We start from the raw sequence: 72,089 nt of genomic DNA on the forward strand, positions 1-72,089 counted from the left end.
GCTCAACTTATGCTTTTGACATAAGTTGAGGTGCACATGTCTAAGGAGGGACCAAGTCCAACACATTATTCCCAAAATAGATCAGTTGTTGTGAAAAAGAAAGGTATATTTGAAGCTCAAATCATTTGGACCAAAGATGTATTAATTTCATTCGTTTTTTTTAAAATTTTATTTAGGCTAAAAATTGGCTATATTGAACAAGGGCCTATGATCCTTTCCTAATTGTCTATTATAGCTTACTTTTAGCAGGACTAACCAGGCAAGTTCTAGCACGATACAAATAGTGGACTATTCAAATTTTCCTCACACTCACTTGACATCTCAATACTCTACCAGATTATCAGACAACTAGTTCGAGTCTTAGACTTAGGGTCATGCAGTGGTGTTTATCTATGTCATGTTTAGAGCCACACATATATCAATTACAGTGCCTAGCCATGCATCATTTTCATTACATCAGGATATAATTTTGGTTTTAGTCATCATGCTTCAGAGTTATACTATGTACACAAGATATAGACATGCCGGTTCAACAATAAAAATAATCATTCTCTTGAGGAAAAACAACATAGGCAAGAAAACCCCAAAAGAGGATCGTGAATTGGGCTACTCAGACTCCACCCTAGCACTCACTTTCCATTTACCCCACCCCCAACAAAAAGATATGCAATTGTCCCCAATGCATAAAAAACTGAAATACGAGAGTGGTAGGTGAAGCAAACCTGGGGAGCAAAGCACCGCCGATCAATATGGTGGGTCCGGTTCCCCGAAACCCACTACCTATGTAGTCTGGGCACCCTCAGTAGTGTCCTCATCAGCAACAGCACTATCCATAGTGCCTCCCGGTGTCTCCACATATCTGGATCTAGATGCCTCAGTAGCTGACTCTACAGCCCTGATCTGATGCGCCTCCTCATCAGCAATCGAGGCTCTCCTCGCAGCCTCCATCTCACGGCGCTCCTTCTTCCATGCTTTATCCTAACCTCCTCTCGACCCCTACGCCTCTTAGCATGCTCTCTAGGGGGAGGTGGTGTAATCTCATAATTGGCGAATAAAGCCGCCAACACTATGTCCTCAGCAGGCTCTGCAGAAGGGGCCTTAGACTCAGGCACCCTAGCCTCTAGGATCATATCAATATCTGCTCGCAGACTCTCAACCGCAGTCTAAAAGGTCGACACGTCCACCTGATGGGATGGCCGGGCTAGCACCCGCAACTCAAAAGAGTCTGAGCGCTGATGAACCTCAGCGATCTTCCGCTCTGTGTGCTGGGCCATCTTACGCTCCAAGCGCTCCTCCGCCTCAGCAATAGACATCTGCATCCAAGGGTGGATATGATGCATAAGTGTGGCCATCTGAGCCTCTAGTTTCTGGACCCTAGCAAGCGCGACCAGAGCGAGGAAAGGGGCTGAGCGAGAGGAGCTAGGGGCAGTGCTACTACCCGGGATAGACTCGACCGGGGTAGTGTCAGTGGTTTCGAAAGCAGCCTGCGTAGCCATTCGAGCATGCGCTACAGTGTCAGCCAGATTCTCACCAAGTGGAGGCACCTCTGGATGGGGCCCTCTGCGTGGAGCCAACTCATTGGCCTCATCCCTGATGAGGCTAATATCAACAGTGCCCAGCGGAGTCTTGAGCTGATCAATGTGCCAGATGGGCACACCTGCGGACCTGTATAAGGAAAATATCATGCACGATAAAGGTAAGTAGTTGTGACCTTGAAAGCCCTCTCATGCATGACCGCCTGAAGAATTCAAGCGAAGTCCACCTGAAACCCGGCTTTCATCGCCGCCATCAGAACTGCGCGATCCCATGTAACTATATTATCAGCAGCCGTGGGGGAAAGGCAGTGGCGGACAATCAACCATAAAAACATAGTCGTGAAGGTTAAGTTAGCCTTCCTGATTGCTCCCTTTGGCTCCGTTACCCAGTCGGCACCCTCTCCATCGATAGATAATTGGAGGGCCATCCATCTCTTGGTGGTCTCTCTCAGTGATGGCTCACGCAAGAATTGGCCATCTTTAAGAATTTACCACCGGTAGTCGAACTTGGCGGTGAGAGGGGTCCTGTTTGCATCAACATCCTCGTCGTACAGATGCTAGCAGATGGCTGGCAGGGAGATGTCGACCTGTATGCTGCGTACTTTCATGTGCTCGAGTGGGGCCTGTTTGGCGGGGGCAGCCCGCGTATCTATCTATGATCGGAGAGTAGCGACATAAGAGGCGTAAAACTCTCGGACCAACTCCTCACTGTAGCGGCTTAAAGAATGTGTTGTCCACTCTAGCCGGTGTCTGATGAAGAGATTGTGGATATCTGGCATGGTGGGGAGACTTCCTCTAAGGATCCGCCTCTCCAGTGTAAGGGTCCGTGTCATGACGTCTTTAACATTTAGAAACTTGGCATCTGAATACACTTGGTATTGCCCATCGACACACCACCGGTTGGGCTGGTCGGCAACCGGGGTGAGAGCACTTGTCGGTGATCCTGGAGTGGAATCAGGACTGTCAGCCTCATCAGACGAGGCAGACTGTGCAGTTGTGGCGGGTGTAGGGACTTCTGTGGACCCAGAGGCTTTCTCTGACCACGGAAATCCTAAGGAACCAGACGCTCCTTCTTCATGTGTAGCTGACCCAGAAGGTGTGCCGATTAGTGTGCGCTCCTCATCAGACTGGGAGAAAGTGACTATGCCGGATGCCACCTTTTTTGGTGAAGCTCTATTTGCATGTGCAGCTCATGATGGAGTGGCAGTGCCTGGGGGCACGTACTCGGGATCATGCTCATCATCATAGCATATAACCAGTCGGGCAGACGGGGCGACAGACAGAGTTTGAACGCCCACGTGCGTAAATGCAATCTTGTTTCGGTGCCATTAGAGATAGTACCTATAAAGAATTATTATTAGTACTAGAAGGAGAAAACAAGACAAGCAAAAACGACACAAAACAAACATAAGAGCAAAGCTGTAATGACATCTCTGTAGTAACAGTGAAACACGATGGACCAGGTGACGGCTCGTCGTGAGTATGACGGACCATCATGGGTTCCGTCATGTCTTACTTCAACTATGTGTATGTGGAGACCCCTGAAGGAAAGTCTCTGACAGGTATGAAGGATAAGTAGGATGGACCGTCGTGATAATGACGGTCCGTCATTGATGTCCGTCGTGGGGCATTTAGAATAAGTATGGAGACCCTTAGGAGAGGGGTCTCTAACCGTCATCATGGTTGTGCAGGACAGACCGTCGAGGGTATGAAGGTCCATCGTAGATGTCCGTCAGAGGACACTTGGAAAAAAATAGAGACCCTTAGGACAAGGGTCTCTGACAACCATGACGGTTCTGCAGGACGGACCGTCGTGGGAATGATGGTCCGTCGCATGTGTCCATTGGTGGACACTTAGAAAAAGTTGGAGACCCTTAGGAATAGGGTCTCTGACAACTAGAACGGTTGTGCAGGACGGACCGTCGAGGGTATGACGGTCCGTTGTAGATGTCCGTCAGAGGACACTTGAAAAAAAATGGAGACCCTTAGGAATAGGGTCTCTAACAACCAGAACGGTTGTGCAGGACGGACCGTCAAGGGTATGACGCTCCATCGTACATGTTCGTCAGAAGACACTTGGAAAAAAAATGGAGACCCTTAGGAATAAGGTCTCTGACAACCAGAACGTTTGTGCAGGACGAACCATCGAGGGTATGACGGTCCGTCGTAGATGTCTGTCAGAAGACACTTAGCAAAAGTTGGAGAGCCTTAGGACAAGGGTCTCTGACAACCATGACGGTTGTGCAGGACGGACCGTCGTGGGAACGACGGTCCGTCGCATGTGTCCGTTGGTGGACACTTAGAGAAAACGAATAGTGAGGTGTTGGAATAGACCTTATGACGGTCCGTCGTGGATACAACGATCTGTCATCGGGGTCTCGTCTGTCATTCAGTGATAAAAAGTCAGGATGCCACAATCATCCCCTTATGACTCAAACGAAATACTTAGTGTTAACCTACATGTTTCTAACACAAATACCTAGCAAACTAGCAATGCTAAAGCACCAATTTCTCAAGTTTTAACAAGCCAATTCGAGGATTCTCAACCTAGGTCAGACAAAATTGGATCAAAGAATGAAGACCCACCAAAAAGAAATAGGCTAATAGTAATTGAAAAACAAAAATGCAATGTAAATGGGTAGAGATCATAGACACATACCTGAGAAGAGGAGAAAAACAAGAAAATGAGGCACTTGGTTATCAACAGCAGAACCACAGCAGCAGACTCCGACCAGTAGAAAGGAGATTTCCGGAATTGGGGATTTGGGGTAGTGATCAGTTGATAGAGAAGAGAGATAGGAAGGTTGAAGTTTGAACGAGAGGGATTGGGAGAAAGAGGGAAGGAAATGGTTGAAATGAAGGGGTGGGGGTTTTTAAATGGTGACAATTTTAAAAATTCCCCAGCCGGGCCGGGTCGGGTATGCTGATTAATGATGCAACGAGTCCCCAACGATGGTCCATCGCAGATGCGACGGTCCGTCATGGGTTCCGTCGTGTGTGACCTAATTTTGAAAATAAATGAAAGGCGTACCTGGCACGACGGATTCATGCGATGGTCCATCGCATGTGTGACGGTCCATCGATGTATCCGTCAGTGACTGTTGCAGAGTGATTTTCTGCAGAATTTCCTGTTGATGTGCTACCTGCAAATTTAAAACCCATTAGTTGAAAATGCTACCATTACTAGAAAGAAAACTATAAGTATTGGGTTGCCTCCTAACCAGCGCCTGATTTAACGTTGCAGCACGACTGAAGACACTTGATTACTCAGACTTCATCAAGATGGTATGACTCGATCATTTCATTTGCCGATTAAGCATGCCCGAAATAGATTTTTATTCGTTGTACATTCACCTTAAACCACACCCCCTCCTTGGTTTCCAACTCAACTTCTCCATGAGGGAATAGTTGGGTAACTAAGTAAGAGCCAGTCCATTTGGACTTGAGCTTGCCCGGAAACAAGCGCAACCTAGAATTGAATAAAAGCACCAAATCCCCAACAATAAACTCTCGTTTTTCAATTTTTATGTCATGGTACTTCTTCATCTTTTCTTTGTAGAGGGCTTAGCTTTCATAAGCTTTCAGGCGAAATTCATCGAGTTCGTTCAACCCAGTTAACTGTTGTTCTGCAACTTCGTTCCAATCCATTTTCAACTTCTTCATAGCCCACATGGCTTTATACTCGAATTCAACCAGAAGATGACAAGATTTCCCATATTCAAGTTGGTACGAGGACATACCTATGGTAGTCTTATACGCTATCCGATAGGCCCAAAAAGCATCATCAAGCCTCCTTGACCAATCCGTTCTACTAGCGCTCACTATTTTTGACAATATTTGTTTGATCTCCCTATTTGACACTTCAACTTGCCCACTAGTTTGAGGATAGTAAGGAGTGACCACATTATGGCGAACCCCATATTTCTCCAATAATCCCTTGAACAATTTGTTGCAAAGTGGGATCCCCCATCACTAATAATTGCCCTTGGGGTACCAAATCGAGAGAATATATTCTTTTTCAAGAAAGCAGTGAAACTCTTTCCTTTATTGTTTGCGAGGGTGATAGCTTCCACCCATTTAGATACATAATCAACCGCTACTAAAATATACTTCATTCCATGAGAACTCACAAAAGGACCCATAAAGTCAATACCCCAAACATCAAATAACTCAATAAACAAGAATGAGGTTTAGATGGAGCTCTTGCTTTCTTGAAATGCCGCCATCTCTTTGGCATTTATCACATGCTTTAGAAAACTCATGAGTATCTTGATGAAGAGTTTTCCTAGTAACCACATTGTAATATCTTATGAGCGGTTCGAATACCACTATGATGTCCACCAACGGGTGAGGAATGTCATGCCTCTAAAACACTCAACATCTCACATTCTGGCACGCAACGCCAAATAAGCCCATCGGTACAACTCCTATATAAATATGGTTCATCCCAAAAGAACTTCTTCACATCGTACATGAACTTTTTTCTTTGATGAAAGGACAAGTCCGATGGAATAATATCAGTAGCCAGATAGTTCGTGAAATCTGCGAACCATGGAATCAAGTCTTGTGAGGCAGCCAATACATGCTCATCGGGGAAAGTATCATCAAATATCAGTTTTATCCCCTAACTCTTTCATAGCTTCATCTTCTAGTCGGGACAAGTGATTGGCAACTTGATTTTCGGTCCCTTTTCTATCCATCACTTCAAAGTCAAATTCTTGTAGCAGTAATACCCAAAGAATCAACCTCGGTTTCACATCCTTCTTTGCAATCAAATATCTCAATGCTGAATGGACTGCACTATAACTCTAGTACCTAGCAAATAGGAGCGAAATTTTTCAAAAGCAAAGACTACTGCAAGGAGTTCTTGCTCAGTCACTGTGTAGTTCTTCTGAGCTTCATTTAAGGCTTTACTATCATAGTAAATGGGGTGAAGGATTTTGTTCTTTCATTGTTCCAATACTCACCAAGAGCAACCCCACTAGCATCGCACATCACCTCAAATGGACAGTTCCAATCCGGAGAAATAATGAAAGGTGCAGACACCAATTTTTCTTTTAGCTCACCGCATGCTTTAAGATAGGATTCATCAAAATAAAATTTACAATCTTTCTCCAGCAGTTTGCACAATGGATGCGCAATTTTTGAAAAATCTTTGATGAATCTCCGGTAAAAACCTGCATGCCCAAGAAAGCTTCTCACGCCTTTTATAGAGATAGGTGGGGGAAGTCTCTCTATTACCTCGACTTTAGCTCGATCAACCTCTATTCCCTTTTCTGAAATGCGATGACCCAAAACAATACCTTCTTTCACCATGAAGTGGCATTTTCCCCAATTTAGTACTAAATTGCAGTCTTCACATCTCTTAAGGACCTCAGATAAATTGTTCAAACACCGCTCGAATGAATCACCAACCACAGAAAAATCATCCATAAAAACTTCTTAGTATCTTCCACCATGTCGGAGAATATCTCATCATACATCTCTGAAATGTGGCGGGTGCATTGACAACCCAAACGACATTCTTTTGAATGCAAAGGTCCCACATGGACAAGTAAAAGTGGTTTTCTCTTGATCTTCTGGTGCAATATAAATATGATTATACCCCGAATATCCATCAAGAAAAAGGTACCACCCTTTTCCGGCAAGTCTATCCAACATCTGATCCATGAAGGGTATAGGAAAATGGTCTTTTTCGTTCCGTGCATTTAGTTTACGGTAATCTATACACACCCTCCATCCTGTAACCGGTCTCATTGGAACAAGTTCATTTTTCTCATTGGGGACCACAGTCATTCCCTCTTTCTTAGGTACACATTTAACAGGGCATACCCAACTACTATCGGTGATCGAATAGATTACTCCAGCATCCAACCATTTAATGACTTCATTCTTCACGACCTCTTGCATAGGTGGATTTAAGCGTCTCTGGTGCTCAATACTTGGCTTATGATCGGGCATGAGTTGGATTTTATGAGAACAAATACCAGGGGGGATCCCAATAATGTCCGCAATAGTCCACCCAATAGCTATTTTGAACCTTTTTAGCACTTTCACCAAACTCTCAACTTGTTGTTCATTCAGATCTGATGCAATGATTACCGGTGAAGTGTGACCATTTCCTAAGAATTCATACCTGAGATTAGGTGGGAGAGCTTTTAGTTCTAACTTTGGAGCCTCCTCTATAGATGGTTTCGCGGGTGGAGACTCGCGATTCTTCATTTCTAACTCATATTTCTTCCGTTTAAATTGAACATCACCTCTATTAAGAGCCGCGACTAATGACCCGTACTCTTCAATGCAATTGTCATGAAAATTCATTATCACTGCCGCTACTGCTTCTACGCCTAGATGTTCTTCTATTTGTGTCTCAGATGACTCACCAACTTTGTAGGATATAGCAGATACCGTTTGGAGCTCACCACTCTGCCTCATGGACCTAAAAATGTTGCAGGTCACTTCTTCATTGTTCAACCAAAATTTCATCTGCCCATTTTCCATATCAACTAAGGCTCTACCCGTATCAAGGAATGGCCTCCCAAGAATAATAGGAACTTCAAAATCGACTTTACAATCAAGAATAACAAAATCTGCCAAAAATATGAATGACTCCACTTTTACTAGCAGATCGTGGAGTATCCCTATAGGCCTTTTTACTGTTCGATCGGCCATCAGTAGCCGCATCACAGTGGGCTTTGGATCACTCAAACCCAACTTCTTGTAAATCGAGAGGGCATGAGATTTATGCTTGCCCCCAGATCACATAATGCTTTCATAAACTGTAATAACCCGATTGTACAAGGAATAGTGAACGCACCCGGATCTTCTTTCTTTTGTATCAGAGATCTTGTAGCAATAGCACTACAATGTTGCATTCTATCATCATCCTCAAAAGTGACCAATCTTTTCTTTGTAACCAGATCTATCATAAACTTGGCATAACCGGGCATTTGTTCTTAAGCTTCTACCAAAGGGACATTGATACAAAGATGCTTCAACATCGTTATAAAACGCCGATATTTACCATCCTCGGTCTTTTTGACTAATCTTTGAGGAAATGGGGGGGGTCTAGGCGTGGGAGTTACCTTTTTAGGCACTTCAGCATATTTTCCAGTGTTATCTTCTACTTCACCACTAACCTCTACCACTTTATCATTATCTTTTATCACCTTTTCCTCATTAGACGGCATAGGTGGGTCAATGGTTTGCTTACCACCGCGAGTAGTGATTGCCATACAGTGACCATCATTTTTTGGATTTTGGACAGTGTTGCTAGGAAGAGTGCTCGGTTGCCGTTTGTTCACAGTCGCAGATAATTGGGCCATTTGTAACTCAACCTGCTTAATCGATATTGCATGTGTATCGACTTTCTGCCCAATACCCGCTATAACACACCTCAAATCTTTAGTGTGATCATCGCTAGCATAGAACCTCCTCATCATTTTGTGCAACATATCCTCAACTCGCGCCATACTACCTCCACCATCCCTAGGAGTAACTTCACGATTTTGAGGAGGAACATAGGTCTCATTCCTATCATTTTTGTTACCATAGTTTCCCCTGTTGAAGTTGTTGTCGCGGTTCTAATTTCCATCTCGGACATAATGACCCTCACGATTATAGTTACCATAGATACGACCTTGGTTTCCTTGACCTTGGCGCCAATTCTCCTGATTTGAGCCTTGGGCACTCGGTCGGAAACCCCCCCGTCTGCTTATTTACTGCATAAGAATCCTTCTCATAATAACATTCATCATTTGGTGGTGGTGATTTAGACAAGTAGTTAATTGCATTTATCTTTTCTGTACCCCTAGTGACATGTTTTAATACCAAACCAAGCTCAGTTCTCATCTGAGCCATCTCTTCACGAATCTCAGCTGTGGCTGGGTTGTGTGTGGATTGCACTGTGAAGGTATTTCTTCCAGTATCTGACTTCCTAGTACTCCAAGCTTTATTATTCCGGGAGAATTTCTCTATCCAAGCTTTATTATTCCGGGAGATTTTCTCCAACTTTTCGCCAATCTCGGCATAAGGACACTCCCCAGAAGAACCACCCGCTAAAGTATCCAATACCGCTTTATTATTATCATCCTATCCCCGATAGAAGTATTCCTTCAGTGACTCATCACCTATGCGATGATTGGGGACACTTCTCAAAAATGAAGTGAATCTATCCCAAGAACTGCTAACTGACTCTCCTAGTAGTGATACAAAGTTGTTCACTCTGTCTTTGTGATTTAGTTTCTTGGAGACCGGGTAGTAACGTGCTAAGAAAACATCCCTTAGTTGGTTCAAAGTGAAAATTGAGTTATAAGGGAGCTCAGTGAACCAACTAGCAGCCTCTCCCTTCAGTGAGAGAGGAAATACTCTTAGCCCTATTACATCCTAATGCAAATCAGGCCTCCCTACACAACTTTTACACACTGCCCTTACCTTAGCTATATGGGCATGTGGGTCCTCAGAAGGTAGCCCTGAAAACAATACTCTAGCAGTGAGCATTTGCATCAAACTACTAGTTACCACAAAGGTGTGGCCTTGTGGTAGAGGGGGAAAGACAAATGGCCCATCAGAGTCTGCAATATTATCATAGCCTCTGTAGTATTCTTGAGGACGTGGAGCAGGATTTTGTCCTTTTGTTGATTTTCACCAGGATCATCGGGTAATAACTGACAATGAACATCAACTGGAGTTGGGATGTTCTGGTTTGGATCATCATCGTTAATACCCAAGTTTCGATTCATATTGCATAGTGTACGCTCTTATTCGTGATCGTAAGGAAACAAGGGTTCTCTTCCTCTCCGTGTATTTGGCATACAAGGAAGATAGTTCTGCAAGAATCAAAAACAATAGAAAAGTAAAATTAAGAAAATATTGACTAAACTTTAGTAATAATTTTAAGTTAATCTAAAAGCTACTTTCCCCGTCAACGACGCCAAAATTTGATACGCTCAAACTTACTTCTCAAATAATAAGTAAAGCAGTCGTATCAAGTAAAGAACCCAACTAATGAGGTTGGGATCGTTCCCACGAGGAAATAGTTCAGACTTAACATTATTCTATTATTACTATTATTTAGTCAATTATTTTCCTAGAAAACAAAAGACAGTAAAGGGGGGGGGGGTTTATTTCTAAATTAATGAAAGTAATTAACTAGATTAAAGTAAACAACTAAAATATTCAAATCTTAGCGCTTAATCAATTAATAAAAGTAACAAGGGCTTAAGTGTTCTCCACAGGTTCCTAACTTGATAATTCTAACTATAACAATTATTTCCTAGTATCTTGCATGTAAAGTGATAAGTTATGTATCTCTAAATCCTTGGTCCAGCATCTAGAAAATTTCACTCCGCACCTTGGTCCGACTAAGTGTGTTGCTATATTAACCCTTACCTTTACCTCATATTAAGCATTGTATTCGATATTTGACTAAGTTATTACCTTGTACCAATCAACACTAGCCTATTAGATAGTATACACTAAATGTATGTTGATAATTCTTTTCCTATTATCTACCTCCTTGGTTTGGCAAGTAGCATTAAGGCGAGTTCTAACGTTGGTCATCCGTTAAAATGACTCTAAACAAAAGAATTATCAATACATGCAAGACACTATTCTAGAATTTTTATTTTAGTTAGTTTTTACTTCACTATTCACCCATGGTTCCCACAACCCTAGTTATGGAGTTTAGTTACCCATGGTCATAATCACACTATTCATATATTTAATATAACAATTCATGCACTTACTTTGATAAGAAAGAATAAAATCTAGAAATTTACTTGATTAATCAACAAAAGCACCAACAATCAATTCCAGAAAAAGTGTAACAATTGCTGAAATTTATCCTTCAATACTTGAACAAGAGAACTAAAGATTATCCAAAAGTCTAATTATCAAAAAGTTTACTATCAAAGAGTCTATTCTCAAAAAGTTTAACCCCAAAAACGAGGTTTTTCAAACTATTTATAATAAAAAACAAAAGCCTAATAAAAGAAGGATTTTAATTACTGAAAATATACCAAAACGCGTCCAAGTCAACGGACCTCGTGACGGACCGTCGTAGTCACGATGGGCCGTCATGGCCTCCGTCATCCCATACTTCACAAATTCTTCTTCTGCTTTCTTCATTTCCCTCAACGGCAGGTATGATGGACCGTTCCAAACACGATGGTCCGTCGAGGGTCTCCGTTCCATAATACTTAAACTTCTTTGAATTTGGGTACTGGGACTACTCTCTTATCATTGTGATGAATCAGCAAGACGGACCGTCGTGGCTATGACGGTCTGTCATGGACTTCCATAATCCCACACGAAGTCAGACTTCCCCATCTTCCTACAGCACCTTCACTACGATGCCACCTACGGATCGTCACAGGCTCGACGGACCATCGTAAGCTCCGTAGGTGGTCTCTTCTGCATTTCTTCGCTCAAAAACTTCCGCGTTCATCTTTGGACAGATTTCTTGAAAATAAGGAGAAACTTACATAAAAACCAATACAAAAAGGCTTTTGGACACACACTAAACTTAAGGAAAAATCATTAAAAAAATGTGAAACCACGGTATATCATAGTCATCAATAAAGAGGAGAAAGTATTTGTTACTACTCAATGAATATGTTTTTATTAGGTAGCAAACATCCGTATGAATGAGATGAAGTTTCTGGTTAGGTCTCCATACTTGATTTTCTTGAAATGGCAATTTTATTGATTTCCCTGTTGGCAAGTGTCTCAAACTTGAAAATTACAAAGAAATTCAGGCATATTTTCAACTAGCTCCTTCTTTTTCATCTCTATGATTCTTCTAAGATTGAAGTGACCAAACCTTTTGTGCCACATGTTTGTACATGTCTGTGAAGTAATAATGTGCTCAGTAATTTTCTCTCAATAACCTAAAAACATTTTGTTGCTCATTTTGACATAAAATAATTATATTCCATTAGGGTCAGAAACAACAGATTCACAATTCTGAAAATGCAGAGAATAATTATTTTCAAGAATTTTTCCAACACTCAACAAATTTGACTCATAGGTGTGAACAAAACATCAAGAATAGTATTTATACATGACATTATTGAGATACACATTATACCTCTACCATTGAATTCTACTGCCTCACCATTTCCCACTTTTACTTTAGATTTGTAGGTACAATCAAGGAATTCAGACATTTCAACATCATTACACAAGTGATGTGTGCAACCACTATCAAGGAGCCATGAATTAGAGAATTCATTGATTGAAATGTATGAAGCTACAAAGAGTTGCTCTTGATGTGCATCTGCAGCTTCGGCTACTTATGCTTGCAAAGCCCCAGAGGCCTTCACTCTTGATTTTAAGACTTTGGATATGTGCCCCATTTGCTTAAAGTTTCCACATATAGCATGGACTTTCAACCAATAGTACTTCTCCAGATATGTAGTTCTTTTACAATGTTTGCACGAAGGGAACTTCTACTTCAGATCTCCACTATTATTTCATACATCATGCTTGCCATTATTCTTTTGGTTGTATTGTTATTTTCCTTTACAAAATATTTGCTTTTGTGTAGAGAAAGCTCCTTTAGTGAATTTTTCCATCTCATAGTCCCTCTTTGCTTTTGTTCTTTAAAAGCACTCATTAGTTCACAAAATGAAAGTTTTCTCAGGTCCTTGGATTCTTCATGAGAGAAAATTTTAGTTTCAAAACTTTCAGGAAGAGTCACAAGAACGTTATCCATAATTTGTTTGACTGTAAATTCTTCACCAAGAAGTCTAATGTTAATATCAATTAAGGTGATTCGATCAAAATACTTAGTGATTGTTTCATCCTTTTGCATATTCAAGGACTCAAACTCTCTTTTCACTATCAACACTTGTATTTGATGTGTTCTATCCTAGACGTTATATTCTTCATTCAACCTATACCAAGCCGCTTTTGAAAGCTATAATTCTGTAAAATAGAGAATCTGCCACAACATTCTGCATCAACAACTTGGCCTTAGATTTCTTTGTCTTCTCTTCGTTGTTGGATTTGATTTGAGCCAAGGTAAGATTTTATGGTAGAGAATCAAGTGGTTTATCTTCCTTCATAGTTTCCCAAAGTTCATAGGCTTCCATAAAAAACTTGTATCTTCACATACCAGATTTGGTAATTTTCACCAGTGAAAGTGAATGGTGAATTTAAAGGTAGGTTGATGGATGTCATTTGTGTTGTAGGTTAAAACTTTTAGTCCTTTAAGATCAACTTGAGGCTCTGATTCCACTGTAAGAAGATAAACACTCAAGAAACTGATTTGAAAAATAAAAATAGGATGCAGTTATAAAAATCCAGGTATGTATTAATTTGTAGAAGATCTAAATTTTTTGAACGAAAAACCTAAATACTTCCTATCTGGTAGCCACATAAAAACTTGATGTTAAATCTAAATAAGAACATGTTCCACTAACTTTCGTGCCTCGAAGCTACCCCCAAGGCGTAGATACAAGACCTCAAAGCAATAATGACCCCAAGCTAACCCTGCTGGTATTTCATAAGAATACAAAATAAACTGAAGTAAAGAAAGACTATGCGGAAGCTAAGTCGTAGGATAATATGAAATGATGAGGAATAGACATATACTAAAGGTAAATAATATGAAAAAAATGAGAGTTTAAATAAACAACTGAAAAGTTAAATCTAATACCATATGAATCTAACTGTATTAGAGAATAGCCTCTAACTTACTGGAAGTGTTAGACATGCATCGGCTAAATCTTGTAAAATTGACACTAATCTAAAAACAAGGACATACAATCACGTCAACCGTCCTTGAAGAATGGGGATTCACCACTGATTTGTCTGAACTAGATATAAAGAATCGATCTATGCGTATCTGGAAGCTCAGAATCTAAATCTACATTTGAGAAGATGTAGCACAAACTATGCATCAGTATCGTGAAAGGTACTGAGCATGAAGGATAGAGTAAAGTTGTATGAATCATAATTGGATAAAAGTGTAAATATTGAGAAATGATAAGAGATAAATATGATGCTATACTAAAAATACAGAACATGAATTAGTGAATGCAATTACCAAGTTTATAATATGTAGGGACTGAAATCTGACAATAACTAATAACATGGTAAATTCAATAGAATCATATTGAACTTTGGAAGCTATTAATAACTGACTTTAAAATCATATTAGCTAAATGTGGAGTCTAATGTTACGCCCCATCGATAGGACCCGATATACCTTGCAAGAGTTATAGAGGCATGACTGGCATGATCACAAAAATGTAACTCCCAAAAGAGGGGACTTAACCTACGGGGCACGTATTTCTGGGACTATTTGGATACGCTAAACCCTAGTCCATTTGGTATTAAGCTACTTCCAATTGATGTGGATATGTGTGTTGATGTCCACACCTAATATTTGGGAGGCTAAGAAGCATTCTAGGAAGTCATATAACTCATTCTCTCATTCGTGCAAAGTGTCGCTTGTGGTATAAGTTGAGTTCAATTATTATCTCATGATTCCAATTGGTATCTCAACGAAGTGGACTAGAAGTCATGATTTATAAAGAAGGGATACAAGCACAAGCTAACTCGAACTTAGAAGGTTCCAATTGATATCTAGCATTAAGGGTCGTATGAGGCATAAATTACCAGTAATGGTCATCTATGGGACGAACTGACCTATGAAGTGAACTTTTTATATTGTGTGATTTATGTTTGTGAATGTGTGACTTTGCATCAGATTTATGGTTGTGAGTGTGTATCCTTTTAATTGTTTTACTACAAGTATGTTCTCCTTATTGTGCTAAAGGACAGAGTATGTGAAAGTGTTATAAGGGATGTGTGAGACAAGAATAAGCACATAGTTTTGTGTGTTTGGATTTAGATGTTGTGAAAATTGTTGTATGAATCGTTAAAGTATGCAAGTGTAATTCCATGAACATCATTAAATTTATTAAGATAAACTCTAATCATTAAGTATGGGAATGTCTGGGTGTATCATGGTTGAGTGTGGGTTGTAATGTTGAATTGTTTATAACGTTATGGGTTGAAAATCATGTACCTTAATTAAAAATATTTACTAGTTCAAAGGAATGGTAAATGGGGACCCTGGAAAATCTTGGGAAGTGAAAAATAACCCAAATTTTTTCCTAGGTTTTTTTCCAATCAGAGCCGATATAGTGAATTCTTCCTAGCAGAGCACTGTCGCAACAGTGGGATTTATCCCGCCAGAGTGGGACAAAGGGAGGTAGAACCTTGCCAGTTTTTCCATGATTTCCCTATTTTCAAATATTAACTTGAAAGGAATCCAAACAAATCCCTAAATTCCCAATCAATGTTCAAAAATAGAAATAGAGAATTATAACTTGATATTTAAAATGAGGTTACATCAAACTGCCAAAACAAGCATCCATGTTCTACAGGAACTTATAAAATGTAGAAAGGTAAAAATGAAACTTAGTTATATTAAATTTATAAGCCCAAGAGGAGCGAAGGGAATTAAAATCACGGACTCTCGGACTAGGTGGTGTCAATGTCTGAATCAAGGTCCTTCAGGGGCGTCACACAATTCCAAGACTCATTCGGCATGGAGAAATACCTGAAGTTTTGAAACTCAAGTCTAGGAAGTTCCTTGTCGGGGACAACAAAAGTGAAGATGTCCTTAACTATTTTCCATATCCTCAGCATCAGACAATCCCTGATCACAACCTTCCTCATCTCCTTGCATAGTTGGAAGCGGAGAATCCAGACCTCCACAGAAGTGCTAGGTGGGGCTGGAGTAAAATAAATGTTAGCCCTGCCCATCCTCTCCCACATAGATGCCAAGTCCTCCTCAACCCGTACAATTGAGATCCTTGTCATCAGAGCTCGCGGTCGCCCTTCTACTGCTAGCCTTGCTCATTCTCATCCTCTTTCCCTTAGAAGTAGAATCTTCCTAAATCAAAAGTTGGTGAAAGGGAGATCCATAGGAAGTACCTCATCAACATCAATTAGTGGCACTCACGCCCTCTTGAACAAAGCTATGATGAGACCAGGAAGGAAGAACACTTCCTTATTACCCCTATGGAACATCTCCCACTCTGAGATGATTGTGCCCCCACATTTTGATGAATACCCTTTATAGCACACGCCACCACCAAAGCCTGAGGAAAGGTCATGTCGGTATGATATGCCGATGGGCAGATCTTCCTAGATACAAAGTGAAGCAACCTCTTATCATACGGTGACCAGTTAGCACTGTTAACGCCCTTTGTCGTAGCACAGTAAACCTGCTTTCGACTCATAGGATCCACTATAGTTTCCCTCAACCACTCCAGATCCATCTCCATAAGATTGATGTCGTACTCAAGGTTTGGGACCTCTTGAATCTCTAGTACCTCATTGATAGCAGTGTTGTTCAAAGGAATGTCGACTCCCAAACGTTAATGAATGGATAAGGGTCCACCTATGGAATAGAACTCCCTCACTCAAATAGAGTGTGCATCTGGGGGAGCCTGATTCAGCGATAGCCACTCAAACTCGACCAGGCGAGACTAAAAGGAAAGAGCCTTATCTTCCACCTTATATAACACGAATACCCTCTTGCAGAAGAATCATCGTGTTGAGGTAGTCGTGTCATCTCTCGACTAGAGACATCAGGAAACTAGACAAAGGGAAAGTTCTCATAGTTTTGTCCAACAATTTAAAAAGCATGCAATTAGTTAAGATAAGTCAGAACAGTGTAGAATACTCAAGAGAGGATAGACAAAAAGAAAGAAGTTTTGGTGTTAAGGGGTGGGGATGCTGGTCTGGGACATCCCACTACGGCGACCAAAATCCCGCTATAATGGGATGATGTAGGCTGCTACAGCGGGATGATGCAGGCTACTATAATGGACTTCATCTGGGACAACACTAGACATGAAAATGGCGTCTTTTAATCCAAAAATCCCTCTTTTCGACAGAATTAAAGTATATCAGACTACTTAAACTATCCTAGAACGTGAATAAGCAATTATTTCTATGATACAACCCCTATATAATGTTTACTTTCAACTTTATGTCAAGAAAAAAAATTAAAACTTGCCCACCCAATTTTTTTATCGATTTCCCATACTTTTACAAAATTATTACACCCAGGATGTTGTGTAATGATTGGGGAGGTAAGAAAAGTAACCATACTGCATTTCCTTAACACATTTAGCACCTATATCAAAATTTGAATCACTACCCAAAAACTATCATTTTACAATAAGATAGTAGCATGCAATTGATTGATTAATAAAGTAATGAACTAATAAGAGCGAAAAATGAGAAATTACCTAATTTAAATGTTCAAAGGAGAGTGATTTGAGAGAGATCGGGAAGGTTTTGGGAAGTGTAGGAGGAAATAGGGAATTTGTGCCTTTTCCCCCTACTTACTCTTGCCCGATCTCATTCTACAGCAGCCCACCATGGCGGGAGTGCTACCACTCTAGAGGGGCAGGTTGTGTAGTTCAAATGTGTTTAATCATTTTATGTTTCATTGAATCTCTCCTAACCTGGGAGTGTAGTACCCTTTTTTGTGTGTTCGAACTAACTGAGAGGTCCCGAATATTCGTAGTTTCATGATGGTCCATTTTGATTGTTTGGAGTGTCTCAAAATTAGAACATGTGATTAGTTGGCACTAGTCGTTTGGGGACGAATAAGGGGTAAATTGGTATCTATTGTAACAATCCAAAACACCGTTAATTAGGAAAGACAAAAGTCCGTGAAAAATCTAAATCCTGTCTTTCTACAGTGGGCTAGATGCCATTTGTGCAGCGGCACTACAATAGGGGAAGTTGCCGCTATAGTGGGATAGGCGAGATAAAATGTAATTACAGAAAATACTATTTTCTCCATCTTCCTAAAATTCCTAGAGAAGTCGTAAATTATCCTAGAAATCTCATAAAAGTTGCTCTATGTTGTGGAATGAAGGATAAGGAGATTTCTAGCATGGGGATAGTGGAATATTGCAAATTCTTGGAATAATTAATCGTCTCAAATCTAGAAATGCTGAAAACAAAGTCAAAACCTCGTACAATCCCTGGTGTCCATGTAGGTTAGCTTTTATGCATTGAGTAGTTGTAAATTTGTGTTTACCATGTAAAGTATGAAATCAATAGTATGTGCTATGTGTATACCTTCGTGCCCCAAGTGAATTTTTTGGGAATTGTTATAATTTAATGTAATTGGGTTAGTGCTAAGAAGGGATTTTGATGACTTGTCAAGGTTTTCGGAGTTTCCTTCTTGAGTAGAATTGCTTCAAGAACAAGGTTATCCGGTACAGTAGAACATGATTATGGGTGTATGCTATATTTGATTTCTTGAAATTATGAAATTGATGAACTTTGGTGAACTAGATTTAACCTGGATAACGAACCCTAATAAAGAACTAGGACTAAGCCTCGTATATTTTTATGTTAGGAATTGAGGAGTAATTTGTAGGAGATGGTTGTGATTCTATACATATGTGATATTGTTTTTCTTGTTTGAGTGTGACACTTTTATATGTATGAATGCTGCAATATTGATCATGCTTGTTGTAAATGGGATAGATGAATGATGATTTTCATGAAATCATGATGTAAATGTATGACTTGATGATATACTTGTGATTGTAATTGTGGTGTGTGATTGTGATCAGATTGCCATGTTTTAGCATAACTAACTTGGATTGGTTGCCACGTTCTGACATAAATATGGGATCGCTTGCCACATTTCCGCGTAAACATGGGATCTACTGTCATGTTCCGGCATGCAAACAATTGGATCTAATTTCCATATTATAGAAAGCTAACAGTTTGGGCCTTGCTTCCATGAGAGAACTATTGAATTATATTGTGTATTTATTTTATGAGGATTGCATTTACATTTATTGATAAGTGATATTGGAAGATAGTAGGTTGCTCCATAATTTATAACCGATGAATTCGTGATAAGTGTGCGTGAGGAGCTTGTTGTCATTATAGTATATTCTATATGTATGCATGTAAAAATAGTGTGGCATTGGTGTTATAAGTCATAGTAGTGAACTTGGATTATAATGACTTGTAGTTGGTGTGTTGTGAGGAGAAAATGGTGAGAGTATAGATAGTACATCCGATAAAATATGTTAGGTGGGTTCTACTTGGGAAAGTGCATAGGGGATTAGTATGAAGAAAGTGAGTCTAATGATTTAAGTTACAATAGTGGGTATTATCATATGAAAAGGCAAGGATAAGACGTGAGCGGTTAGTTAAATTGGCGGTGAGGCTACTTAGGGGTTGACTATGTGTTTAGAATGGTTAAATCCTCATCTAGACTTCGGTGAGTGGGTAGCGAACAATGAGTTTGTAGTTAGAATGATAGTGTGCTTGGGGAAATTCAATGAAATGGTAAGGTGGAAAAGCGAGTGGTTTATTCCATGATTCTTACTAGTTGGTTTCTAATATTATGTGGTGGGTTTTCGGTTGACTGATGATGTCTACTATTATATGTGTTTGTATTGGTACTACTCTTGCTATGTCTTTTGACATAGCCTAGTTGCAGGATTTGGTGATGTTTTCTTAGGTGAAGACGAAGAATATCTAGCTGCTTCTACTTGTCCTACCGCTTGGTGGGAGTTGTGTCTTGTATTGTACTGTCCATTGTATCCTTAGTAGGTCTTGTGTCGATTTAGACTAGATCATTGGGATTGTTAATTACTTTACAAGTCTTAACTTATTTTTTTGAAAAAGATTCCATTTCTAATGATTTTTTTATCTCTATTATATATTCTATTTTGTTAATTTTCCGCATGTTTTAACCTTTGGTATATGAGGGTTCTCCTACTTAAGTGTTAGAATGGGTGTCCCCACTGCCTGATGGATTGGGTCGTGATAAATATATGAATGCATAGTAGGATTTTTGTATAGGCATGCGTGCATCGGTTTATTTATGACTTACACCTTAGGAAGAGGTCTTAGACGATGACTTAGGGCTTAGTATGGTTTAATTAGGGTTTTCATGAGGTGTGCGACAAGAAACCCCTTTGTAGGTAATGTTTGTGATTGTATGTTTGTGTTATGCGTGCATGCTCTTGCTTCATTGTGATACTTGTATGTGGATGAATGTTGTAGTATTGATCACAATTGTGGTATATGAGATAGATGAATGGTGTAGCCATGAAATCATGATGCAACTGTATGAGCTTGATGATATACTTGTGATTGTGATTGTGATTGTGGTGTATAAATGAGATCGGATTACAAACTTCCAGCAAGCTAACAGGCATTGGATTTCCATATTCTTGCAAGCTAAGTTGAATTCGGTTTCCACATTTTGGCACAATTATGGGATCGGTTGTCATGTTCTAGCATAAACATGCGATCGAATTGCCACGTTTCGGCAATCTAACGATTTGTGTTTTGGTTCTGTGAGAGAATCAACTACTTGTGATATATGTGTATTGTGAAGCATGTGATGTAATATTGGGTGTGTACGTAACCGTTGATGATATTATATATGTTTATGCACATGTATGCATGTGAATTTATGGTGGTGTTGATTCTTATATGTTGTATTTGTTGGGTATAGTGGAAGGGCAAGGTGTTTAAGGGGTGAGTAGTGGATACCGAGGGTTGCTCGTGGGTGTAAATTGCAATGGAGAGAGGATTAGTATTAGGATCTTGATATAATGTAAATATGACTTTGGTTGGTAAAGGTTGTGAGTAATTAAGGGTATATCAATTAGTCGAAAATGAAGGTGGTGGTACTTGGTAATATTCTATACGGTTAGTATGTTTAGGCTACGATCAAGTAAATCCGGAGTGTTAATTGTTGAGAAAGTGATTAGTATATAGCGTATTACTGTAAATTAAAGGTGTCCTAAGAGAGGGTAAAGGTGGAGAAGCGAGTGTTTCAATTCATGATATTATTATTGGTTCTTTATATTATGAGGTGGGTGTCGGGTTTACTGATGATGCCTACAAGTATATGTGGTTGTACTAATACTACTCTTGTTATGTCTTTTTGACATATTCTTGATGAAGGATTGGTGACGTTTCATTAGGTGAAGACGAAAAAATTCTCCAACAACTTCTTTTCTTCCTTCCACATGATTGGAGTTGTGTCGTTTATTATTCGTCCAACTTTTACTCTTAGTATATCTTGTACCAGTTTAGAGTAGATTCGTGAGAGTTTTTAAAATTACTTTACAAGTTCAAATTAAAAAGTGCATCTAAAGATGTTTGTTAAAATGGAATGTTACTATGATTACATCTATTTTTGTAAAATGGAATGTTACTATAATTACATCTAATTTCTATAAATTTTCTGCATGCTAAAATTTGGGATATGAGGATCCTACTTAGTTTTGAGAGTGGGTGTCCACATGGCCCGGTGGATTGGGCCGTGACACACATAAATCGTGACATTTAACCAAACATTGTATGATTTTATGTTTATGTTTCTTGTTTGTTGATATTATATTGCATTCTAATGTTTTAATATTATTATTATTCATAATTTACATTACTTTCATGCTACAAATTTGATGCTTCATATTAAGTTGATGATGTAATTAATAATTTAGCACATAAATATCCTACATATTATGAAATGCATCAATTAAATCTTTGTCACTTTACAAGATCAATAATAAGTTATGCACTCATGAGAAGACTATTTAACACAATGTATATTTCTACTATATCAACAATATTGCACGCACTCATGAACATACAACTTTATGAATGTCTCTCGATAGATAACGAGACAACTTAGCATGGCTCACACGTTCAACGCACGTGCCCATGACTAGTACTATAAATAAAATCTAAAGAACTTATCATATTCTCTAACTACCTTTAATATTTATGTTTTGAGATTATATATATATATATTATTAAATGAAAATATATCAAAATACATTTTACTCAAATTTTTGTGAAGTTCTAAAAAGTGTAGAAAAGTTTTTATTATACTAAGAATCAACTTTATTATTTCGCAAAAATAACACAAAAATGTGAGTAATTTAGAGCAATAAGTAACAAAAAAACATAATGATAGCAAGTAGCATATTTTAATATAAAAAATAATGTGTACAAACAAATTAGAGCTAAAAAGCATGACATAAGCATATATTCAATTATAAATTTTATATTTTAAGAAAATAAGGTATAATGCATTTATATCCCACATAAACAATGACCGAAATCTACTGACATGACTTAATTTAATTAGGGTTCTATTATCTCTCAAACTCAACTTTTTATATTCCTGCACCTTTTGTGTTGATGTGACAGGTTCAATCAAATAGGTTGTTATGTTTGTACACACGTGACTGTCACGTGTGTCAATAATTTTTTCTTAAAAAGATAAAAACTAATTAAATGTTTTTAAAGCTTTTTTTTGGAAAACTATTCTTTGATGTTTTTTTATTTTTCTTTATCTTGTATGTAGATTAAGTCAATACACATATACTTTGTTTTATATTTTTTTTTACCTTCATTCATTTATTTTTCTATTGATTTTTTACTCTTTTTAGTTTCTTTGTCTTTCCTTTTGATTTTATTTGAAATTTAATTACAAAAGTCTTATATATAAAATAAGTTAATTTCGAATAGATATTAAAATGAGTAATAAAATCAAATAAAACTTTTAAAAAATACATTAAAAATTGAGGACACTTTTTATTCATATTTTATTTAAAAACAAAAATAATTTCGTAAAAATAATTAAAAGTGAAAAGATAAGAAAATTAATAAAAGAAAAAAACTTAAGTTTTAAGTGAGGAAGAAATTAAATAAATTATTTTTGAAATAAAGAAAATTATTTCATTATGAATAATTTTTAAATAAAATCACTATTTATTTAGAAATGAAAAACAAACTCTTAAAAAACTAATTGATTACTAGCTATCTTATTAAAATCATCTATTCACGAGTGATTTAGTACTCATTATGACCAAGTAAAAACTCATGTACCACTTTCCTTCATAGCTTCTTTAGCTAAATTGCTCCATTTCTTGGAATTTCTTCTCAATTCTTCCCCTTATTCGCCGCTTCCCATTGCGATCGTGATACATCTATTGAGCTCATCTCTTTCCACGACACCACCTTAAGTGTATTAACTTTAACAACATTCTTTCAAATATCTTGAATGACTTTTACATTACAAACTTGATTGTTCCAGAGTGGATATGCCACGGTAGGTACCACAGATGCTATGCTCTCCAAAGTTGAATTCCATCCATAGTGAGTCAGAAAACAAACAATAGAAGGGTGTTTAAGAACTTCCACTTGGAAGCACCAACTCACTATCTTCCCCTGCTTTTCGAGTTTGTCTTTGCAACTCAACTTGTCCTCCATCTTATCTCCATCTTGTGCTTACCTAATCGCCCAAAAAATGGCTTCTCAGATTTCAATAATTCGTGACCAACTGCTCCATCAATTGACTTGATATTTTCAAGTAACTACCAAATTCTATGTAGATAACTGATCCCGTATTCATTGAGTTCAACCAATCCAAATAATTCTTCGAACTAGTCTCAATCATATGAGCTCGAAAAGTATCATCATCAAGAAATATTGAAGAAATTAAAGACCCAATTTCCACCATAGTAACATGCTTTAAAATTCTCAAAGCATCAAACTCCAATGCATCAAAAGTGTTCACAAGAACTCTTTGATTTTCTTCATTATTCAACATTTCAATATGCCTTTTAATAGAGTTAACTGCTCAGTTGGTACTTTTCACATCATCAAACACAAAAGACAGAAACTCAATTGGACTAAGTGGTGACAATCCGGTAACTCTATTATTTTATCCTTAGTATTACAGTTTTTGAAATAATCATAATAGTTTGTGAATCTATAATAGTAAAAATAAAAAATTGTGGCTGGTTGGATCCAAAATAATGTAGACGAGATTAATTTTTTTGATCACTAAACCAGCCATTCCATGATAATTGTATATATGATATGTAAAAAATCGATAGTGTTGACACTTAATTTTGGCCAAACATTTTTAAAATTCATATAATTTAAATTTTATTTATTTAATAGTTTAAAATACAATGTTATAATTTTCAATAACTTTATCGATAACTATTTCTAGTTGTCAAAATTTAAAAAATTTTATGAGTTATTTTAATAACATTATTTTTTGTCACACCCGTTCATTTTTATTAAACTGATATTTTTGTTAAATTACACTATTATATGTCATTGATTACATTTATTATATTTTTTTAATATTTATTTTATGTGTTATCTTCGCTAATATTCATTTTAATATTTTGCACAATCTAAAAATTTATTCACATATAGATAATATTTCATACAGAAATATTTATATTTAATAGTGATTTCGATCCTTATGTTTTTTAGATAATGATATTGTAAATATATGTGATTTTTTATTTTCTATTTAACTTCTTTCTTAGTCATGAAGTAAGGATGGGGGTGGATAAAATAATTTAGGGTTGGGTTCTAAATTTTTCAGTTATTTGAAGAAAGGTCTCTTTAGTGTTCATGAGCTTTTCCCGGCAACTCGTCGGAGCTCTACCGGGATCTGGCGTGTCCACTACCCAATGACCCCCCATTTCGCCTTCCTTCTCCCTTTCCGTTTCCGGCTAGCAACCATCGCCTCCAAACACCCATTTTACTCTTCTATTCGTCTGAATCACCACCACCAGCCGTTCCCCAACCACCTTTCAAAACCCATCGCAGAAACAACCAACTCACAACTCATAACACTACCAACAAAAAACTGACCCGTCAAACCAGACCCATTCCCACTCGAAGTAGCCACCAGTAACCCCCATCTCCGACAGACAACAACCACGAAAATCAGCAGACCCAACACCCCATTATTAAACCACCATTTTTTCTCACAAGAACAGCCACCAAACAACCCAAAACTTGTTTGAAAACAACCATCATATAAGAACCATAAACAAGTTATCAGTTAGATTTCAGCTCCGGCGGAGACAAGCTATGAGCTTTGAAATCAGCGACAACAACCTCTGTGTCCGTCAAGGTCTGGTTATCTTTTGATCGAAGAATGGTATATTACAGAACCCCAACCCTTTTTCTTCTTATGTTTGTTCCTTTAATTATTTCATGTTTTATTTCCCTTCGATAATCTATGTTTTTGTTTAATTTCTTAGGTTTTTGTATTGGTCTGATCGAATTTGATATTTTCCAATATTGTTCCCTCATTTCCTTGTTAAAATTTTACCTCGACTATCCCATTCTTTTATTCATATTTTTGTTTATATCTATCTGTAGCTACTTGGCCTAAAAATTCATATATGTGCCCCTTTTGTTTTGATTAGTACTTGTTATTTTTATAGACATATTATTGATTTTTACTGTTTTTATTTTTATTTTTTAATATTAATATTTCCTATGGCTGAAAGTAACTTTATAGCTTAGACATTTTTAAGTACTTACACTTAACTGTTATCTTGTCGTGATTGTTTATTATTATTATTATTATTATTATTTTTTAATATTTGATTAATTTTCATTTTTTCTCTCTTTGTGTTTCTATTATTTAATTCTTAGTTGACTTGTACATTTTGTTACTATTTTATATTATTTAATGTTTATATGTGTTCCAGTTTTTAAATTTGGTATATATGTTAATATGTTTTGTTAAAGATGATTTCGTTCACCTTATTGTGTTGATGACATATATCTCTCATGGTCTCTTTATTTTATTTCGCTATTTTTTTGCTACTTTATTTCTTTTCTATCATAAATGTGGCTTCATTTTGTTGCCATTATTATTGTGGTGTCACAAGTTATGTTATCTTTTAGTAGTTTATGTGATTTTGTGTTTACACGTAAATTTTGGCCAACAGAATGGGCTTTGGACTTAAAATCACCCGCTTTTAGAAGTCTGGAAGGCGGCACTAAACTAGTCGGGCTTGCTTGAATCGATAGGCTTACCAGACTTCTCTGTCTATTCAATTGATTTTGTTGCAGACTCTTTCCCACGCCTATTTCTTGCCCCGGCCCTGTAGTGGAGCTTGCCCCCCGCCCTAGGCTTATTGAGATCTTTCCCTGTGCGGGTAAATTTGGGCTCAGGAGGGGAATACCCGGTTCATCGAAACTTCAACCAGAAGAGGTAGGCTCAGGTTCCTGGTATAGGTAGGATAAAATCTCTACTTCTGTTTTGGAGGCATTTCCATTTTAAAAGATGGAAATTTAGTTTAAATTTATATATTTGTAGTTCAATATTAGATGAAGAAATTACTGTCTATTTCCTAGGCCTCCCATGTTAATAAGACGGATTTTTAATTTTTAAGTTATTATTTGAGTTATTCATTTTTACTCATATTTATTTAGCACTAACACTTTTATTAAGTGTCTTTATATGTAAACGGAGTTGCTTTCCATTGGAGCTACTTGAATAAAGTTCGAATCATATTGTTTATTTATTATAGTATATTATCAATATTAGGAAATTTTTAGGTCGTGTTTTATATTATTAGTTTATTTTTATTACTTGTGTATATTACATGTTATTATACTTGTGTACTGTTTTTATTTTCTCCTCAATTTGAAAAATTGAACTCAATCGGGACCCATAGTTGTGGATTTCTACGTATGTCTAACACCTTTCCTTCGAAATAACTTTAACCCCTTACCTAGAATTTAATTGTTTCGTAGACCATTTTAGTTGATTTTCTAGTTTTTTTCCTAAAATTAGGTGGAGACTCCTTTAAAATTTCATTTATTCTTTAAGTTCATTAAAATTGAGTTAATTGGCATTTTTATGTCGCCATGACATTTCCCCCTATTTGAAATAAGTAGGGATGTAAACATGTACCAGTTTTTGCATTTTATTGGATCAAATTGAAAATGAATTTTGACCCCCGAGACTTTGTAGAAGAATAGATCAAATAAAGTCATCAACCATCAGAGAAAAGGAGCAAAGATTTAATGTTTCAACGTTTGGGAGTTCTTTTATTTTACTAAAGCTAATAGGCTCGTGGTTAAAGTGACTTCAGTTCCTTGATTGATTAATTGTTTGGAAAATTGAAGACATGGATGGGTTTATTTGGCCTTTGCCTTGAAAGAGTGCTATAAGAACACAAGGCTTTCTATTCTTCAAATTTTTCATGTTCTCGGTGGTGAAAAGGGAAATATTCATGAAGGAGAATGACGGTTTTGGGAAGGAGAACTTTATTTATTGAACTGTCTTGGTTACAACTTATGTGGGTGACACATATTTATACTAATAAATAGATAGTTCTAGATACAAAAAAAAATCTAAAAGTTTCATTATATTCTTTAAATATTCACCTTAACCATTAAGTTTTGATATAATGTTAATATTTATATAATAAAACAGTATCAAAAGATATTTTACTCAACATTTTAGAAGCTCCAATAAGTATTGAATTTATTGTTATTCTAAAATAAATTTAATATGTAGCAAAAAATTAAATAGAAAATACATGAATAATTTAGTAAGTAGAATAATATAATGATAGCAAGTAATATGTTTTATCATTAAATATAATGAGTGTTGACGATTTTGAGATACAAAAGCATGATATTTATTTTTTTAGGAATCGTCATCGTCATTATTATTCAGTAAAATAAACTAGCAAGTAATGCATGTGAAAAATATGATACAAGTCAATGTGTGTCTATATATCACTATGAGTGATGTGATGGTGTAACGTCTAGACCACATACCCGAACTATTTTATAACTTGCGAGAATATTGAATGCCTCAACTAAGTGAATCCACTAGTCTAATAAGCTTAACGAATCATCTAAAAAGTATGACCCTTCTACCAACGAAGACTACATGGTTTATGGAGACTTGATTTATTATGAACTCGTTCCCATATTGGTGCTCAATACTACTTCCATAATAAACACGACTCATATCTTTAAAAACATAACTCTTCCTCCGTGGTTTGAGCTTAGTACTCAAAAATCTTGTCTCTTAAAGAAGGTGAAACTCAAAACTACTAATGAAACTCGTTTGGAAATCGGTGTTTCATCTCTTGTCTAAATGTAAAAACATTTTAAGTCTCGGAAATACTTAGTTCCCATATAATCATTTGAAGAACTGAACTTCACTATTACTATCACTCAACTAAGTGTTACAAGTCTTTAAACAAGTTTAAAACATGTGCAAAAGACTTTTGAAAAAACTCTTAAGAAATCTCTAGACTTGGCTCTTTAGGTTCCTTGAATTTTTTATTTATGAATCAAGGTGATTCGTATTTATGGGTGATTTCTAGATGTTTAGAAGTTATTTATAGTAGTTAGAATTGATAGGAAGTGTTAGTTCACTTTAGAAGGACTTAGACGGGCTAAACGACGAAGAACAGGTGGGGCCCGACATCCCGGGCGCACGGCTGGCGCAAATTGCCAGCCCCTAAAATTCAAATGTTGCAAAATGGATCAGAGTTGGCGCGCCGCCCCAACCTCTCTGGTGCAAATGGGGTGCGCCGCGCCAGCTTCGCATAGGTATTCGTGATGAATTTTCAACTTATTTTATAACTTTAATTTGATTCTTTTTCTCAATTTACCAAAGGGTCATACATCCAATACATGTACACAATAATATAACTCAAAGAAACTCTAAAAATCAATACTATTATCTCAGGAACTCCCCATTCTCAGCTAAATTCAAGAACGAAAGCAAATTCAAGAACACATAAAGAAAATAAATATTTCAATCTTTTTAGGACAAATTCATGCTAAAATAAACAAGTTTGTCGCATGAGTGAATGAATCCGACACTACAAAAGTCTCACATACCTCGTAGGATTGAATCCTTGGGAAAATCTGCAATTACTTCTTAAAGAAATAGATGAATCTCGACCTTTCTCTGCATTTCACCTATTGAGTTCTTTTCTCTAAAACCCTAGCGTATAATTTGAGTACGTAAACTGAACTTGGACCCCTAAGTAATTTCCAAAAACAAATTAAACTAATTGGATAATGAGAAAAACCAAAATACCCTTCTCAAATCTGATTTTGACTTTCCTTATCAAGACAACCCGACTTCAAATAGAAATATCTCCCTCATACAAACTCAAAACCAAGCAAATCGGTGTGGTTAGAAGGATAATTGAAAGACCTTTCATACAATATCTTGTAGCCCACCTAACTCATGTTGTGCTATGACCCAAAACTCATACATAGCTTAACTTGCCAAAACTTCCAAATTTAATTATTTCAAAAAATGGTTTCTTTCTAATTTTAGTTCTTTCAACTAGCTAGATATAACACCACGTATCCGAAAGCAGACCAAACTAGAATATTTCCAGAAGTTACAAGTGGCAACTGTGACATGATGAATCGTCAATCAGTTCGTAAGTCGACACCCTTAGAAACTGGTCTCTAAAGTCTATTAGTGGACTGACAGGACATATCATGGATCAATCCACAAATCATTGGTCAATTCGTAGGTCGAGATCCTCAGAACTTGGTCTCTGAAATCTATTAACAAACTAACAGGAAGAATCATGGATCAGTTTGTAGGTCGAGACCCCCAAATTCCATTATCTAAAGTTGATTGATGGATTGACAAGACGGATCGTGAATCCATCAACAGACCATCGATTAGTATCATTGGTGGCTTCAACAGATTTTAAATCAGGGGTATTTTGGTCTTTTCCTCATACGTTGGACCCTTAAAAACGTCGTCTAATCCCTAAACTACGTGTTTTTTGTGAGTTTTAGCCTAGTAAACTAATTAGAACTTACCCTAATAAATTATGCACCAAAAAAATTATCAAAATTAGAGAAAAACAAAGGATAAAGTTGACTAAACCCTAATTCAAGAACAAAGTGAGTTTTCATCTGTTCTAGCCCTGAAATTGAATGATTTCTCCGTAAATTTTTTCACCGGGCATGTGAGATTTTAGTAGTGGATCCCTTTCACCCATTAAGTCCCTATAATTCATTCAGAATCTTGATTTCCTTAATATTATCTAGACCTAGGGTTTATAGAATTTCAGAAAATCATTATGAATTAGTTACTTTAATGTCCGTAATCACACAATCATGATTTTAGTATGGTTTTTCATAGATTCTTTCATCAATTCAGAACCCTTGCTATATAGTTATTTTAGTTCATAAATTACACATGCTAGGTCAGATATTTCAGATATTCATGCCTCATATTTGAATTTTTCATTATCAGTACATTAATGTTACATTTTCAGTTAGCGTGTCAGTATTTTGAATTATCCAATATTACAAAAATTCGATCATAATTTGTTAATTACATAATCAATTGGAACAATCGTAATACCGAGTGGACAAGGGTCAGTCACCCTTAAGTCCCAGAACTAGGTGCCCTGTAGGTTGTAAGTCCCCTTTGGGAATCATTTTAGTGATCACACTAGTCACGCCTCTATACCTATGGCATAGTATATTAGGTCCTCTCGATGGGGCGTATACATTGGACTCCATATTTACCTCATGGGGTTATACGTCAGTTATAAGTAGCTCTCTTTTAGTAAGATCTATTGCATTGACCATGTTATCAGTTACAGTCAGATTTCAGTCAACATGTTATAAACTTGGTCATTGCATTTAGTTATATTGTAATCAGTATTTTCAATGTAGCATCATTCTTGCCTTATTTCATTTCCTATATATATGCTTTGTTCATTTATGTTATAATTCATATTTACTTTATCATGCATGGTCAGTACATTTCAAGTACTGACACATACTTTAAGATATATCCTTTCGTGATGTAGTTTCAGGTTCTCAGTTTCCATACCACGCATAAACATGTTCCCGATCTTCAGCTCATCAGTATTAGTGGTAAGTCCTCATTCTCCGAGGAAGACATACGTTTTCCTTTGCTTTTAGTCTTAGTTTGAGATTTTTCTAGAGTTAGCTAAGGCATGTACCAACACTTCTAGTCAATTTACGGGCTATTTTCAGACATAGTTAGATTCGTCTTTAACATTTGAGTTTGAATTTTCAGTTGTTGTTAAACTCTCAGTTTTTATAAATTAAGATAGTCTATGGGTATCCCCAATCATTTCATTTTTTATGATGATTTAGCTTCTGCATAGTATCTCTTACTTTAATTTAATTAGTATGCTTATGATATGCCAGCAGGGTTAACTTGGGGTAACTCGTGATCCTAAGTCTCATGTTCACGTCCTGAGGTTAGCTTCGAGGAGTGACAAACTTGGTATCTGGGCTTTGGGTTTATGTGTTCTAGGATGTCTATAAAGTTGAACTAAGTAAAGTCTTTTTCATGGGTATGAGGTGCACCGTATCTAATGAGAAGAGGCTACAAAACTGTCACGCTCCGAGTCTACACCTCGGCCATGGCTATCACTTGATAACCTTTTTTTTCCCCAAGCGAACCATTAGCATGGATTACATACTCAATGGAAGACTTAACTTAATCGGATAATCTCAAACATATAAATTTGAGTAGATATAAAAAATATCCAAAATGACAAGTTAAGTCTTTCAACAACCTCTAAAAGATAATGTAAAGACAACTGAATTACTAACTGTGTATGAAGCCTATAGACAAAGAGGGATGTCGAGAAATGACCCTCGATCATCATAACATATGAAAAACTAGAAAGAAAAGAAAGGAGTCCTCAGGAACTCACAAAAAAACTATGATGATCGGGACTAGCTTTCCCTATAGTAAAATAATATAGTTTATGTGATAACTTCTCTAAACGACAACCACCACTATGAGCCTAAGTGGTGGTATAGCATCTCGCCCATGCAGCCAGAACTTCCTGTACTTTGCCTGCATATGAAACTACTTAACTTAGTGGATTTACTAGCTTATCTTATGGAGTCATCTAAAAATTATGATCCTTTACTACCCATGCTGGCTAAATGGTTTGTAGAGACTTGAGTTAATATGAACTCGCATCCCCATATCTGTTCTCAATAATACTATTAAAATGTGCTTAGCTCATGTATTTGTATAGACAAAACTGTTTTTGGTTTCAGATAATTACTCAAAAGTTGGCTTAAAGCTCTTTTGGAATCGATGTTCCCTTTCTTTGTCAGTTGTGAAAATAATTTTAACTTCTGGGGAATAAATAGTTCCCATATCCTTATTTGAAGAAAAGAACCTCAAATCTTTACCGTTTGCTTAACTTTAACTTAAGTCTTAAAACAAAGTTAAAATGTTTGTTGAAGATTTTGTAAAACATTCATGAACTTCTTTTGACTTTCTTCTTAATGTTTAGACTTGACTATTAATTTCTTGACTCGACTCGACTCTTAACTTTTCTTGAATTGAATTATGTATTCAAGGATGAGGATTTGTGATAGGAAAGATCTCATGATGTTTAGAATTGATTTTAGATAACTAAACATGAGAAAAGATCGAACTATCAAAATGTAAGGGTAGGTACGCGACGCAGAGAGGCATTTAATTTTGGTTTTTACAATAAACTTTTGAGAAGAACACTCTATAACGATTCCATGACACAAAACAAATTTTTCTTAATTTGGTAACCAGCCCCACGACGTGCCACCCTTCCTGATTTTTTCCGGCGAAATTTCTTCTTCGTTTTTCATCCCCCAATTCATCCAAACTTTGTTCTTTTTCTCAAATTTCTTTCCATAGAGATAAGCAAATGTACCTAATAACCTAACATTAAATGACTCTATAATATGACGTAACGATCTTAGAAACTACGCAAATCAATCAAATTCAAGAATAGGTATCAAGATCATCAACTTTCAAACTCTTTTAGGACGAATCCATGCTGAAAGAAGTATGTATGGCATGTGGGGGAATAATCCCAATGTTACAAAAGCATTACATACCTGGTAGGAATAAATTCTTGGAGAAAACATCAACTAGACTGATCAATCTTGATGAATCTTGTCCTTTCTTTTTCTTTCTCCCCTTTTCTCCTTTCTCCAAGCCCTAGCATAAATTCCAAATTTCTAAAACTGATTAAAATTTGATTTGACCCATATTAAACTCCTAAAAACGGATTAAAATAATTGGTCAATGAAAAGACTAAAATACCCTCAAAAATGCGGATTGAACATTTTCTTATTAGAACAACCTAACTTCCAAAGGGCATATCTCACTCATAGGAACTCGGAATTACGCAAACTCGGAGGAGTTGGAAAGATCTTTCCAACTATATCTGGAAGTACACCTAACTCGTCCTAATCTAGGAGTTATGGCCGTTTGAAGTTGACCAAATACTCACTTTTCGTAGCTTAAACAAATTTTTAGATTTGTCATTATTTTCAAAATATGATTATTTCAAATTATTAGCTTCTTTCTATCTATTTCAAATAGTGAGATGTTACAATATCTCCCCCTTGGAAACATTTGTCCTTGAATGAGACTAGTCTTACTAGGCTAAGGGTGGTTACATCAAGTTCAAACACCCAACAAACAATAGCAAACAAACAACATAATCACTCATCATTTAGAGACTACTAAGAAAAGAATTAGTACCTTGGTTTGCATTTTTCCATATTCAAAGAGATGTGGATATCTCTTCTTCATATCCTCTTCATCTTCTCAAGCAGCTTCTTCAAAAAATTTGTTTTCCTCAACTTATGAACTTGACGATCTAAAATATGAAATGGAATCTCTTCATAAGATAAGTTATCCTTGATCCCAATATTTTCAGTTGGTATAATCAATGAAGGATTGTGCATGCACTTCTTTAGCATGGAGACATGAAATACCGGATTAACCGCTAATAACTCTTATGGTAGCTCCACCTTGTAAACTACTTTTCCAATCTTCTTGGAAATTCTATAATGACTAACATACCGGGGACTACGCTTTCCCTTCTTACCAAACCACATAATACCCTTATTTGGTGAAATTTTCAAGGATACCCAACCATCTAATGCAAACTGTGACTCCCTTCTCCTAACATTAATTTAGGTTTTGTGACGACTCTGTGTCATTTTCAACCTCTCTTAAATCACTTTCACCATCTCTATAGCTCTATGAACTAAATCTGGTCCCATCAACCCTGCTTTTGAATCTTCAAACAATCCATTAGGAGATCTGTATCTTCTCCCATAAAGAGATCCATTTGGATGCTAGAGTGGTAACTATTGCTGTCAGAAAATTCAATAAGGGGTAGGTGATCATACCAATTACCTTTGATATCAATCTCACATGCCCTCAAAATATCTTCAAATGTTTGAATAGTGCGCTCTACTTGCCCATTTGTTTGAGGATTAAAGGTAATACTTAATTTCTCCTTTGAACCCAAACCTTTCTGAAAATATTTCAAGAACTGTGCAGTAAATTGTGTATCTATATCTAAATAATGGAGACTGGAACTCCATGAAGTCTTACTACCTCCTGAATATATAACCAGGATTAATCTTTACCGGCAGAAAGTAGGCTAACTTGGTCATTCTATCGACAATCACCCAAATATAATCATGTTGTCTGCGAGACTTTGGTAAGCCTTTGATGAAATACATATTAATCATATCCAACTTCCATTCTGGAAGTTTTATATTCTTAGGAAAACCACCGGGCCTTTTGTGCTCTACTTTAACTTTGTTGCAATTTAGACACTTAGAAACGAGTTTGACAATGACCTTCTTCTTACCATTCCAACAATATACTTCTCTCAAATTGCGGTACATCTTTGTGGAACCCGCATGAATGGAATATCTGGAGCTATGACCTTCCTCTATGATTCTCTCTTGGAGTATATCAACCATTGGTAAACACAATCTGCCTTGATACCTCAATACCCCATCTCCCCCTTGTTTGAAAGTCATTACTTTTTGCCTATGAACATTTGCCTTCAATTCAAGCAAAATGGGATCTTGGTCTCTCTTGCCTTTTACTTCTGATGATTACTCAGCCACATTTTTCATCACTATTCCTCCTTTCATGGAATCCATAATTCTGACTCCTAGGTGTGCAAGTTTGTGCACATCTTTTGCTAACTCTCTCTTTTCTTCCTCAACATGGGCGGTAGTACCGTAGACAACCTGCTTAAGCCTTACCTTAGTGGTAAGGAATACTCATGTCTTAATCCTTTAGTAACTCTAACCACCTTCTCTGTCTGAGATTAAGCTCTTTTTGAGTGAACACTTATTGCAGGCTCTTCCGATCGGTGAAAACATCTACAAGAACACCAAACACATAATGGCATCATATCTTCAAGGAGAAAATTACAACATACAATTCTAGATCATGGGTTTGGTAATTCTTCTCATTAACTGTCTAGAGGCATAAACTATAACTTTGTCATTCTGCATTAATAAATAACCTAATACAACTCGAGATGCATTACAGTACACTACAAAACCTTGAGTACCTTTAGGTAAGGTCAAAATTGGGGAAGTAGTCAACCTCTTCTTCGATTCCTGAAAGATTTTATCACATGCTTCAGATCATTGAAATTTTACTGTCTTTTGGGTCAACTTGGTAAAAGGAGATGAAATAGATGAGAACCCCTGTATAAACCTTATATAATAGTCAGCTAAACCCAAGAAACTCCTTATATCAGTTTGAGATGTGTGTCTAGGCAAATGCTTAATTGCCTCAATCTTTTGTTTATCAACTCTAAAGGCATCATCGGAAACTATGTTGCCCAAGAACGCTAGAGACTTAAGCCAAAACTCACATTTCGAGAACTTAGCATATAACTCCTTATCTTTCAAAGTCCGGATAAATATTCTGAGATGACTATTATGATCTTATTAATTCCTTGAAAAGATTAGTATGTCATCAAAGATGATGATAACAAACATATCTAAAAAATTTGAATACTTTGTTCATAAGGTCCATGAACGATGCAGGTGCATTAGTTAAATAGAACGGCTCGACCAGAAATTCATAATGACCATAACGGGTCCTGAATGTTATCCTTGGAATATCACACTCCAATACTTCCAACTGATGGTAGCTAAATCTGAGGTCAATCTCAAAAAACAAGAAGAACCCTGAAGTTGATCGAGAAGTTCATCAATTCTTCGAAGAGGATACTTAGTCTTGATAGTAAGATTATTCTATTGACGGTAATCTATACACATCCTAAGGGGACCATCTTCTTCCTCACAAACTTGACCGGAGAGGCCTAAGGTACGACACTCGGTTGAATGAAACCTTTATTTAGGATATCCTTTAATTGTTCTTGTAACTCTTTAAACTGCGCTGGTGCCATTTTGTATGAAGGAATAGAGATAGGACGAGTATATTGAATGATGTCTATGCCGAAGTCTATTTCTCGAGATAGGATGAGTATATTGAATGATGTCTATGCCAAAGTCTATTTCGCTCTCAGGAGTGACTCCTGGTAGATAATCTATGAAAACTTCTTGAAATTCTCTTACTATAGGACTGACTGAATGGGATGTATCCCAACACTGAAGTCATTAACCCAGACTAAGTGATAGATACAACCCTTTGAAAGTAACTTTCTCGCCTGAAGGTACAAAATGAAACGACTCTTAGGCACTGGTAAACTACTACTTCACTCTATGACTGGCTCATTAGGAAAATTTGGAACTTAACAACTCAATATAATCAATGGAGGCATATAAGGCATGAAGTCAGTCCACACCTAGAATGAAATCAAAATCTACCATGTCTAACTCAATTATATCAGCCATGTTGCCTTTGTGATTGATAGAAATGACACAATCACGGTAAACTCGCTTAGGTAGAATAGACTCCCCAACACGTATAGGAACACAAAAGGGTTCACAAAGTTTATCAGGAATAACTCAAACTTATTTGTAACAAAAGGGGTTAAAAAAGATAAACTTGCTCCTGAACTAGCAAAGCATAAATGTCAAAAGTAAAGACTTTGATCATTACATTGACAATATCTGGAGAGTTATCTTGCTCTTGGAGACTAGTGATCGCATAGAGGCGGTGTGCTCCTCCGCTAGTATCGAAAGTAGTTCCTATGGGTGCAACCTTGTCTAGTGGAGAAACTGATGAAGATTGGGATCAATTAACCTGATTTACACTACCTTGCATGTTCTTAGCACACTTATTCATGTAGAGAACCTCTTGACCACACTTGAAAAAACCCATTTGGCTATCAGGACACATACCTTGGTGGATCCTACAACACTTAGTACATGAAGGAACCTACTTACCTCCTTGTTCCATACTACCTTGAGACTGTGCAGGTCTAGCTCTAAAGTTGTATGAATTATGGCAATAATACTCACCTTTCTTTCTTAGTGCAGGTGCACCAGCAGATGATGGAGCAGGTCCCTTTTGCTTTTGCTGAAAAGACAACCGATTCACATTACTTTTCTCCTGCCCCGACTCATTCCCCATTTTAATTTTCTTATTTCTTAATTCTTCTCTATCCCTCAACTCATATTCCTCCACCTGATGCACATAAACCATCAACTATGAAATATCCATGTTACCTATGAGCATCGGAGCCCTACGTTCCTTACTTGACATATGAGATAAACCAACAAAACACAAGTTCGTTTACTTCTCATGTCTCAACCATCATCGGAGCATATCGAGATAGTTGGGTAAACTTCAACCCAACTCGCAGGTGGTGCACCCTCAACTCTACCCCATTTCCACTAACCGAACCAAGTCCTAGCAACATTATTCAGTTGATATGCAGCTAGCTCAACTCTCTTAATATTAGCAACATGCATCACCTTAAAAAAATACCTTTTACAACACAACAATAAATTTCTCTTGGTCCTCGGTTGTGCTTGAAACAGTGAAGCTTGGAGGATTCATTCTAAAAGAACTCTTGGATTCGAGAAATATCCGTCACTTCATGACTAAATCCTCTCTTTTGTCAAAACGGGTTAGTCTCAGCTTGACTCAACATCTGGATAGCCTCACAGAACTCAGCACTGGTAAACTCTTTAAGGTTGCACTTCATGTTCATTTGGTAACTCATGCTCCTCAACATTATGCCTAGCATGAAGACCTTTGACAGATCTTCGTGGAGGAATGATTATCTAAAATAGGACAAGCCCAAATTAGACGGAAACTTTTTAGTGATAAAGTCTAATGCAAGAAATGAGTATGAAAAAGGTGAGAGATTTTCCTAAGTGTTGCAGCCTTCTAGTTATAATTATAGCGCGCTTCACACCAATAACTAGGATTCTACAAACACGTCCTCATAGACTCCCTAGGACTTTTGAACTCTATTATTTGATACCATGTTTCTCACGCTCCAAGTCTACACTCGGACGTGGTTGACACTTGAAAACCATTGCTAGCCCCAAGAAAACCCTTATCTTGTCTTACATACTCAACAAAAGACTTAACTTAAGAAGATAATCTCAAAAACATAGCTTTAGATAGCTATAAAACTTAGACAAATGACAACTTAAGTCTTTCAACAACACCTTTTGATAATGTATACACAACTTAACTACTAACAGTTTATGAAGCCTCTAAAGAAAAGAGGGATGTCGGGATAGGAGGGATGTCGGGAAAGGACCCCTGATCATCCTAACATCGAAAAAACTAGAAAGCAGATAAAAACATCTTTAAGAAAGCAAGGAGTCTCACCAACCGACTATTAGTGCTCAAGAAGGAACAACAAGGCGCTGGATACTTATCCTTGTTACCTACGTCTACATCATAATACGATGCAGGCTAGCTGACATCAGTACATTAAATGTATGAGTATGCGATATGAAATGCTAAATAATAAATAGGCTTGAAAAGATTCATAAAGAAACACTTACCTTGGCTCTTCTCAACTCATGAATAACTTAAATTAAAGCAATGGAACACATGAAATATACCAAAAGTCTTATAAAACTCTAAAAGCAACTTAGTTCGTTAATGAAAATGTAATAACAAACTCAACTTTACTCATATAATAAAATAACATAGTTTCTTTAGAGTTATATCTAACCAACAACAACTACTATGAGCCTAAGTGGTGTTACAAGTTTTTGCCCATGCTGCCAGAATTGTCCTATACTTTGCAGTCATATAGAACTACTTAATTTAGTGGATCCAGTAGCTTATCTTAAGGAGACATCTAAAAAGTAATGATCTTTTACTACCCATGATGACTACATGGTTTATGGAGATTTGAGTTAATACGAACTCGCATCCCGATATTGGTGATCAATACTATTCCCAAAATGTGCTTAGCTCATGTGTTTGTAAAAACAAAACTCTTTGTTTGGTTTGAGATAGTTACTCAAAACTTAGCTTAAAAGCTCTTCTGGAATTGATGTTCCCTTTCTTTCTTAAATATGAAAACATTTTAAATTTCGTGGGTATACTTTATTTCCATACACTTCTTTGAAGAAAAGAACTTTACATCTTAAATCTTTGCTTAAATTTGAAATTAAGTCTTAAAACAAAGTTAAAATATTTGTGAAAGTTTTTGAAAAAATTACATGAACTTCTTTTAACTTACTTTTTAAATTTTAAACTTGACTCTTAACTTGTTGACCTAACTCTGAACTTTCCTTGAATTAAATTATGGTTTCAAGGATTAGGATTTGTGATAGGAAAGATCTAATGATGTTTAGGAATTATTTTATATAGCTAAACAAGAAAAATGACCGAATTATCAAAATGTGAGGGTGGGTCTGCGACGCGGAGAGGCTTATAAATTTGGTTTTGCAAATCGCTTTTTGGGTAGATATCTCAATGACGGCTCCATGACACAAAACAAAAATTTCCAAATCTTGGAACCAGCCCCGTAATGCACCACCACCTTTGGATTTCGTCAAATGAAATTTCTTCTTCATTTCCCAGCCCCAAATTCGCCCAATCTCCGTTCTTTTTATGACATTCCTTTTATATACAGGTACCCAAAAAATATATCTAAGAACCTAGTTCAGAACGACTCTATAATACGACGTAACGATCTTAGAAACTTCCCAAATCAATCAAATTTATGAACAACATCAAAATCAAGAATGGTCCCAAGATCATCAACTTTCAAACTCTTTTAGGATGAATCCATGCTGAAATAAATATATTTGGCATGTGGGAGAATGTTCTAAACTTTATGAAAGCCTCACATACATGGTAGTAATAAATCCTTGGTGAAAAGCACAACTACATTGATCGATCTTGATGAATCTTGCCCTTTTTTCTTCTTTCTCCCCTTTTCTCCTTCGTTCAAGCCCTAAAGTAAATTCCAAGTTTCTAAATCATGTGATCGGTGCCAGCGAGATGGAGGAATTTCAATGAGGTAAGAGCTTCCCTTAAATCCCATTCTGGTGATTGAGCTATTTGATATATGGGGCATTTACTTCATAGTCCCGTTTGTGAGTTCTCATGGGATGAAGTATATTCTTGTGGAGGTTTAATATGTGTCGAAATGGGTGGAAGCAATTGTTCTCCCCAACAATGAAGGAAAGAGTGTCACCGTATTCCTGAAGAAGAATATCTTCTCCAGATTTGGTACACCTAGGGACATTATTAGCGTTGGTGGCTCGCACTTCTGTAATAAATTTTTTAAAGGGTTATTGGAGAAATATGGTGTTCGACACAATGTGGCTACTCCTTGCCACCCACAGACTAGCGGGCAAGTTGATTTGTCCAATTGGGATATCAAATAGATTCTGGCAAAAACTGTAAATGCAATAGAACGGACTAGTCAAGGAGGCTAGATGATGCTCTTTGAACCTGACACACTGCATACAAGACCCTATCGGTATGTCTCCATACCAATTTGTATATGGGAAGGCTTGTCAGTTACCGGTCGAGCTAGAGCACAAGGCGATGTGGGAAATGAAAAGAATAAATCTGGATTGGACTGGAGCATCAGAATAGAGGCTAAATGAATTGAATGTACTTGATGAGTTCCGCCTAAAAGCTTATGAAAGTTCCGCCATCTACAAAGAAAACATGAAGAAGTATCATGACCAAATAATTGGAAAGCGAGAATTTGTTGTTGGTGATATTATGCTTCTATCAAAATCTAGGTTGCGCTTATTTTGAGAAAAACTCAAGTCCACGTGGACAAGGACATTCCTTATCACCAAAATTTTCCCATATGGAGCGGTTGAGCTAGAGAACAGGAAGGCGCAAAGTTCACAATCAATGGACAGAGGATAAAGATGTGTTTGGGGCATGTGCAGAGTATTCACGAAGTGCTTGAGGCCTACCATCTTTATGAAGTCTAAGTAATCAAGGGTCCTGCATCGTGCTTCAACGTTAAATCAAGCGTTGCTTGGGAGGCAACCCAAGGTGTACCCTCTGTCCAACGATATTTTTTATTTTCTGTAGAAATAGTCGTTGTTTTGTTTAGTCCTTCTAAGTGTTTAATTCTTTGTATGCTCGTCATGGCTAAATAATAGTGTAGGTTCAATCTCAAAAAAGTGTTCAGAAAAACACAAAAAGAATGGCCTAATTGGTATTCCATATGTAGGAGGAAAAATCAGATTTCTGCAGAAAATGGTCGGTGAAGAGGTATACAGACCCCATCAACCACCCGTCGTTCAATCGACGAACCATGAATGGTGTCAATAGATCCTTGGTAAGCCGTGAAATTTTTCTAAAGTCTAAGAGTGATTGACGGTCCTAATTGACGGACCGTCAATTGATCCACAGACTGTCGACAGGGTCTCGTGGATCCAGTTAGCCAGTGGAACGAACCGACCTGGACAGTTACAGTAAAAACCCAACCATTCAACTTCTTTCCCTCTTCCCAATTTCATTCAAACTTCCTTCCATAATCGTTTCACCCCATCGAATTCCTCCCCAAATCACTCCCCAATTTAATACCACATCTCCCAAAACCATATTTCCCCTCATTTTCTTCAAATCCCAAACGTTTTCTTACCCAAATTCTCTCTTCGTCCATTCTCCAAAGTCCGGTTATTGGGTTCGTAAGGCATCGACTATTTCTTCGGGTTTCATATCACTGTAGGCACACAACCACAACACTCTTCACTGCTTGTAAGGTAATTTGATTTCCCCTCACTTTGAATTTCTACTCATAGTTGAATATAGAAAATCGGGAGTGGGTATTGACCTTGGGACAAAGTTGATGAACTTTGCATGCTAAATGTCATGTAGTTACTTCCCTTGGGATGATAGACAGTCGTTGTGTAGCAAATTTAACTACCTAAAACGTTGTGTGTCTAAGTGTCCATGTATGTTCCGACCTAGGGTTCCACTTCTTACTCAATTAGGTTAGATATTTGTACAAAATAGAAACCCTAGGATTTACGAACTAGCATATGATGTGTTGAAAAGCATGTTTAAACTTGATTGTGTTAAAATGGTTCGCTAAAGAAATTTGGAAGTTGAACTTGAACGAGGCCTAAAATTTATCATAGGCCTAAAGTACAAGACCCCATCTACAGACCATCATTCAATCGACGAGCCATTGATGGGGTCCGCCGTTTAAGACACCTAAAAACAAATTAAGTGTCAAATGACGGATGTGGACTATGATTCGTCGATTGATCGACGATCCGTTCAGCACATCTGTCGTTTCCATCAAAGAGTCTTTTTTCACCCATCCAAACAAAGGATGGGTTTTACAAGTCGTAGATCAATCTACAGTGCGTCGATGGGTCTCGTGGACCTAAGCCTACACTCAAGAGTTGTATTTTTTATTTTCATATTATCTTCTTTCCGTTGTTATTCGAGTGTGTCATTAAGATTCTAGGATACTAACAATTGCTCCACATGTACAATGGCCCCAATGATGAAATCGGTTTACTCCACGAGGGGAAAATCCAAGTCATTCGCCCCATCTTATCGGCTGATTGAAGAAGACACAAATACAGAGCAGGACCCGGCCTACATTCCTCTGGGTAGACAAACTCCACCAACATCATCCTGAGCCACTAGGGTCACCCCCCGAAAGGTGAACACATACATAGCCACTGCCTCCCAGTCTGATGAGGAGCGCACACTGATTGGTTCACCAACCATGGCTGCTTCTAGTTCAAAGAGGGGCTCAGCATCCGGCTCTAAGTCTGCCATAGTTTCAGGTTCAGGGTCGGCCTAGTATTCAGGGTATAAGTTGGACACTACCTCCGGTTCCAACTCCCTGGGAGACACTAGATCAGGGGGTCAAGAACAACAAGCCTCGTCTGATGAGTCTACTAGTTCGGATATTGCACCTGCACCGCAAACACATGACCTCAAGCTAATTGCACACAAACCAAACAATGGTGCATCGAGGGGTAATTGAAGGTATATAGAGATTCCATGATGCTCAATGAATAATGGGTGATGACCCGGCTGGTTACTGAGGAGCGTCGAGTCCTCACAGGGAATTTGCACATTGTTCCAGAGGTGCACAGTCTCTTTGCTTTCCACAAGTGTAACTTAATTGCTCAGGACTTGGGCTCATATAGTGACGAGCTCGTGCACGAATTTTATGCCTTCTACATTGCCACTCTCCGAGGGTCAATCAATAAGTGGGAAAAACCCGCCAAACAAGACCCTCTCACCTCTTAACTAGACTTTTGCTGTGGGGTCGACATATCCGATGCCACCATCCACCGATTCCTATAAGGCCCTACCATCGGTTCATACTGGAGCCGCAACATTGCAGAGTTCAATTACTGGTGGGACACAATCGGGGGATGCGGGGGATGCAATTTTTAGAGGAGTACAGAGAAGAGGGAGGCGGTGAAACTGTAGCTAGTTCGGTAAATTGCAACAGATAAGGAGAGGGCTGACTGGGTTATAGATCCATGAGGGCTCATCAAGAAGGCTACACTCACTTTTGTGGCCAAATTTTTCTAGATGTTGGTCCCACACCGTGTATCACCCACAAAGGTCGATAATGTACTTACATGGGATAGGGCGGTGATGGTGGAAGCACTTGTAGCTGGGGTGGAGATAGACTTCACACAAATGATTTTAGCGGAGATACACAAGAGAGCATTCAAGACATCCACCACTTACCCCTTTCATTGTCTTATCTTATAGATGTGCAGGGATGACAGAGAGCAAATTTGGCACTTTGATACACTCTGTCAGCCGACAAGTACATTCGATATAGGCCTCATCAAGGATGAGGCCAATGTGGCAGCACCCTGCATAGGGCCCCAGGTCGATGTTCCCCTACTAAGCGAAAATTTGGCAGACACAGTGGAGCTAGCCCAAGGGGCAGCCCCTTCCGCACCAGAGCATGCTGAACCCACTCCGGCCTCCTCCATACATGCAGCCAATAGGGCCCCAGCTTGTCCAGATCCACACCACCAGCTCCAACAATAATCACTCTAGCTCGAGTCCAGAAGTTAGAGGCGGAGATGGCCATCCTGCTCCATCACATTCAGTCTTGGATGCAGAAGTCCATAGCAGAGGTAGAGGACCGAATAGAGAAGCGGGTGGCCAAGCAGGCAGAGCAACAAATTCAGGCGTTTCACAAACGTCTTGATGCATTTGAGTTATGTGTTTTAGCACGACCATCCCCCGCCACAAGCCTCACTGCCATCCAGACGGAGCTGGCCAGCCTACAAGCCAATGTTGATACCATCTTAGAGATGCCGGGACTGATCCAGAGCTTTCTCTCACTGATCTAACAGAGTACATTGTGCTTGGAGTCATGTTCAACGTACTTGCTAAGCCACATGCCCATTGCAAGAGGAATCGTTCCAACCACACCATTGAGGCTGATGATAAAGCTTGTGCAAAAAAGAGGGAGCGGATGGAGATGGAGCAAGAAAGGAGGGCCTCGATAGTAGATGAGGAGATGCACCAGATAAGGGTTCAAGAAATAATTATTGGAGCATCCAGTTCTGTGCTTGAGGGAGGAGCGAGGAGCACTACTAAGGGTGTGGAGATAGAGGTGGATGGCACTATTGATGGTTCCATCCCTATAGATATGGGCACTACAGATAGTGTCCCAATTGCTGATCCTACGGACTTCAAGAAACTGGATCCACCCACTTATTGAGAGATCTTCGGCCCTATGCGCCACATGTGTGCTTCACCTACCACCTTGTGTCTTTCACTTACTATGCATTGGGGACAACTGAAATTTTTTTTGTGGGGTGGGGTAAATGGAATGTGAGTGGTAGAGTGAAGTTTGAGTACCCCAACTCACAATCCTCTCTTAGGGTTTTCTTGCATGTGTTCTTTTTCCAATAAATACTGCTTAAATTTCTGTTGAACGGGCATGTATTAGTGAGTAAAATAGTAGAAGCATGAAAGAAGGAAGTATGATGACTAATGAAAAATCATACCCCGTCCATTGTAGTGCTTGCATTTATAGGTTAAGATATGATACATGTGTTGGCTCTAAACATGACATAAAAGGCACCCACTGCATGACCTTCAATTAAAACTTGAACTAGGAAATCTGATAATTTGATAGTGCAACAATGTGCCAAGAGAGTGTGAGGATATTCGAGTATTCAACTATAGGAGCCTAACTAAAACTTGCCCGGTTAGTCCTGTGAAGGGAAGCTACTCTAGAAGTTAGGCCCTTGTTAGAAATAGACCATATCTAGCCTAAAATAAGTTGACCAAATGAAATAACTGTCCATTTTATTCTAAATATGTTGAGCCTGTAATAGACCAATTTGTTTGATGCACCAACTCACCTTCCCAAGGTCTAATGTTTTGGCCCCAATCCCTCCTTGGACATGTGCAACTTGACTTAAGCCAAAATCCTAAGTTGAGGGTGGCTAATGCATAAAGTGACCTCGTTTTAGCCCTGACCCAGCCTCGGGTATTGTGTACCTCAACCCGTGGAAAAGCCATGAGTTGAGGGTGGCTATAATGAGAGAAGACTCAAAATGGGTATGAGACGAGTTTGTTATTGAAAAGAAAAGCTTAAATAAGATAATGATGTGACTTTTCGAAAAGAATTTTCTAAGAAACAGATGAAAAATGAAAAAAAGAAAAGAAAAGAGTAATAGTCACATTTAAAAGGGGAAATAAGCCAAAGGAAAGAATAGAAAAGAAATAGGGGGTCAAAAGCAATGGTAGAAATATTAGCGGTAATGTTAAGGAGGGAAAAATGTCACTATATGTAACCAAATGTACCACATCTGACCCTGAGCCTACCTTACAAGCCAAGTAATTCCTGCTGTAATCCTAGAGTCTAGTGTGGTGAATTTAAGCAGCGAAAAGCCTATGGGGTGGAGCACTAACTGTATTTGAACTCAATCCGGAGTGGAGTGTTGAAACAAAGATCCTTGTACCCAAAATGAATAATCATTTTGTGAAAATTGAGGATTTATTTTGAAGTGAGGGCACTAGTTGTATTATGAGAAAGTTGATACCTTGGTGAGAGGAAAAATAGTAGAGATCTCTGTTGCATGGTGAATTTGTGTCATGATGTGACGTATGAGTTAGCTTGTTGATCCTGAGAGCATAGGCCTGCATTCAATGAAGAAAGAGTCACAATACATAGTCATGTGATTGATAGATCTTACAGTACTTCTTCTATGGAAGTGTCGTTTAGGTTCATAGTTTGTCACTTGAGGACAAACAATGAATCTAAGTTGAGGGTGTCGATGTACCATGATTTCACGGTATTTCTAATGGATTTCACTTAAAGTTGTGTGTGTCTAGAGCCTTTTTGTAGTGGTTTTACTAGGTCTTGTATCTTGTTTTGAAGGAAAGATATTCGGGCAAAAAAGATAGAAGACAACTGAAAAAAGTTCATAAAACAGACCTATGAAGCCAATCGACGGTCCGTCATTCAATCGACAAACCATAGGTGGTGATTGTAGATAGGAAGCTCAGGCATTGGAGGAAAATCAGGGAAGTCTGACTAAGTGTGGAACCACGAGAGGAATTGACGGTCCGTGGAGTGATCGACGGATCGTACTCGTGAACCATCATTTGTTTCAGAGAAGGTTCTAGTACCTGATTTTTGAAGATTCTAAGTATGGAGCTACAAAGGAGTATCGACAGCCCGTAGATGGATCGTCAGAAAGTGATGTTGGTCTGTCATTTGATTCAGAGGGTTCCATCCAGAGGGAAAATTATTTTCTAGTCCTGACTAACAGAAGCAAACAATGGACCGTCAGTTGAAGTCGCATACTTGAACAAAACTTTCCTTATTTAAATTCCTTTTTTATTAAGACTTTGTTCTCTATTAATAGGGTATTAAAACCTCGTTTCTGGTGTTAGATACTATTATTTTTGTCCTAGTTTCTGTATTAGAGATTGAATTTTTTAGCTATTAATTGATTTTCAGATTCGGCTTTGAAGCTTGTGGTTTGAATTTCAAGTGTGATTTGTGGGTTTATTCTTCTTGCTAAGTAAATTCATGATTTCTTCATCTAAAACTACGAATTGTGATATTGCTAACATGGGTAACTAAATTGGGTTGTGGGAACTATGGGTAATTAACAAAGTATGACTAGCAACTAAACAATTCTTGAATAGTTTTTTGCATGAATTGATAATTATTTCACTTAGATATCTTTTTAACGGTGGCCAACATTAGAAATCTCCTTGTTGCTACTTGCCGGACCGATGAGGTAGTTATTAGGAAAAAAATTATCAATATAGATTTAGTGTGATACTATCTAATAGATTAGTCTCGATTGGTGCGAAGTAATAACTAACCCATACATCGATTATGATGTCTAATATGAGGTAATGGTAAGGGTTCGTAAATTATACACACGTAGCAGAACAAGGTGCGGGGTGAAATTCTCTAGGTGTCAGACCAAGGATTTAGAGATACCTAACTTATCACTTTGCATGTAATACACTAGGAAAGGATTGTAATTGCTAGGAATACAACGTTATGAACATGTGGGAAACACATATACCCTAGTTACTTTCTCATCTTGATAACAACCAAAGACTACTTCTGTTCACTTGTTAACCATACTATTGAACGAATTTTGTTTCAGACCCCCCCCCCCTTTTACTTACATGTTTTGAAAATACGTCGACTAAACAAATATAATTGTGGGTTGAAGTTAAAGTCTAAACCATTTTCCTCGTGGGATCGACCTGAACCTACAAGTTGGGTTCATTACTTGATAATGATCGCTTATGCTTCTTTAGGGAGGTGTAATTTGAGCGTTTCAACAGCATGACTCCATTTGGATGATAGTTGATAGAGTTCCTAAGTCTGTGCGCCTTTTGGTTGTTAAGACTACAAAAATTTGGCGGAGTACTATGTCAAGCCTTACATTAATGAGATAATCATGTTGCTTGGGGTTCGTTTTTCTACAAGACTTGGTACTCAAGTTAACCTTAGCACAACATTTCATCCAGACATGGATGGTCAAGAAGAGTATACTATTCAGACCTTTGAGAAAATGTTGAGAGCCTACGTGATTGATTTCAAGGGTAGTAGGAATGATCACCTTCCTCTTATAGAGTTTGACTAGAATAATATCTACCATTCCATCATTCAGATGGCCCCTTATCAGGCATTGTATAGGCATAGATGTAGATCTCCAGTTGGTTGGTTTGAAGTAGATGATGCAACCTTGATAGATCCAGATTCAATTCGTGATGCTATGGAGAAACTGCAACTCATTAGAGATTGACATAAGACAACCCAGAGTCGCCAAAAGTCCTAAACAGATGTAACGAGAAGGGAATTAAAGTTCGAAGTTAATGATTAGGTTTTTTTTTCTGAAAGTGTCACCTATAAACGGGTGATGAGATTTTAAAAAACTGGAAGCTTTGTCCTAGATAAGTAGGACCTTGCATGTTTTTGAAAAGAGTTGGTAAAATGGCTTACGATTTTTATTTGCAAACAAAACAAGCAGTGGTGCATCCCGTTTTTTGCATTTTGTTGTTGAAAAGGTGTGTGGGTAATCCAGCATCTATTGTACCTTTAGAAAGTGTGGTTGTGAAGGGTAGTCTCACTTATAAAGAGGTACCAGTTGAAATCCTTGATTGTCAGGTTCGAAAGTTGAGAAACAAAGAAGTAGCTTCAGTTAAGGTTTTGGGGAGGATTCAGTCCTTAGAGGCAGCTACTGGGGAAGTAGAAACATCAAGTATCCTCATCTATGTCTTTTCGATTTCATTCCAGCTTGATGTAATAGTTTCTCTTTAGGTTTTCACTCATTCATGCACAAATTCAATCTTAGTATCATCTTCCTCAAGTTTGTAATTGCATTTTTAGCATATTTGCATGTCCTTAGAACTTAGCTCAGTCAGAAATCAGTTTCTACTAATTAATGGCAGGGTTTGCAGCTCTTCCCTCCTTGTCCAACTAGTTTAGACTTCATTGGAACATGAATTTTTCCAAGGGGGAGATAATGTAACACCCCGTATCGGAAAATAGACCAAACCAACAGATTTCCGCATCTTTCAGGTGGCAACTGGGACGATATGGATCATGGATCAGTCCACGGATTGTCGATCACTTTGTATGTCGAGACCCTCATAACCTGGTCTCTTAAGTTGATCGACATACTGATAGGATGGATCATGGATCAATCCACGGATCATCGACCTTTGTAGTTCGAGACCATCAGAACCTGGTCTCAAAAGTTGATCAACGGACTGACAGGATTGGGCATGGATCAGCCCACGGATTGTCGATTAGTTTGTAGGTCAAGACCCCCAAAAACCATCATCTGAAGTTGATCAATAAACTGGCAGGACAGATTGTGGATTGGTCGAAGGACCATTGATCGGTTTCAACAGTGGCTTCAGTAGATTTTAAGTTTGGGGTCGTTTGGTCTTTTTCTCATGTGTTGGACCCTTACACTATGTCGATTAACCCCTAAACCACGTGGTTTTTGTCAGATTTAATCATTATACTATTTAGAACTTACCCTAATCAATTATTCAACAAAAACATCAGACTCAGTGAAAAATACAGGAGAAAATCGACCAAGCCCTAGTTAAAGAACACAACAAGTTTTAATCAATTCAAGCCTCGAAATAGAAATATTTATCCGTGAATTTCGTAACCAGGTATGATGATCATCCTACTAATATTGATGATCATCGGTATTTGGCGATTTTAAAATCCATGTGGAATTTCAAGAAAATGAATGGTAATCTTCCAATACTCCTCAGATAAACTACTCAAGCACATCTAGCTCTCAAACCCCAAATTTAAACTCGACAGAGTACTTAAAGATGAAGATAATAAAATTTGAATTTAATTTCGAGGATATTATTCAAATGGATGGACCTAATCTCCAGATGACCCGGACTATTGCTAAAGAAGTATTCTACTTGTGTAAGCTACTATGTGGTAATCAGCAACAACAATTATAACAGCAACGTCTATATTGGGTACCAAAGCTATGTCTGCAATGGGTTCAGCAACAACGTGTGCAAAGGGTAGAACGTGGTAATCAGCAACAGCAATAGTACTGTCTGCATTAGGTACGACCTAGTAATCTGCAACAGTGACGTATACATGGTAATCTGCAAAAGATAGGTCACTTCGTGTTGGGATATTATCAGCAGGGATCTGATCTTAGAATAGCTCTGATGATTTTACGATGAACTTTACTGAAGCATTAGGATATTTCTGACTAGAAATTCTTCAACTCATTAGAATGTTGATTTTGTGAGTGAACATGATGTATGGAGTGTTTTGTCAATGACAATTACCATATTTTAGAAAATTCTTTCCAATTCTTGACTTGCTTGACTGGGATCGACTTCCTAAATCCTTTCCCGAATTCCAGCTGTCTGACTCGAATGACTGGGAAATTGGACTTGGTGAAGGCATTTGATCCATCGACAATTATTCCCTGAGTTGCTCGAGCGGCTTGACCTTTTATATCTCTCTAAATTCCTTGGCCTACTAATTATGTGTTCATTTTATTTTTAAGGTAGTAAAGAGAAGTTCTTCTGCATAAAAGTTGATCCTTCTGATTACACTTGGATTCATCTAGCAATACAAAGCATTAGTTAATTAAAGATCAACCATATATAGGTTATTTTTTAGCTGGCATTGCATGAACTATTATCAACCTCTTTTTTGTTTTTTAATAAATGTGGGTTGAGTCAATTTATATTTTCCGCAACTAATGATCAGTAATCATAATTTGCGTAGATGAGAACATCAAATTACTTAACTATATATCTCTATAAAGTCTTATATACATGAACATAGATTATAAGTATTTTTTTCTCATATTGAATGAACGGGAATCTTAGCATAATGGTATGGTTCAAGCCATTGGAATAAACTCTATAATGGAATTTGCGTTGTCTGACCCTTTATTCCTCCCTGTGCACTATTGAGACATCATTACTTGAGGAAGTGAAGTTGTGTATATCTATAATACGTATGTTCCTCATAGAACTATTATTGTTAGTATTCCTATATAAGATGTGCAATACTACTGCAGATATAAATATCAATAAAAAAAAGGAAGAAAGTTACAACTTCTTCATATACAATTTTGTGTGTTTAGCATGGTATCAGAAGCCGCCATGACCACTTCTTCTTCTTCTTCCTCCAAAACTCCTCTCAACGTTTTCTCTCCCTCGGCTCCCTCCCCTCTCAGCCATGTTCAGCACTTTATTTTTATCAAATTAACTTCTACCAATAATTTATATTGGAAAATTCAACTGTTACCCTTTCTCCGTGGTCAAAATTTATTAGGATATGTTGATGGATCTTTTTCGTGTCTGTCGTCCCATATTATTATAACAGGAAAAGAAGACCCTTAGATTTGATCCTCATCATGGACAATGGATTTAAAAGGATCAACTCACATTAAGTTTGCTTATATCTTCTCTTTCTGAAGAGACCTTACTGATTATGATTGGTCTTGCTAAGTCTAAACAAGTCTGGGATGCTCCCGAAAAGGCTCTTTCTTACCCCTCGAATACTCAAATTCTTAACGCGCATATATCCCTTCAAAATCTCAAGCAAGATGATCTTCCTGTAACCCAATATCTTCAGAATGATAAGCTTATTTCTGATGAATTAGCTGTCGTTGGTAGAACTCTTTGTTTTGCGGATCATAATATCTATATTGTTGAAGGTCTTTATTTTGACGTTAAGGACATTGTAATTGCTCTTTCTACAAGGCCTGAACCCGTGACATATTCTGAACATCATAGTTTGTTACTTAATCATGAGTTCATACATGGGCACACCTTATCTTACCTCACTATATCACCCCTTCCACATACTGACCACCCTGTTGGTTACTTCAGTCAATGATCCAACACTATCAACGATCGCTCTCTAAATAATATCTCCAGTTATCGTGGTCGTGAAAGAAACTCTAGAGGAAGAGGTTGTAGAGGTGGACGTTTCTCATCCTCTAGAAATAATTCGAGTGGTCAACCTTGGCAGCCATCTCTTAGCAGCAAAGTTGGCTGCCAAATATGTAATGGCACCAATCACTTAGCCAATACATGCTTCCACTGTTATAGTCACACGATTAATCCTTCCGCATATCTCTCTCATCAGACACCGATTCCATTAACTCAATCGTGGTTCCTGGATACTTTAGAAATACAACATATAACGCCAGATCTCTCAGACATTCATCAAGCAGAGCCATACAAAGAGGTAGATCAATTGCATGTTGGCAATGGGACTGGTTTACCTATCCACTATACTGGTAATTCATTCATTCATTAATCAAATAAATCCTTTCATCTCAGTAATGTTCATCAAGTTCCACCAATTACTAAGCAATTACTTTCTGTTCAACGTTTTCCTTAAAACAATAGAGCCTTCTTTGAATTTTATCCTGCTAATTTTCTTGTTAAGTATCAAGTTACCAGGAAAGTACTTCTTTTCGGTGCGAGTAAAGAAGGTCTCTACATTCTCCCTCTATACTCTCCCACTAATGCTCACTGAACTAGTATTGTTAATGCTCCTATATAAGATGCAATATTACTGCAACCGTAAATATAAATAAAAACAGAAAGAAAGTTACACCTTCTTCATATAAAATTTTCTGTCTTTTAGAATGCACAACGAGATTCTAGTGCGTAGTCTTCAATGTTTAATCGGTATTTACTGAGACCTAAAGTGGCAAATAGAATCAATAAAGTCAATTTCTATCCTGGACATAGTTTAACTGTTGAAATATCTCTTATTAATTTGGTAACTCGGGACCTTTTTGTTCAGGTAAATGAAACAGAGGACCAAAAAGCAACAGAATGTTCCCAAGAACTTTTGGATTTTCAGACTGAAAACTATTTTATAAATTTTTTTTAAAGGAATCGAAGGCCCAATTTTTACTGTAGTTTCATGCTCTAAAATTCTTATACAAAGCATCAGAATGTTCCCAATAACTTTTGGATTTTCTTAAATATTCAACATTTCAGTTTATTTTTTAATCGACTAAACTATACAATTGATAATCTCAATGTCATCAAAAACACAAAAAAAAGGGGAATCAACCGGACTAAGTGATGACAATCCTTGTAACTTTATTATTTTCTCCTTAGCTTCACAGTTCTTGAAATATTCAACTAGGATATTCATTTTTTTGTTTCACTAAATCATCAGTTATAATAGTGATGACATGTAGAAAGGGGATACCTTTAATTACATTTGATTGACTTAACTTGAGTATAAATTATGACTCACGTGAATTTATTAAACAATTGAAAAAAATGAAACTCATCAATTGAACTTAATTAGAATCTTCATCTTAGCGATAAGAGTAAGGAAGAAACCATAATCCTTCAACATTCTAGAGTTTTTTATTCTACTGAATCGTGATAGACTTGTGGTTAAAGTGACTTTAATATGTAAACTGATTAATAGTTTGAAAAATTCAAAATATACGTTAATTTGTCCTTTGTCTGGGAATAGTGCTATAAGAACATGAAATTCTTGTTTTTTCAAATTTTCATGTTTTGAATGGTGAAAAGATAGGTATCGACGAAAGAGAAGGAGGATTTTGGGAAAGAGAACTCTCTAAAGGAAGAAAGCGTTTTTGAACTGGCTTGATTGCAATTAAATAAGGTCACTCATAATATATCATATCATATCATATATTACTATAAGTAGGAAAAGCTTAACCCCAAAGTTGATTTATTGTTTTGACCCTAAAATATTACTTAAATATTCAATAAGCTTAACCCCAAAGTTGATTTACTGTTTTGACCCTAAAATATTACTTAAATATTAATTTATTAAAAGAAAAATTGGTTATAATTTCATCTATTATTCAATTCTCTAGAAACGTATTGTATCTGCTCAGCGTCCCTCGATTAGTGTAGCAGCCTTTTTCCGACGACACCCATGTTCCATTGGCTTAATTATAAGCTGATCCAAAACTTCTTTTTAGATTCTTCACTCATTTATATAAATGTATCCCACAACATGTCATTGTCCATTAATCTGTTTCTTTTTTCTGTTCCACATTCAAATACATAAGATAAATATTTTTCTCCTCTTTATTTATCAAGAGTTGCTCAGTTTTCCTATTCACTGCGTATTGTCTTTATGTAGGTTATTTCGTTTCATTCTCTTTATCATGTCTCTTATTGATATTATCATTTCTATGACATTGTTATTTAAGCCTAGAAGTTATAGGTAGAGGCAAATTACATTTATGGTTTTATGAACTCTCCTTGTTGCTTGAAACCTTTGTGTCTTGCTTCTCTTCTTGACTACCCTCAATGTCCTTTACGTCTGTGGGCTGAGCAGAGGCATCAAACTCCTTTTTTAACTCACTTTCAAACTCCTTTGCAGCCTGTAGTATGAGATATGTTAGGAATTATGAAATGCATCACCTTGACAAGATCACCTACTATATCCTCCAAGAAAGTTGAACTAAAAGTATGATGACGACTAGTGTCTTGAATTGTTTTGACTAAGGACACAAGTGATTATTTACTTATGTAAAGTCAAAACATATTTCTTCGTATTTTAATGTACAGGCTGGCTTGTGAGCATTTACTAGTTTCCCATTGTATTAAGAAACTAGGTAAATTGTTCGCGCTTCGCACAGTGGTATACTACGTCAATAGTCTAATTCTGAACAATTGATAATATAGCTGTTTTCTATAGGGTAAATCCATACAATAAATTTTCAAGAATATTTTATTCAAAGAATTAATGGAAGTATTTATGAATTTTGTCATTAATTCTTCATTTTACTATAGTTGTTCATCACCAAAGTCTTTAAAAAAGATACGTAATTGTTTCATTGTCTATATTTGTATTTCAAAAAAGTTGTACAAAACTTTTATTCATTTATTGCCAGAGTTTTTCTCCTATTCAAGGCCTCTACATACAGAATCTAAATATATGCATCTTAGATAATTAGTTGTGTACTTGATAAGTTAAATAAAATATAAAAACACATCTCTTGGTATTTAATGAAATAATATATGTTGCTCAAATAATTTGAATTAAATGATGTCTTGGCAAGTCCCTTATTCAAAATCATACGTAGTCTATGACACTATTTTTATAGCCAAAAGACTTATTTAGTTGTTTATGTTTCGATCAATATAGTTAAAACTTTATTTTTTGGGACTTTTAGTCTAAAAGTTATAAGAAGATAGTTATTTCTTTAACATTTGATTAATATATATTCAACCTACTTTGAGGAGTAATTCATTAACTCCAATCCAACATTTGAACCCCAAACGTTTGATTAAGGTTGAGTACAATATTAACCATTCCACTACATTCCTTTAGTTTTGGATGTCACTAATTGATTTAATGACTCAATAAGATAGAAAGTTAAGTAAATAAAATTCCAAGGTAGTGTGGAACCACCATAACTTTTAATCACTCTAAGTCCCTTATGGGATCTCCGATGGATCTTTTAGCCACTGAAAACTCTATAAAAGTCAAAGTCATATATTTTACAAGTTTAAGAATTCTAATATACATGATACAAATAGTCTAATGATTACATCAAACTCTTGATTAACATATCTTTACTTCAACATAATGATCAAAAGCATAAACATAAACAACAAAGTTCAAAACATGTACTCAAAACCAAAAAGTAATAATATAAACATAAATTAAGGACTGTAAAAAAAATCCAGACCTACAATAATAAAATAAAATATAAAGGAAAATATTTGAGCCCACTGAATGCAGGAAATTATTTCATTCTAATACCTGAGGTTTAAAGAAATAGATCCTTTCAGGATAGAGCGATTCTATTCACTAGTGTGTTGATACAAAAACAATGGTGTCAGGGAAAAATAAATAAATATTTAATTGTGTAGAAGAAGAAGAAAAAGTTCAAAACTTTCGTTGTTTTAAAATGAGAGGAAATCCCTATTTTTACAGATAACAAAGGGTAGTGTGAATAAATGCTTATAGTGTCGGAAAGGTCACAAATCTTTGGACAAGTCATAATCTTTCCTAAAAGTCACAATTTTTCATAAAAGTTGCAACTCTTCATAAAAGTCGCAACTCTTCATTAAAGTTGTAACTCTTCATAAAATTTGAAACTCTTCGAAAAAGTCGCAACTATTCATAAAAAGGTCACAACGTTTTGCAAAAAGTCATAACTTTTCATAAAAGTCACAACTTTTTATAAAAGTAAGAACTTTTCATGAAAGGGAAGGCCAATTTTGAAAAATAAATAAGTTAAAAGAGAATCCTTGTTTGTAGTGACGCCACATAGGCGAACTTATGATTCTCTTTTATATGAATATATGATATATGATTATTGAATGTGATTTTTATTTGTTGGCCTTAATTTACCCGCATCGAATGGGAGTACTGATATATTTGTTTACTCGAGCAGATTCTTCACTAATCTATATCTATATTACCTTAAAAATATGAACTCCTAGTTTGAATATGAAATTACAATAATATTCTTAACTCAAGTTGTGACTTTTTTGATGAGTTGAGACTTTTTGACAACCTGTGACTTATTTCGAAGGGTTGTGATTTTTCAATGAGTTGTGACTTTTTCAAGAGTTGCATTTTTTTCAATAAATTTTGACTTTTCCAAAGAGTTGTAACTTTTTCAAAGAGTACTAAATTTTTCAATAAGTTTTGACCTTTCCAAAGTGTTGTGACTTCTCGGAAAGGTCATCAACTTCCAGATAAGACACAAAAAATTGCTAACCTTTGTTCACAATAAATAGAGGGACTCCCTCTCATTTTCCAACCACATTTTTTCCTAATATTTTACTCTTTTTCTTCTTCCATTTTAATTTTTTTTGTAATTTATTGTCGTTTCACTGAGTTCGAAGTTTAGAAGAATATGAGGTACCACTATTCTGATGAAGTAAGTCGTTCTATCCTAAGAGGTTATATGTTATAACCTCAAATATAACAATCAATTTTTGCATAGTGTGCACATTAGTATGTAATGTTTCAATATATGAAGTTAACATGATGTAGTCTAAATTCATTTGTTTTTGTTAGCTATTTCTCTTGTGATGTAGAAATATGCTTTTGTTTTTTTTTTTCCTAATATTTAGAGATTTGTCATGATTTCTTGTGATGCATATGACAAAAGAAGTTCTATTTAAAATAGTTACTACTTATAAACATTACCCTTTTGTTCTACTTATTATTATTTCTCAATATTTCAGTATATCAATGAAGAAAAGTCCATATGACTTGTAATAGGCTAATAGTACCAATTGAAGTTTGTATTAGTTTATTTTTTATTATTTATTTAAAGCTAATTTTTATATTTAGGTAGATATTCATATTTAAATTAGTGTATTATATATGTCACAAATTTATTATCAAGTTAACGAGATCTTCTAACTTGAAAATATATAATTTTAAAATGTTCCGAGTTTTTTTTCTTACAAAGAAACTCACAACAAGTGTGAAAATACTATGATATATGAAATGTAGTTTTCTCTTCACATGTTCATATGTCATCTGAACAATTAAACGTACAATACATATGTAAAACACATCTTTTAGATGACAAGAAAAATACAAAACAAATATTGTCTATAAGGTTATATTAGTGAGATAATAATAATTACATTATTTGACCTAATCAAATTGAAATAAATCTATACCTAATTGTATTTAACTAATAAAATTTTTGATTGACCATCCTCATGGTTTGCGTGAATAGTATATATATATCCACATTGAACATTCACAAAAGAACCTGCAATATTATTTTTTGCTAAGCTTATTATTCAATTTTAGCTTAAATAAGCAAATACTATTTACAATATATGTATCTTTATTGGATACTAACACAAACCTGTATCATATATTGCACTATTACATATTTTTATTTAAAAACTCAAGTATTTACAAATATTAAGTGATTTTTTCCAGTTATTTAATAGTATGGGATACACATACATCAATATCAGCTCAATTATCCAACAATATAAACAAAGAAACACGTGAATACCCCCTATCGATCAACTCCTTGCTTTGATGAAGGAAGTGATATTGTTATTTTTGATATGTCACACTAAATTTGTTTTCTTCTTTATCAATAGCCATTTCATTTCCCCTATTTTCTATTTATTCTTTGGGAAGTTTGGAATTTGGAGTAGGTTGTTCGAACTTTTGCTTATTTTGAATTGGGGTTTTTCTGAATTGTTCAATCGTGAAAGATTCGTGAGTAAGTTGTCAAGTGCCGCACGGAGTCTTAGCAAATACTCTAAGTCTGTGACACTAGGCTTGACACTTGGATGCCTTGTACATAATGTCTTAAATTGAGAATCAATATATTTTAGCTTAGGGTCTTCATTGCAGGTACAATTCTTAAACAAGCTTGGATTATATTTTAAATACTTGTTTATACCTAGAAAATTGGCTAACACCCTAAAGCCAATATTCTCCAACATACCCAATATTACTAAATATTGGGCATTGGGATGCATATGTACCCCAATACATATTCCTAAAATCTAATAGACTCTTCACTAGGCATGTACATTTTCTGGAATGTTACACTACTCTTGCCAAATAACAGCAACAGTTGATGTTGATGGGTAAATACTTCTCTTGAGATGCACGATTTTCTTCTCTAGCAGTGCATGATTTCGCTTTCGGAATGCATGACTTTTCCGCGATGCATGAATTTTCTCTTGCAATGCATGACTTTTTCTTTGCAATGCATGAGTATTAACTCGTGATGCATGAATATTTACTCGCGATTAATGACTTTTCGTGATGCATGATTTTCTGTGGGACATTAATATCTTCTCGCAATGCGTGATTTCTTCTAGTGCATGAATATCTTTCTCTGATCCGTGCTTTCTTCTGGGACATGAATATCTTCTTGTGATGCGTGAGTATTAATTCACGATGCATGATATTGTGCGATGCATGATTTTTCCGTGATGTATGATTTTCCACGATGCATGAATATCTTTTCGCGATGCGTGATTTCTTGCGGGGCATGAACATCTTCCAGTGATGCGTAAATTTTCTCTTGCAATGTATCATTTCTTCTCCACAATGCATCATTTAATGATTATCCAACTATAACGAGGTGGATGACTCAATAATGTTCCAACTGTAACAAGGTGGATGGCTCGATAATATTCCATCTGTAACGAGGTGGATGCTCGATAATGTTCCATCTATAACGAGGTGGATGCTCGATAAAATTCCAACTATAATGAGGTGGATCGCTTGATAATATTACATCTGTAACAAGGTGGATGACTCGATAATATTCCATTTGTAATGAGGTGGATGGCTTGATAATATTCCATCTATAACGAGGTGGATGGCTCGATAATATTCTAACTATAACGAGGTGGATGACTCGATAATATTCCAACTGTAATGAGGTGGATAACTTGATAATATTCCATCTGTAACGAGGTGGATGGCTCGATAATATTCCATCTGTAACGAGGTGGATGGCTCGATAATATTCCAACTGTAACGAGGTGGATGGCTCGATAATATTCCAACTGTAATGAGGTGGATGTCTCGATAATATTCCAACTGTAATGAGGTGGATGTCTCGATAATATTCCAACTTTAACGAGGTGGATGTCTCGATAATATTTCAATTATAACGAGGTGGATGGCTCGATAACATTCCAATATAATTCAATAATATGAACTGAAATAAAAAATAAATATACGAACCACTTAAGGGGTGGATCGCCCAGCAAAACTATATGCTAGACTCTTTGATTGTCCAATCAAAACACATAATCCACTTATGGGGTGGATACCCAACAAATAGGAATTTTGACTATGACATTTTCAAGAAACATGTATGCATAAATTGATACGCAACAAACATACTAAATGCTAAATTGATGTATATGTACGTCACAACTATGATTCTCTCTTTAAAAGACAGAATTATTAAGGTGAATGACTTAATTTCTTGACATGAAAATTAAAGTCACTCTCATATTCCTTCACAAACTCAACAAAATTTGAGTTTGTTGTAGTCATTTTCAATCATTATCCAAAACTTGTAACAATTCGATAACTTTGACTGTCAAGGAGATATTGCAGTCACCAACATTTTTCTGATGTGGACTCGTTGATTTTTTCTTGCAACACTTCTAAGATACCGTCACTTTTGATCAACTTCAGATTTGATGTCGATTTCACATAAGATTCTAACTATATCAATACTATCACATGCAAAGCTCGACCCCAAATGTTACTATCAACGATGAAGTAAAGAATAAAAGTAAAGTTAAATAGCTAGATTAAGTCATTTGGCTTATCGAGTATGATAAGCCCAATTGTAACTTTGATCATGACTTGTCACTGGAAATCCTCCTACACTTTATTTCTCACAACGTTGAAAGAATCTATTAGTGTTCCGCTTCAATATTCATCCAACATAAAAATAAATTATTTATAAATCACTTGAGGCGACGTAATGAAAATTAAGATAAAAATGAGAAGGAAAAATTCTAATTATGCTGATGAGGCCACGAAAGGCGTGAATGATGTCTTTTCCCACGCGTGACAGCTTTGACATTGTCTACGTTGTTCCTGCCTTCAAAGAAAAATTCTTAGTTTGACAGACTGATTTGTGTTTTGATCTTATCTCCATGCTCCTTCTTGCAGTTGGCTTACGCGCTCATCCGTCCTTTGTAATATAGTCTTGATGCAATTTTTGAGGACCCTCCTCAAAAAGTTCTGTCCTAGTCTGAAATATCTTTAACTCTCGTAACATGGTTTGTTAATTCTAAGGTTGCTCATTTGGATTTTTGAGGCCCCTCCTAAAAATTCTGACCCAGTTTGCCTCGATAAGTAGCAAATGACATTTGTAGAATTTTTGAGATCATCTCAAAAATTTTGTCCCAGTTGCAAAGTTGATTATCGTAATTTTTGAGATCCACCCAAACCTAACTTCGTAGCATTTTGGTCTTCTATTTTGACTTGTTGAACAAGTCCATCTTCAAATTAATTTTTGAGATCCTCTAAAAAATTCTATCCCAGTTTTCATTATAAAGAGAAATGGAAATCTTACTGGGTATATGACAGAGCCGTTGTGGCGCCTACGTATCCCGTTGGAGCAGGAATCAGGTCAAACGTAGTTCCCCTTCTCTATGATTACCAAACATAGGATATTATTATAAGAAAACGACCGAGGCCAACATAGGCCTCCTATGTATCTCATTCTTGAGAATTCAGTTAAGACGTAGTTCATTACAAGGGAAGGTGCGACAAAATGGACAAAAGAGATTAAATGTGCATTTTCAAAAGAAAGATAACAATAACTTTATAAGCAGAATTTCGGCCGACGTTGGGCATACTTCTTTTCAACCATTTGATGACGAATATCTTCAAATGACTTTGTTCAAAGATGTTTGGAAAGGCTTAATAAATATTGATCAAATTGTTGTTGATCATGTTTTAAATCTTGTGCATGAGGGTTGAACAATTCTCTGTGTCGTGTCCAACAGCTCCAGAATGCTAAGCACATCTGTGGTCAGCCTTGTAAAATTTCCCTAAAGGATTGACTGATCTTCCTTTTATAGGATAGAACATATCTATTGCTTTCAACCTTTCATAAAGTTGAGTTTGAGATTCCCTTAGTGGTGGAAATACTTTAGGAGTCTTCCGAAAGTTCGAACAGGAACTTTTTTTCTAATAGACAGTATGGTTTTGATATTTCCTTTGGGAAGCTGACCGCATATGGGTAGTCGGGACCATACCTACTCCATCTGTTTTTCCTTTCTATGTATCCATATCATTAGTTCTGGTAGATTTTCCATTAACTCGCAGTGCGGTAAAGTTTGTGACCCTTCTAGTCTTGAAACCATCTTCCAAAGATTCTCCCACTTTGACAATCTCGAAAAAAAAAATCCCATCATAGACAACATTATTTCATAGTACTCAGACTCTTGAATTCAAATGAACATTTCAGTGATCTCACGTTCGGATATGGGAGGTTGAACTCTTGCGGCCTCTTTTCTCCAACGAAGAGCCTATTCTCGATAATTTTCTGTAGACTTCTTTTTGATCTTCTCCAACTTGTATTGATCTGGGGCAGCTTATACACTATGTCCATATCTTTCTGTGAAATCTTTTGCGAGTGCATTCCAACTTGTCCATTGTTTCAGTTCTTGTGATGTAAGCCACTTCAGAGCTTCTCCACTTAGACTTCGACTGGAGAGACGCATCACCAATGCTTCATTTTTGCCAGCTCCCACGAGTTGATCACAATAAACTTTCAGATATACTAGAGGATTTCCAGTCCCATTAAAAGTGACGAACTTCGAAACTTTAAACCCTTCCAAAAAGTCCAAATTTGGATTAATACATAGATTTTCATAATTCAGCCCACCTCTTTTGAAGCACAATCAAGTTCTTTTATCGCTTTCACAATCTCTTCCTTCTGCTTAGTCTTTTCCTCGTTGGCCCTCCTTTCCTCCTTCTCTTCGTAGTGGTCAAGTTCGGAATATGCAGTATAGTGAAGATGTGGTTTGGTTTGGACTGGGATATTAAAAGTGACTTTCAAAGGTAAGGGTTGAGAGTTTTGTGGATTTTGAGTGTCTATAGAAGGGTTGTTTGAGGATTGTTGACATTTAAGCTTTAAAAACAGAGGAAAATTTGAGAGTTATTTGTGTTTTTGTTTTGAAATAGGGGAAAAGCTTGAGTGTTGGTATCTAGGTCCTGAAAAGGGTGTGGTGCTTTGTATGAAGTACTGGCGTGATGAAGATTTGAGATGGTTAGGTCGATGGTGGAAGGATTTTGAGTAGTATTGGAGGATGAGTTATCTAACACATGCTCTGAGTTCAATGTCAGAGGAGGAAAAAGGAGTGGAAGCCTTCCATTGCCTGGAGTGGTTCCATCGACACTCAGAGTTGACAAATCTTGATTTTTTAGATATCAACCCTTAACTCAGCAATTTGTTGCATCAACTGTGCAATTAACTCATTTTGTTCAACGGCAGGCGGTTGAACTATAGCAACTTCAGTCAAGACGGTATTCTCATTATTGTGGGTCATTTTTCTTCTCTCTTTAAACAAATTTTGATTGGAAAAGTAATCTTTGAGAACTTTGAATGCTCAACAATCAACACAAATCAGTTTTGAGTACCGACAAAGAAAAATAACTAAAATAACAAATGCATTAATTTGTGTAGGCAGTAGGTAATACAAGTTATCACACACAAAGTTTTAAGCACACAAGAGTCGCTTCATTTAAATAAAGACTAGCCTACATATATAAAGAAATGATTAGATGGACAGAAATTTGCTCTCTTATTTTAGCTTTGTGAAGAAAAATATCGACCTGAGTCGGGGCAAAATCGATTGAATATTTTATTGTCGTACTTTTGGTTTTGACTGAGATGTAACTCTAATTTCTTTGTAAGAGTTGAAAAAGATAAAAATTTCTTTTGATGGAGATCGAACCTGGGAAGGCTGCCTATGTATCTCATGGAGGAGAATTCAGGTCCTACGTAGTTCGATCCACTTGAATCTCTTTTTGATTTGAGATGGAAAATTAATTTTTTTTCGAAATGAGAGAATAAGATTTAGGATTTAAAAGGAAGTTTGAAATTCTTTTGAGAAACTAAAGACTCGAGAGGATATGGACGCACTTTGATAGTTGACTTGATATTTATGCTTAAGGAGGTATAAAAAATATTTTTTGAGAATGAGTAGGCTAGAACATCTCGAAATGAAGAACATAATTCACACAAGCAATTATAACACATAAACAAATATTGCACTTTCTAAACGGATTTGTGACCCTTCTGTACCAAGGGTAGGCCTAGCGATTTGAGGGACGTATACGTCATTTGAAACATTCTATTGCCCAAAAACTCAAATTTATACAAATTTCATGAATAAAACTATATGGGGATACATAATTAGGGAAAACGGGATACAAAATAATCAGTCTCACGTAGGGGTACGATTCTCAACTATGCTTCCATGGAAGGTCCTTTCTTAATTTCTTCTCATCTCCGAATGCCAACATCTTTGGATGGATTAAGCGCCTGTAAAACTCTTTCTTATATTAAAGCAAGCTATAATCTATTCCTTGCTCTAAGGTCAATGACTTTTCAAACGATGTATACATCCTTCAAATTCAAAAAAGTAAATATGATCGTCCGTTCGAGTCGTGGGACCTTTTGGACTGAATGTGGTCTCTAATGGTCCCAACACGCCTTGGGTGTTTGATCATATTATTTCAATGCTTAGATTTGAATTTTGGTTCGATCTACTCTAGCTGGACTAGAATTGATTTAGAAATGACGGTTACCCGACTGACAAACGACGTGGTGAAGCTAACAGACGACGTTGGATGACCGCAAGCCAACTATTCATTTATTACTTCCAAAGATAGACACATGTGGTTTTTGAAAGAAGTCGTGGTAAGCCACGTAACTCCCTTTTTCCTAAAGCAAACTATTTGCCGTTTGGCGGAAATTATGCCATGAAATGCAACAGTTCAATAATACAATAAAGAAAGCAAGTAAACAGTTATTTGCACATAGCCAAATAAGTTTGATTTTAAGGTTATAATTCTCCAACTCCCCAGAAGAGCCACCATTATGTTTTAATTCATTTAATATTATTTTGCAAGTTTTTGACTTTTTAGAGTCGTCACTTAATTTTTAAAGAAAAATCAAGAAAACTTGGTTTTCAAAGACTTAAAAAGAATAATCGATTTGAAAACTTTAAAGGGGGTTCGGGGATTCTTATTTATATTTTAGGAAGATTTTTACGGTACCTAAAATATCCGCTAATGTGGTTTTTCGGCAACTAAATTGTTTGGCTAAAAAGTTTTAACTTGATTTAAATTTAAATTTTTTTAACTAGAGTTATATTAAAAAGGGAAAATGGACGAACTTACCCCCAAACTTTAATAAGTGGTACATATATGCCCTCCGTTATACTTTGATTCCATATAAGCCCCTGTCGTCCAATTATAGGTACACATATACCCCTCTCACTAACGGACCCCTAATTTTTTACACGTGTCTTAATCCTATTAAACTATCCGTTTGACCCCTTTTTTAAACCCGTAATTCAACTATCCGCCCCATAATCCAATACCCACCCAATTTCTCTTAAAGGAATCAAAATTAAAACACGCAAATTGCTTCGATAAAGGACTTTACACTCTGTAGCTTCTTCTTCATTCTGATTATCTGAATTCTCATACATCTGGCAACCTATTAGCATCCTAGAAACGTCTGCCACACCTCCATGAGGAGGAATATGCCTTCACTTGGAGCATTGCGAGCATCACTGTCATTGCACTTGCAGTTCATCTTGAGATTATTCTCTGTAATATATGCAGATATGTAAGAATATGAGGTGGACTGAGTTCTCGCCATTGCTTATACCTACCACTAATATCTGTAAATGTAGTTGTGTCAGACTGTCCTCTAGTTTTCTTCATGGAAGCCCATACTAGATAGTTCTTGTATATGCCACGACCTAAGAAATCAATATAGTGAATATCTGATATGTGGTCGTAGTTTTATGCGATTAAATTAAGTTTCTATGTTAGGGTTGCAACTAATCTACTGCATTGAGAAGAGAGCTATTGTGGTGAGGTAAATATGCAACACAGCTGATTTTTGGGAATATACCCATTATGGTATGCAAGTTATATGTTCTAAAGTAGCAGGAGGTTTGTCTATATACAATGTTAATCCTGATATTTGACCATGTCAGGAAGCCATCAGGGCGTAATATGAGACAATTTGGGTGTTTTAATTTGGATTTCTTTTAGAGGAAATTGAGTGGATATTGGGCTATGGAGCAGATAGTTGGATTATGGATTAAAAAAGGGGTCAAACGGGTAGTTCAATAGGATTAAGACACGTGTAAAAAGTTATGGGTCCGTTAGTGAGAGGGTACATGTGTACCTATAATTGGACAACATGGGATTATATGAACGCAAAGTATAACGGAGGACATATACGTATCATTTATTAAAGTCCAGAGGTAAATCCGTCCCTTTACCTTTTAAAAATGAAGCATTAATTGTACTATCTAATTGAGATTTGCAAAATATTATTTCTTAGTTTATTTATATTTGATTGATTTAACTAAGCAATTAAAATAAGGTGACGTGTTGCGGGGATTTGAAATTTCCTAACTTAAAACTAGTGGCGGATATCGATAAGCAGATACACGAAAAGTAAAAGGGGAGAGAGAGAGAGAGTTGGGTCCAAATCAAGTTTCCGTCCGCCTGGACCATTTTGTTTTGGGCCTTCGTCCCATTTCAACGGTACATGTCCTAAACTTTCAAGATAATAATAGTAATAAAAGATGACAAGCTCAAAAATAAAGAAATACAACTGTTTACAATATTGAAAGGAAAGCCTTTTTGGCCCAACTTCTTCAAATCTCCTCCGCCTTAATTTTTCAACTCCAAGATATGTACGTCGAAGTTAGAGGCCGGCTAACTCGATAAAACTACGAGTCTTTATGACTCTCTCGAAAATGCGGGGAAAAGTAAACCTGTGACGAACTCGGACAAATTTACATGTGACATAAATAATAAAATAAGGATTAACAATAAATAATGGACAAATAAACAAAATTAATTACTATTCAAAAAGTAACGCTATCCAACTCAAAGCAGCTTCAGATGCACGGTAATTTATGTTAGTGACTCACACATAAATCTCCATGATTAAATAATTGAATTCTACACTTTCAAATGATCTATATTAAAAGAGATGACGAACAATTGGCAAAATTCTAATTCAATATTAAGAATAGTATAAAACAACGCTTGAAAGCAATATCATATTAATGCAATAAAGAAAGGGCCCTCATAGTGATAAACAAAAAGGAGAGATTAATGCTTGAAGCGTGAGATGGGCTTGTAGGCAAGACGAAAGAAATAAATGCTAAATTAAGCAAAATTAGTACGGAGAGCTAACACCTTGTCGTCAATTAAATAGCATCTATAATTCCCACGTTTGACATTCAAAAACTATAATCAAGCTAGAAAAGAGTTGATTGTCAACAAGCATGCGCACCTAGTTCTTCAATTTTCCAAAAAAGCACCTGATTAATTCGAGAAGAACTCATTCAAGATGCCAAACTAAGAGGCTAAAGACTCTACTCCTACTCCAAGCAAGAGAAGCTATCAATTGTATACCCACAAGTTTATTAGTTATATCTCGATGCCATCAGCCTATGAAAGAAGCATGAGTGATATTTCAACAAAAGAATAACACAAAAGTATCATGACCATCCAGCGAAACACAACTAACTCGAGACGAGCACAATGATCACGGGCTCGAAAGAAACAAATAGAGAGACGATTTTATTCATAAGCACTAAATCACTTTGAGAGCAAAATCTTCACTACTGTTTCAGAAAATAAAATAAAATAAGCAAGACAATTTAAGCTCAAAACAAATCATATAAAATCATCTTGGAATCATACCGCTCAATATATGGCACTAATGATGATTACTAACTTTTATTCAAAGCGCTGCCTGGCAGATATTGCAATTAGTAATCGACACCACAAATCTTAGCATCTCCGGCCAAAAATACAAAATCGGACAGAAATATAGATAGAGGAAAACATTTAGGGAGGGGCTGTCAATGATTTTACAGAAAACAAAAGCTCGAATAATTAATCTTCCAAAGAAAATGATATGATATAGACATAGAAAAAGAGAGAGAAGACTGGACAAAGCGTTTTAGGGAACTAGTCACATATAACGGGTAAACATGGAAGGAAAAGCTAAACACAAAAGGGTTCCATTTGTTTCAGATCACGGCTAACACATTCGTACAATATCGCAGGCTACACGGGGACAAGATATGAGAAGTATAAAAATACAAAGCAAATGGATACTTAAGCCGACTAACTAAACTACAGGAGAAATCATTCAATATTTTCAATTATGATAATGAAAGAGCAGAAGGACAACTATAAACAGACTCAAGGAAACTTGACAAGAGAAAACTAAGAAATTCCAATCATACAAAAAGAATGAAAGTATAACGACTAAAACCATAGCAGCAAACAATGGAAAATACCCTACATACACTAACTTTACAGTAGCCACAACCATCAAAAAATCGAGGCAGTGATTTCCCAACACCAACGAGATAAATATCAAAGAGATGAAGAGAAAATTATAAAAGCAAACATGTTACGTTTCTTGGGTGCAACGAACTAAGGTTGGGCGAGCAAAGAGGTAGCGGCCTTCACCATGAGACTCGAAGACAAACAATAGATAGGACAATAGATGAAATCCCAACTCCGGACAAGCTTATGCCGAGCGAAAAACAGAGGAAATCAAGCTTGATTAGGACTGGTTTTCTTTTATGCTTAGTATCAGTAAAAAGGGTCCATATTTTCAATTTTCTTTTCTTGCCTTACTTCTCCCTGATTTTCAACTCAAAAAAAATTATGACCCCCTCTCAATGAAATGGAAGAGATGTTATATAGAGGGGGATTAGTGTTTTTTAATTTTCTGGGGGAAAACAGAAACACCAAACAAAAACGGACTAAGGAGACCAATTAAAAAATCAAACATCTCAAAAATTTCCATTTTTGGAGGAGCCACTTTTTCTGAAATTTTGACCTTATTCCGGGTGAGGAAAGAGGGATGAACGACTGAGATTAACTGGATCTTCCTTGGCGCGACGTGTCGCGCATCTGCACGAGCAAGGACGATCCGCGTCTGCTTCGCGCTGCTGCTCTATACTGGGAAGAGAGACGACCACACGCAAAAGAGAAACGCATCTGCTTGTCCGTGTATTTTGACGGGAAAGGCACTGTTCGAAGCCGTTGTTGCTGTCTTCGTCTGGGTGTCGTTCACGCGCTACTTGTTCTGTTGACTCGCTGGAATTTCCTCGAATTTGGTTGTTTCTCGCGTGAAAGAAGAAAAGAAAGGCGCTATTCGGGTCGGTTCAAGGGAAAAACGGTTGGGGTCGATTGAATGGATGTAGGGAGAATGGGTAGTCTGGCGGCAGAAATTCTAAGAATTGCCAATATTAAAAGTGGGCTGCTGATGGGTAATTACGAAAGGGCCTAAAATTTGTCTTGAAATGGGTTTGAAGACAAATGATAAAATGGCTAACATTACAACTATATAGAATTAAAATTATAACCAATTAATGTTGACTATTCGGCCCAAATTGAAATTAATTGGTTAAAATTCAAATAGAACAAACTAAACAATTAAATTACGAGCTTTTTCATTTTAACGAAATAAAATATTTAACTTAATTATAAACTAATAACTCAAATATAAGTATAATTTAGACTAAATTAATTTAATAAAATACTTACTAAAATTAAAATCTTTTGAGATGATTTTCAAAGCGACCAAAATTACTTCAAATACTTGAAAAATATTTTGATCTTTATTAAAACTAATTATTTAAATCGTTTAAAATTTATGAAGCTTGGTGATTAATCTGTATTGTGGAGATCCAAAATTAGGTGTCAACATGCGCATCTGGCAAGCGAGGCCGGTCAATGAAAAGCAACATTAGCCAAGGACTGCACACATCAGTTGTGTCGTGTGCACATCTACTAGGTTATTTCAGTCGTTGGTTGAGTGCATCGACTAGGCGACATCACCTGTGGCCTTTGCGCATTGGCCAAGAGATATTGTCCAACGACAGGGAGCCACAACCAAAGTCTGCACACATCAGTCGTGGTGTGTGTGCATCGACTCATGGACAACAATCCTTGCCTATGCACAATGGACAGGCGACATAGACCAATGGAAGGAAACATTAGCCAAGGCCTACAGGCATCAACCGTGGCATGTGTGCATCGACTGGGCAATATTGGTCGTTACTTGCAAGTTTCGTCCAGGTTACATTGGCCAATGGTAGGCACCATCAGCAAGGTCTTCACGCATCAGACGTAGTTTGTGCGCATCTTGCTACCAACATTGGACTACGATATGCAAAGTCATACAAGACATGTACACATAACCTATGGGGTGTGTGCATCGGCTGAGAAACATTGACGTCGGCCAATGATAGGCACGATCAACAAAGGCTTGTACACTTTGAGTAAGCACCATCAGCCAACGATAGCCAGCATTAGCCAAGGTTGCACGCATCTGCCATGGCGTGTGTGCTTCGACTAGGTTCAATTTGCATCAGCCAACGTGAGTAAGCATCGGGAAAGGACTGTTAGCTTCAGAAAAGCTACGTTGGTAACCGACAACCAACATCAACCAAGGCATGCATGCATCAGCTGTGGCGTGTGCGCATCAGCAGGGTGACTTTGGCATCGACCAATGATAGGAAGCATCATCTAAGGCCTTAATGCTTTGAGAAAATGACATCGTCCAACAAAAATCGGCATCAGTTAGGAGACATTGGCCATGGACTATCGCATCAGCCGTGGCCTATGCATATCCCTAAACTGATGTCGGGTGTGGACCTATCGCATCAGTTGTGGCTGTCAAGCTTGATCTTCCCACGTAACCTTTGGCCTTCACACAGCGACCAGTCGGTGTCAAACGTGGACTGCCCGCATCACATTGGTCGTGGACTGCGCATTTCTCAACTGACATTGGTCATGGATTGCCCGCATTGACTGTGGCTTATGCGCATTGCTGAGCTGTTGTAGGGAGTGGACTTCCCGTATAGCTCTTGTCCTGCAAACAACAATTAGCGCTATCAGGCGTTGCCTACACACATCACCTTTGTCCTGCATAAGAGTCAGCTGACGCCGGTGAAGCCTTCCTACATTGCCTGTGGTCTGCATAAAATGGACAGCTGGCGTCAGATGCGGCATTCCAACATCGTTTTTGGCCTACACACAATGGTTAGTCGATATCGGACGAGGACTGCCAGCATCACCATTTGCATGCACACAACGGTTGGCCGACGTCGGACATGGGCTGAACCTATCATCCGTGGCCTGCATATATCGGTCAGTCGATTTCAAACATGGCCTGCTAGCATAATCCGTACCCTAAACTCATCGGTCTGCCGGCATCGGACGTGGCTTGCCATCATCTTTCGTAGCTTGCGTACATTGGTCTGTAGATGTTGGCCAATGGCAGGCACATCAGCAAGGCCTGAACACATCGGTTATAGCGTTTATGCAACAGTTGGGCGGTATTTACATCGACCAACTTGTGGCAACATCAGCCAAGGCATGTGCACTTCGGGCAAGCAATGTTGGCCAACAAAAGGTAGCATTAGCCAAGGCCTGCATGCACCCGTCGTGGTGTTTGTGCATCAGAAGGGCGACATTAGCGTCGGCCAAGGGCATGAAACATTAGACAATGCATGTGTGCTTCGAGCCAGAGACATCGACCAACGGCAACCGGCATCAGCCAGGCGACATTAGTCGTGGATTGTTGCATCGGTCATGGCATGTGCACATCGCTCAGCCGATGTCAGGCGTGGACAGACCGCATCGACCGTGGCTTGTGTATATCCTTTAGCGGTCTTTGAGCTTGGTCCTC

The 72,089-nt window shown here is 37.0% G+C and overlaps 2 long non-coding RNA genes and 1 pseudogene across 2 annotated transcripts; 1 reads left to right on the plus strand and 2 right to left on the minus strand.

The window, feature by feature from the left end:
- Positions 1–23,451: 23,451 nt before the first annotated feature.
- LOC107018886 lies at positions 23,452–27,775 on the minus strand (annotated as a pseudogene).
- Positions 24,919–26,919, plus strand: LOC107018887. The gene is made up of 2 exons (XR_001456693.2): positions 24,919–25,542; positions 26,345–26,919. It is a non-coding gene; the product is annotated as an uncharacterized LOC107018887 (long non-coding RNA).
- A 39,060-nt stretch (positions 27,776–66,835) lies between the features above and the next one.
- Positions 66,836–69,655, minus strand: LOC107018956. Its single transcript, XR_001456710.2, has 2 exons — positions 68,800–69,655; positions 66,836–67,134 (listed from the first exon to the last, which is right to left on the minus strand). It is a non-coding gene; the product is annotated as an uncharacterized LOC107018956 (long non-coding RNA).
- Positions 69,656–72,089: the final 2,434 nt, after the last annotated feature.

The sequence above is a fragment of the Solanum pennellii genome, chromosome 5 (assembly GCF_001406875.1).
Source record: "Solanum pennellii chromosome 5, SPENNV200".
NCBI classification, from domain to species: domain Eukaryota; kingdom Viridiplantae; phylum Streptophyta; class Magnoliopsida; order Solanales; family Solanaceae; genus Solanum; species Solanum pennellii.